General features: G+C 45.2%; 1 protein-coding gene and 1 pseudogene across 1 annotated transcript; both read left to right on the top strand.

Annotated features, from left to right (window-relative positions):
- Positions 1 to 17,361: 17,361 nt before the first annotated feature.
- On the top strand, positions 17,362 to 39,983 carry LOC109733638 (uncharacterized; annotated as a pseudogene).
- Positions 39,984 to 54,426: 14,443 nt separating this feature from the next.
- On the top strand, positions 54,427 to 55,621 carry LOC109733650 (aquaporin PIP2-5). Its single transcript, XM_020292870.3, has one exon. The coding sequence runs from the start codon at positions 54,507 to 54,509 to the stop codon at positions 55,380 to 55,382; it is 876 nt and encodes a 291-aa protein (XP_020148459.1). The 5' UTR covers positions 54,427 to 54,506; the 3' UTR covers positions 55,383 to 55,621.
- The last annotated feature ends 16,468 nt before the right edge of the window (positions 55,622 to 72,089 follow it).

Genomic DNA, 72,089 nt, shown 5'->3' with positions numbered 1-72,089 from the left:
CCGGGATGGATAGCTTCTGCTTTTGTTTTCACATTCTGCTGTTCCTGTAATCTTGGTTCCTGTTTATTTTCTCCATGGCACACCCAACCATTTTTCGATCTGATCTGTGGAGTCGCCCAACCATATCTCAAACGAACGAACGAGGGACACACCAGCCATATTTTATTCTGTGCAGAGTCATACTCCATTCTCTTGTTGTGGGTTCAGACTTGAGAGAATTTTTTTTTTTGAGCATCAGACTTGAGAGATAGGAGAGCAATAGCCTGTTACGTCAGGTCGCTCGCTCGGTTTTCTATTGTTTCCTTACCAATTTCTTTACGGTTTTCTTAGTTTTTTCATCTGTTTCTTCGATTCTTTCATGATTTTACTGGTTATTTTTTCTTCCTTTTTTTACTTTGTTTCTTTCTCGGTTTTCATTGGTTGTTTGCTTTTCTTTCTTTTGATGTCAACTATTTTACATACACATTCAACATTTTTTCATAGATATTAGGAACAGTTTTGTATACATGTTAATATATTCCAAATACATGATTATATATTTTATTTATGCGTGTTTAACATTTTTTTAAATGCATGATTACCAATTTGTTAAACATAACTATTTTTATGTCTACTTTCCTATATACATTGTATATTTTTAAATATATCAGGAAAAAATATATACACATTTAAAATTTGCCAAGTACTTGATTAGCATTTTGAGATAACTTATATATTTAATGTCTACTTTTTTCCATATACTATGTACCGCTAGCTGGACTATCAAACACATGACACCAAATACATATATAACCATTTTTTGCCAAGTACCTGACACCAGCCATATTTTAATCCGCAGAAGAGTCTCTCTCTCTTAACCAATTCACAAACACATGAGTCATACTCCATTCTCTTGGCGTGGGTTCAGACTTGATAGATAGGAGAGCAATAGCTTGTTACGTCAGGTCGCTCGCTCGGTTCCATGTACTGGTTTAGTCCAGTATTTTTTCCGCGGTTTTCTATTGTTTCCTTACCAATTTCTTTACGGTTTTCTGTTTTTTCTTCATCTGTTTTCTTCGATTCTTTCTTGATTTTACTGGTTATTTTTTCTTCCTTTTTTTCGTTCTCGGTTTTCATTGGTTGTTTGCTTTTCTTTCTTTTGATGTCAATTATTTTACATACACATTCAACATTTTTTCGTAGATATTAGGAACATTTTCTGTATACAGGTTAATATTTTCAAAATACATGATTACAGTTTTTGGGAACTTATATTTTTTATGTTTAATTTTTACCATACACATTGTACACTATTTTATATCAGAAACAAATTTTATGTAGATGTTTGCCATTTTTTCAAATACATAATAAACATGTTTTTAAAACTTATATGTTTTTTGTCTACCTCTTCCATGAACATAGTACATTTTTTTTACACATTAAGAACATTTTATTTATACATGTTTAATATTTTTTTAAATGCATGATTAACAATTTGTTAAACATACATTTTTATGTCTATTTTTCCCATATACATTGTACATTTTTTTAATATATCAGGACAAAATATATACACGTTTAACATTTACCAAGTACATGATTAACATTTTTGAAAAACTTATATTTTTTATGTCTACTTTTTCCATATACTTTGTACCTTTTTTTATACATCAGGAACATTTTTCATATACACGTTTAAAATTGCTATCAGGTGCAGGCAAGGAAATTCTCATCAAATCCGTCATCCATGCTATCCCAACATATTCCATGGATGTTTTCAAGCTTCCGAGGAGTTTATGCGAGCGAAGATTCTGGTGGGGGAGCAAGAAGAGAGAGAGAAGGGTGGCCTGTGACCATGCCCAAGTATAAAGGAGAACTTGGATTCAGAGATATGTAAATTTTCAACCTTGCTCTACTAGCTAGGCAGGTTTGAAGAATCATAAATGAGCCAATGACTCTAAGTGCACTAGTGAAAAAGGGTACATTCACAGTCAGGTCGGCATACAAGATGATTGCATAGACAAAACATAGGCGTGAGCGATGGCTTCAAGGAAGAGCAGATGTGTCAGAGAGCACACAACAAGAAAATAGCCGGAAAAGCTTGTGGAAGGTGAAAGTCCCTTGGAAGATCCGTCTCTTTGCATGGCGACTAGCAACATCTTCCACCCCGAGGGGGCAGGAGAGAACGAGGAGGCACATGGCATCTTTGACTGTGTGCAATATTTGCAATGCAGCGACATATTCCTGCTAATGCAGCAACGCACAGAGAAAAGAGAGGAGTATATCTCATCACAGCTCAGGCATGTAATACAAAGACCATCTATATTAACATCATACTCATTGCGGAGCTCGGGCTCTCTGCATTCATCTGGTTTTGTAAAGTAATTTGTAAGGTTGTCGATGTTTATTTCCATTGAGGATTATAGCTATGTTTGTTGTTTGTTTGTTTGTTTGTTCCCATTTACAATCCTGTACTCTGCTATATACTGTGCTCTGTTTTCTTCTTGTGTGTATTTGAGCAAACAAAATGATGAGAGAAATCATATCTTCAGTTTTCATCTTTCATGTCTTGTGTGAAAATTCAGTCCATCTGAGATGGTTTTCTCCCCCTATATACGGTGCACTACTGTATGTACTACTCCCTCTGTTCCAAAATATGGCAAATGTACGAACGTGAGCACTAATTGCCTCAGCGAAACAACTTCAGATACATCCTATAAATTGATGCTTCCTAGTCTGCATAGGCGCCAACATCGACTTGCTTGTCTGCGCAGCCGTAGCAGCCAAACATCGACAACAATAGCAAGTTATAGCCACCACCAACACCAAAGCCATGGCGTCCTCTCGCATTCTCCTCCTAGCCGCGATCCTCCTGGCCCTGGCTTCTGTCCAAGCGCGTGGCCAGAGCATGCCGCCTTCACCGGCAATGGCACCGGCACCGGCACCGGCGGTGGCAAGTGCACGTTGAAGGGCGCAGCCACGCTTGGAGTGTGTCTTAACCTTCAACTGGGCAGGACAAGCCCGTCCGACAAGAACCGGTGCTGCCAACGGATCCAGGGGATGCAGAGTGATCGAACAACACACAAAAAATTGATTCCACAACCACAAAAAACATTTTCAAATCATTAAATCATATTATTACATGCAACATAAAACTAAACTTGGCCCGGCTCTAACAGGTTCATGACCGGTGGATGGCTGCGCCCCTCAAAGTGTTGGTGCGGTCACTGGTGTGGTAGAGTAGGACATGGGACACACACCGGCTCACGGGACTCCATTCGATGTCGCCTCCCATGTCCTACTCTTCCTCCTCGGAGCCCGAGCCCATCGCCGGTAGATGTGATATCAATGATGGATCCGTCGTGGTCAGCACCACCGACGTCTGCGGCGCTTGGGCTTGGTCGGCACCATACGCAACGCCGAAGAGTGCGACCCCGCCTCGTCAACGTCCGCCGCAAGGGCTACCGCGGCCTCTCACGCCCGCTGCCTCGCCCGCGGGCACGCCGCGCCATATTTGCGTCGGGCGACTCCCATGTGTTCACCTCCGCCTCCGGTGAAGATTGGAGTCTCTCACAGGAGATCAAACATGAGGCCATTGTCGAGGCAAAGTTGCGAATGTGACGTGTCTTGACTTCCCAACCTTTTTTACTATTTCTTGTAGATCGTTAATTATTTTGGCAAAATGAATGAGGTTGTGGTTGTTTTTATTTTTGTACAAATTTCTAGACCTTGTATCCTATGTGGTGAGATTATCCGCTGCACCTTACCCACAATCACAGCGACCACACACTAACCCACAACACTGTAATGGTGACAAACTGCATGATGATGATGAAGTTCTTCACCTCACAGTGTGGCGCCGCCTTGCCAACTTCAATCATGCATGCCCGCTTTACCACAAACTTGGAGTAAGCATCTTCTTCCGCCTTCCTAGTCTTAAACCCTCTGTGGTTGTAGTTGTTGTACCCTGAAACTTGTTCATTGAAAGTTTCCCATGAACTGTAAACCCTGGAGCCCTTCTGATGAACACCGTATACCACTTGTCCTAGCAGTGCACAAGAGCAATAGTTCAAGCATCAAGCAATGGAGCACACAATCAACAAGCAATTTAGCACACAACAAACAACAAGCAATGGAGCAGAAGAGCAGTAGTAAGCATGCATGATCATACGGCATAGCAAGTTCAACCTAGCATTACTATGGTGTCATCCTACCACCAAATCCAAAAGAGGGAGTAATCCTTCTTCGGGAACGCAGTAATTTCAAAAAAATTCCTACGATCACGCAAGATCTATCTAGGAGATGCTTAGCAACAAGAGGGAAGAGTTTGTCCACGTACCCTCGTAGACCGAAAGCGGAAGCGTTATAACAACGCGGTTGATGTAGTCGTACGTCTTCACGATCCGGCCGATCTTAGCACCGAAGATACGGCACCTCCGTGATCTGCACACGTTCAGCTCGGTGACGTCCCACGAACTCTAGATCCAGCTGAGGTCGAGGGATAGTTTCGTCAGCACGACGGCGTGGTGACGGTGATGATGAAGTTACCGGCGCAGGGCTTCGCCTAAGCACTACGACGATATGACCGAGGTGGAAATCTGTGGAGGGGGGCACCGCACACGGCTAAAAGATCAACTTGATCAACTTGTGTCTTCTAGGGTGTCCCCCAGCCCCCGTATATAAAGGAGCAAGGGGGAAGGCCGGACGGCCCCGTAGGCGTGCCCCAAGAGGGGAGTCCTACTAGGACACTAGTCCTAATAGGATTCCACCAAGATGGGAAGAGGGGAAGGAAGGAGAGGGAGAGGAGGAAGGAAAGGGGGGCGCCGCCCCCCTTCCTTGTCCTATTCGGACTCAAGGGGAAGGGGCGCGCGGCCTGCCCTGGCTGCCCCTCTCTCTCTCCACTAAGGCCCATTAGTTCCCCCGGGGTGTCGATAACCCTCTGACACTCCCGTTTCATCAGAAACTTCTCCGGAACACTTCCGGTGTCCGAATATAGTCGTCCAATATATCAATCTTTATGTCTCGAACATTTCGGGACTCCTCGTCATGTCCGTGATCATATCCGAGACTCCGAACAACCTTCGGTACATCATATCACATAAACTCATAATACCAATCGTCATCGAACGTTAAGCGTGCGGACCCTACGGGTTCGTGAACTATGTAGACACGACCGAGACATGTCTCTGGTCAATAACCAATAGCGGAACCTAGATGCTCATATTGGTTCTACATATTCTACGAAGATCTTTATCGGTCAAACCGTATAACAACATACGTTGTTCCCTTTGTCATCGGTATGTTACTTGCCCGAGATTCGATCGTCGGTATCTCAATACCTAGTTCAATCTCGTTACCGGCAAGTCCCTTTACTCGTTACACAATACTTCATCCCGCAACTAACTCATTAGTCACAATGCTTGCAAGGCTTATAGTGATGAGTATTACCGAGAGGGCCCACAGATACCTCTTCGAAACACGGAGTGACAAATCCTAATCTCGATCTATGCCACCCAACAAACACCTTCAGAGACACCTGTAGATCACCTTTATAATCACCCATTTACGTTCTGACGTTTAGTAGCACACAAAGTGTTCTTCCGGTATTCGGGAGTTGCATAATCTCATAGTCTGAGGAACTTGTATAAGTCATGAAGAAAGCAGTAGCAATGAAACTGACACGATCATAATGCTAAGCTAACGGATGGGTCATGTCCATCACATCATTCTCCTAATGATGTGATCCCGTTCATCAAATGACAACACATGTCTATGGTTAGGAAACATAACCATCTTTGATTAACGAGCTAGTCAAGTAGAGGCATACTAGGGACTATATGTTTTGTCTATGTATTCACACATGTACTAAGTTTCCGGTTAATACAATGCTAGCATGAATAATAAAAATTTATCATGAATTAAGGAAATAAATAATAACTTTATTATTGCCTCTAGGGCATATTTCCTTTGGTCTCCCACTTGCACTAGAGTCAATAATCTAGATTACATAGTAATTATTCTAACACCCATGGAGCTTTGGTGCTGATCATGTTTTGCTCGTGGAAGAGGCTTAGTCAACGGGTCTGCAACATTCAGATCCGTGTGTATCTTGCAAATCTCTATGTCCCCTTCCGACACTTAAAGATGGATGGAATTGAAGCGTCTCTTGATGTGCTTGGTTCTCTTGTGAAATCTGGATTTCTTTGCCAAGGCAATTGCACCACTATTGTCACAAAAGATTTTCATTGGACCCGATGCACTAGGTATGACACCTAGATCGGATATGAACTCCTTCATCCAAACTCCTTCATTCGCTGCTTCCGAAGCAGCCATGTACTCCGCTTCACACGTAGATCCCGCCACGATGCTTTGCTTGGAACTGCACCAACTGACAGCTCCTCCATTCAATAAAAATACGTATCCGGTTTGCGACTTAGAGTCATCCGGATCAGTGTCAAAGCTTGCATCAACGTAACCGTTTACGACGAGCTCTTTTTCACCTCCATAAACGAGAAACATATCCTTAGTCCTTTTCAGGTATTTCAGGATGTTCTTGACCGCTGTCCACTGCTCCACTCCGGGATTAGTTTGGTACCTCCCTGCTATGCTTATAGCAAGGCACACATCAGGTCTGGTACACAACATTGCATACATGATAGAACCTATGGCTGAAGTATAGGGAATGACTTTCATTTTCTCTCTATCTTCTGCAGTGGTCGGGCATTTAGTCTGACTCAACTTCACACCTTGTAACACAGGCAAGAACCCTTTCTTTGACTAATCCATTTTGAACTTCTTCAAAACTTTATCAAAGTATGTGCTTTGTGAAAGTCCAATTAAGCGCCTTGATCTATCTCTATAGATCTTGATGCCCAATATGTAAGCAGCTTCACCGAGGTATTTCAGGGAAAAACTCTTATTCAGGTATCCCTTTATGCTATCCAGAAATCCTATATCATTTCCAATCAACAATATGTCATCTACATATTAGATTAGAAATGATACAGAGCTCCCACTCACTTTCTTGTAAATACAGGCTTCTCCAAAAGCCTGTATAGAACCATATGCTTTGATCACACAAACAAAACGTTTATTCCAACTCCGAGAGGCTTGCACCAGTCCATAAATGGATTGCTGGAGCTTGCACACTTTGTTAGCACCCTTTGGATCAACAAAACCGTTTGTTTGCATCATATACAACTCTTCTTCCAGAAATCCATTCAGGAATGCAGTTTTGACATCCATCTGCCAAATTTCATAATCATAAAATGCGGCAATCGCTAACATGATTCAGACAGACTTAAGCATCGCTACGGGTGAGAAAGTCTCATCGTAGTCAACTCCTTGAACTTGTTGAAAACCTTTTGCAACAAGTCGAGCTTTGTAAACAGTAACATTACCGTCTGCGTCGGTCTTCTTCTTAAAGATCATTTATTTTCTATGGCTTGCCGATCAGCGGGCAAGTCCACCAAAGTCCAAACTTTGTTCTCATACATGGATCCCATCTCAGATTTCATGGCCTCAAGCCATTTCGCGGAATCTGGGCTCATCATCGCTTCCTCATAGTTCGTAGGTTCATCATGGTCTAGTAACATGACTTCCAGAATAGGATTACCGTACCACTCTGGCGCGGATCTTACTCTGGAAGACCTACGAGGTTCGGTAGTAACTTGATCTGAAGTTTCATGATCATCATCATTAACTTCCTCACTGATTGGTGTAGGAATCACTGGAACTGATTTCTGTGATGAACTACTTTCCAATAAGGGAGAAGGTACAATTACCTCATCAAGTTCTACTTTCCTCCCACTCACTTCTTTCGAGAGAAACTCCTTCTCTAGAAAGGATCCATTCTTAGCAACAAAGATTTTGCCTTTGGATCTGTGATAGAAGGTGTACCCAACAGTTTCCTTTGGGTATCCTATGAAGACGCACTTCCTTGATTTTGGTTCGAGCTTATCAGGTTGAAGCTTTTTCACATAAGGATCGCAGCCCCAAACTTTAAGAAACGACAACTTTGGTTTCTTGCCAAACCACTGTTCAGAAGGCGTCGTCTCAACGGATTTTGATGATGCCCTATTTAAAGTGAATGCAGCCGTCTCTAAAGCATAACCCAAAATGATAGCGGTAAATCAGTAAGAGACATCATACATCGCACCATATCCAATAAAGTACGGTTAATATGTTCGGACACACCATTTCACTGTGGTGTTCCAGGTGGCGTTAATTGTGAAACTATCCCATGTTGTTTCAAATGAAGACCAAACTCGTAACTCAAATATTCTCCTCCATGATCAGATCGTAGAAACTTTATTTTCTTGTTATGATGATTTGCCACTTCACTCTGAAATTCTTTGAACTTTTCAAATGTTTCAGACTTATGTTTCATCAAGTAGATATAACCATATCTGCTCAAATCATCTGTGAAGGTAAGAAAATAACGATACCCACCACGAGCCTCAATACTCATTGGACTGCATACATCGGTATGTATTATTTCCAACAAGTCAGTAGCTCGTTCCATTGTTCCAGAGAACGGAGTTTCAGTCATCTTGCCCATAAGGCACGGTTTGCAAGCACCAAGTGATTCATAATCAAGTGATTCCAAAAGTCCATCAGTATGGAGTTTCTTCATGCGCTTTACACCGAGATGACCCAAACAGCAGTGCCACAAATAAGTTGCACTATCATTATTAAACTTATATCTTTTGGCTTCAACACTATGAATATGTGTATCACTACTATCGAGATTCAACAAAAATAGACCACTCAGTAGGGGTGCATGACCATAAAAGATATTACTCATATAAATAGAACAACCATTATTCTCTGATTTAAATGAATAATCGTCTCGCATTAAACTAGATCCAGATATAATGTTCATGCTCAACGCTGGCACCAAATAACAATTATTTAGGTCTAAAACTAATCTCGATGGTAGATGTAGAGGTAGCGTGCCGACCGCGATCACATCAACTTTGGAACCATTTCCCATGCGCACCGTCACCTCATCCTTAGCCAATCTTCGCTTAATCCGTAGCCCCTGTTTCGAGTTGCAAATATGAGCAACAGAAACAGTATCAAATACCCAGGCGCTACTGCGAGCATTAGTTAAGTACACATCAATAACATGTATATCAAATATACCTTTAACTTTGCCATCCTTCTTATCCGCCAAATACTTGGGGCAGTTCCGCTTCCAGTGACCAGTTCCTTTGAAGTAGAAGCACTTAGTTTCAGGCTTAGGTCCAGACTTGGGTTTCTTCTCTTGAGCAGCAACCTTTTTGCCGTTCTTCTTGAAGTTCCCCTTCTTCCCTTTGCCCTTTTTCTTGAAACTAGTGGTCTTGTTGACCATCAACACTTGATGCTCCTTTTTGATTTCTACCTCCGCAGCCTTTAGCATCACAAAGAGCTCGGGAATAGTCTTGTTCATCCCTTGCATATTATAGTTCATCACGAAGCTTTTGTAGCTTGGTGGCAGTGATTGAAGAACTCTGTCAATGACACTATCATCAGGAAGATTAACTCCCAGTTGAGTCAAGTGGTTGTGGTACCCAGACATTCTGAGTATATGTTCACTGACAGAACTATTCTCCTCCATTTTATAGATGTAGAATTTGTTGGGGACTTCATATCTCTCAACTAGGGAATTTGCTTGAAATATTAACTTCAACTCTTCGAACATCTCATATGCTCCATGATGTTCAAAACGTCTTTGAAATCCCGATTCTAAGCCGTACAACATGGCACACTGAACTATCGAGTAGTCATCAACACGCGTCTGCCAGGCATTCACAATGTCTGCAGTTGCGGGCACGGGTGGTACACCTAACGGTGCTTCCAGGACGTAATTCTTCTGTGCAGCAATGAGGATAATCCTCAAGTTACGGACCCAGTCCGTGTAGTTGCTGCCATCATCTTTTAACTTAGCTTTCTCTAGGAACGCATTAAAATTCAAAGGCGCACGGGCCATTGATCTACAACAACATAGACATGCAAAATACTATCAGGTAGTAAGTTCATGATAAATTAAAGTTCAATTAATCATATTACTTAAGAACTCGCACTTAAATAGACATCCCTCTAATCATCTAGGTGATCACGTGATCCAAATCAACTAAACCATGTTCGATCATCACGTGAGATGGAGTAGTTTTCAATGGTGAACATCACTATGTTGATCATATCTACTATATGATTCACGCTCGACCTTCCGGTCTCAGTGTTCCGAGGCCATATCTGCATATGCTAGGCTCGTCAAGTTTAACCCAAGTATTCTGCGTGTGCAAAACTGGCTTGCACCCATTGTATGTGAACATAGAGCTTATCACACCCGATCATCACGTGGTGTCTCGGCACGACGAACTGTAGCAACGGTGCATACTCTGGGAGAACACTTATACCTTGAAATTTTAGTAAGGGATCATCTTATAATGCTACCGTCGTACTAAGGAAAATAAGATGCATAAAGGATAAACATCACATGCAATCAAAATATGTGACATGATATGGCCATCATCATCTTGTGCTCATGATCTCCATCACTGAAGCATCGTCACGATCTCCAACATCACCGGCGCGACACCTTGATCTCCCTCGTAGCATCGTTGTCGTCTCGCCAACTATTGTTACTACGACTATCGCTACCGCTTAGTGATAAAGTAAAATAATTACATGGCAATTGCATTGCATACAATAAAGGGACAACCATATGGATCCTGCCAGTTGCCGATAACTCTGTTACAAAACATGATCATCTCATACAACAATTTATATCACATCATGCCTTGACCATATTATATCACAGCAAGCCCTACAAAAACAAGTTAGACGTCCTCTACTTTGTTGTTGCAAGTTTTACGTGGCTGCTACGGGCTTCTAGCAAGAATCGTTCTTACCTACGCATCAAAACCACAACAATTTTTCGTCAAGTGTGCTGTTTTATCCTTCAACAAGGACCGGGCGTAGCCACACTCGATTCAACTAAAGTTGGAGAAACAGACACTCACCAGCCACCTGTGTGCGAAGCACATCGGTAGAACCAGTCTCGCGTAAGCGTACGCGTAATGTCGGTCTGAGCCGCTTCATCCAACAATACCGCCGAATCAAAGTATGGCATGCTAGTAAGCAGTATGACTATTATCGCCCACAACTCTTTGTGTTCTACTCGTGCATATAAAATCTACTCATAGACCTGGCTCGGATGCCACTGTTGGGGAACACAGTAATTTCAAAAGTTTTCCTACGATCACGCAAGATCTATCTAGGAGATGCATAGCAACGAGAGGGGAGAGTGTGTCCACGTACCCTCGTAGACCGAAAGCGGAAGCATTATAACAACGCGGTTGATGTAGTCGTACGTCTTCACGACCCGACCGATCCTAGCACTAAAGATATGGCACCTCCGCGATCTGCACGCGTTCAGCTCGGTGACGTCCCACGAACTCTAGATCCAGCCGAGGTCGAGGGATAGTTTCGTCAGCACGACGGCGTGGTGACAGTGATGATGAAGTTACCGGCGCAGGGCTTCGCCTAAGCACTACGACGATATGAACGAGGTGGAAATCTGTGGAGGGGGGCACCGCACACGGCTAAAAGATCAACTTGATCAACTTGTGTCTTCTAGGGTGTCCCCCAGCCCCCGTATATAAAGGAGCAAGGGGGAAGGCCGGACGGCCCCGTAGGCGCGCCCCAAGAGGGGAGTCCTACTAGGATTCCACCAAGATGGGAAGAGGGGAAGGAAGGAGAGGGAGAGGAGGAAGGAAAGGGGGGCGCCGCCCCCCTTCCTTGTCCTATTCAGACTCAAGGGGAGGTGGAGCGCGGCCTGCCCTGACCGCCCCTCTCTCTCCACTAAGGCACATCGAGGCCCATTAGTTCCCCCGGGGTTTCGATATCCCTCCGGCACTCCGGTTTTATCCGAAACTTCTCCGGAACACTTCCGGTGTCCGAATATAGTCGTTCAGTATATCAATCTTCATTTCTCGACCATTTCGAGACTCCTCGTCATGTTTGTGATCATATACGGGACTCCGAACAACCTTCGGTACAGCATATCACATAAACTCATAATACCAATCGTCGAACGTTAAGCGTGCGGACCCTACAGGTCCGAGAACTATGTAGACATGACTGAGACATGTCTCCGGTCAATAACCAATAGCGGAACCTGGAGGCTCATATTGGTTCCTACATATTCTACGAAGACCTTTATCGGTCAAACCGCATAACAACATACGTTGTTCCCTTTGTCATCGGTATGTTACTTGCCCGAGATTCGATCGTCGGTATCTCAATACCTAGTTCAATCTCATTACTGCCAAGTCTCTTTACTCGTTCCGCAATACTTCATCCCGCAACTAACTCATTAGTCACAATGCTTGCAAGGCTTATAGTGATGAGTATTACCGAGAGGGCCCAGAGATACCTCTCCGAAACACGAAGTGACGAATCCTAATCTCGATCTATGCCAACCCAACAAGCACCTTCGGAGAGACCTGTAGAGAACCTTTATAATCACCCATTTATGTTGTGACTTTTGGTAGCACACAAAGTGTTCCTCCGGTATTCGGGAGTTGCATAATCTCATAGTGTGAGGAACTTGTATAAGTCATGAAGAAAGCAGTAGCAATGAAACTGACACGATCATAATGCTAAGCTAACGGATGGGTCATGTCCATCACATCATTCTCCTAATGATGTGATCCCGTTCATCAAATGACAACACATGTCTATTGTTAGGAAACATAACCATCTTTGATTAACGAGCTAGTCAAGTAGAGGCATACTAGGGACTATATGTTTTGTCTATGTATTCACACATGTACAAAGTTTCCGGTTAATACAATTCTAGCATGAATAATAAACATTTATCATGAATTGAGGAAATAAATAATAACTTTATTATTGCCTCTAGGACATTTTTCCTTCAATCCTACCACCACAAGTTCACCATCACCGTGGGGGGTTAGTATATATCACCTCAACAAAATATACAGATCATGAAATAGTTTTCAAGCCCTAGCTACACAAAATGTAAGTCGTCATATCATCGTCGCCATCGCCATCGCTGTCATGGACCATGCACGTAATAACCAAAGGCAGCACTACGTATAGTAGTAGTGCTTGCCCAGCCAGCTCCTTAGCCAGAGCACCCTGTGAGCGTATGCCATCGCAACAAACCCAACACCCTGGTTCTTGTTGTCAAGCAGGTGGCTCAGAGCAGCCATCAAAGCCTCCTAGATGAAGCCACCTTGGTCCATGACGGCGTTGTATAGCTCAGGGTGGACGTCGAGGGACTTGCTCTCCCTATTGGCGGTTGCCACCTTTTCACGACCTCAATCATGCTGGTGAAGACACTGATCTCCTCCTCCATCAAGCCGCCCCTCTTCCTCTTCCTATCAAGCACATGTATGTGTTCAAAGGGCTTGTCAGGGCCATCAAGGACTACCTCTGCGTCCGGGGTCTCTGGGAACTCAGGCATGAGTGAACCGAGAGGCTCATCGGAATCCATGGCATGCTTGCTAGTTGCCAGCCCAAATGAGAAGATGTGCTACATCTGGTTGTAGTTCTGGAATGGGTATGTTGATGAACTCAGCGTCTTTGGTGATCCTAAGAAAGAAACACACCGTTGTTAGTTGCGAGAAGGCAATGCTTGAAAGTGTGAAACAAGGGGGCATGAGCTAACAGCAACGTGGCCGGTGTAGTGCTTTGCCTCCAGAACAATTGAGCAAGTGTTCAGATCCCATGAGGTGCCGCTAAGTTCTCTGACCTTGGACACTGTGATCCATCGAGCTCTCCACTTCCTGAGGTGGCTGTAGACTCATACTTCTCCGTCGTATCTACTTTTTCAAACACTTTTTCTCTTGTTTTGGACTCTAATTTGCATGGTTTTAATGAAACTAATCCAGACTGACGATGTTTTCAGCAGAACTACCATGGTGTTGTTTTTGTGCGGAGATAAATTTCTCGAACTTGGACGAAACTTTTTGGAGATTATTTTTATGGAATATATGAAAAATACTGGAGTCAAGACCCACCAGATGGGGGCCACCTGTTGCCCACAAGGAAACAGGCCGCAGCCACCCCCCGGGCATGCCCTGTTACCTTTTGGGCCCACGTGGCTCCGCTGGCCCTAATCTCATGTTTATAAATTCCATCTTCCCAAGAAAAAAATAGAAGAAGGAGTTTCATCGCGTTTTACGATATGGAGCCACCGCCACCTTTCGTTCTTCATCAGGAGGGCTGATTTGGAGTCCGTTCGGGGCTTTGGAGAGGGGGATTCATCGCCATCATCATCACCAATCCTTCTTCATCACCAATTCCGTGATGCTTACCACCGGGAGTGAGTAATTCCTTCGTAGGCTTGTTGGACGGTGATGGAGTTGGATGAGGTTTGTCATGTAAACGAGTCAATTTGTTATGGTGTGATCCCTAGTATCCACTATGTTCTGAGATTGATGTTGCTATGACTTTGCTATGCCTAATGCTTGTCACTAGGGTCCGAGTGCCATAATTTCAGATCTGAACCCTCTATTTTTTCATGAATATATTTGAGTTCTAGATCCTATCTTGCAAGTTGTATGCACCTATTACCTGTTATGATCCGCATAACCCAAGGTGACAATAATTGAGTTCTTTCCGGTGATGACCATAGTATGAGGAGTTCATGTATTCAATATGTGTTAATGCTTTGTTTCGATTAAAAGGGTGCCTTAATATCCCTTAGATTTCCATATGGACCCTACTGCCACGGGAGGGTAGGACAAAATATGTCATGCAAGTTCTTATTATAAACACGTATGACTATATACGGAATACATGTGTACATTGCATTGATGAATTTAAGCTATTGTGTATCACTCTAGGTTGTGACTGTTATATGATGAATGATATCCAACACAAATATCCATCATAGATCCAATGCCTACACTTTTTGCATATTAATCTTTGCTAAGTTACTCTCGTTGCTGCTACTATCACAATCACTACAAAACTGCTAATGTTACTGTTACCATTACTATTGCTACTGTTACCACTACTATCAAACGATCATACTACTGTGCTACGGAACACTTTGCCGCAGATATTTAGTTCTCCAGGTGTGGTTGAATTGACAACTCAACTCCAGGTGTGTCGAATCAACAAATTTGGGTGAAATACTACCCTCGAAGAAAGTCATGACCCCCTATACTTGTGGGTTATCATAGACCTAGGTGGAGGTCACCTCATGGCCACAGAACTTGAACATCTGCTTCACAACAGTGTTCAAGTGCACCTCCTTGAAGCCCTTGTTAGTCCTAACCCCACTAGATATGAGCTCACACATCTTGTTAAGCACGAACGTGTACATGAACGGCTGCCACTTCATGCTGTTCCCCCCCACCATCCTTCTTTGTCTTTGTTGATGCCGTTTGTGCAACAACATCACTTGGCTCAACAAGCACAAAGGCTGTAGGCACAAAAGGAGGACCCATGCTTGAAACCATGAACACATCTAAATTGGGATGCATCTATTGATAGAGCAGGGGATGGGAGTCCTTGACATAGGACGGACGAAACTGGCTCTCGGACAGGATAATGGCCTAGCTAAGATCTTGCGCTTGAGTGGTCATGTCATACAATTGTATCACACATTGACAATTAGCATAGCACACACTGACGGTCAATCTAGTTCAACATTGCACGATATGAACAACATACATCACAACTAGCTACCAATCCAGTGTGTTCAACACTACCCTAGCATGCTACAAGATCAGAATCTCACAGATCGGCACGCAAATACAACCATAGCATACTACAAGATTCTCACAGATCAAACCCTACCACAAGCTCGAACATCAAACCCTGTCACATGGTGTCATATCTACCTACATCGAGTACACAGAAGGGGGGATTGAACTCATAGAGGCCATCACTGCAGCTCGAGAGAGATGCCGAAACGGTCGGAGAAGAAGAGTTCACGAGTCGCCGCCACCGTGGACCGCCGTACGGGGAAAGAGCACCGCTTACCCGCTCGTCGGTGCCGATGCGCGTCGGCGGGAGATCTCGAAGGGGGGGGGGGGGGGGTTGGAGGAGGATGGTGGCGGGAGTTCCGGTGGTGAGGCAAAGGGTGCTATATAGGGCGATCGAATCGGCGGTAGGTGAACCGAAAACCTCGTGCCTATTTCCCGGACACGCGCGCAAGCTCGCGTCATCTCCGTGGTCGCACAAGCTCAGCGCCGCGTTCACCTCCCCTTCAGCCAAGTCTGGCTCCCTAGAAACTGCTGTTTCGACCGTTCCTAGCGGGCTTGGCCGAGAGCTGCTTTAACCTTCTTGCGATGCGAGCCAAATAGTATATGCAGGCAGCCAAACAGCCTAGTTTTGTCCCTCGCGGGCCTGGTTGGCCTCTAAGCCGGCCACCAAACACGTCCCTAGGAACCAGTTATCTATCGCTTGTTTGGCTTAAAAAAAACTATCGCTTGTGGTATCATGGCGAAGAGCTTGGCGTTTATCTTGCAAATTTGAACATAATTAATACTTGTGGCATCAACACATAAAAATTGAATAAAAATTCCACAAGTAAATATGACCTTTTTAGGGGGTGAATTAATACAGGAACATTGTTTTTTTAGGAACACATGTCACATTGTTTATTCCCCAAACAAAGAGAGATGAAGTCATTCGACACGCTCCGGGGGTTCGCTGCAGGGCGACCGACTTGGGGCGGCGGTCGTGGCTCCAGTAGGCTGCCGGCTGGGGAGCCATGGCCATGAGCGGGCTCGGGGGTGTGATTGCAGGCGCCATGGCGAAGCAGATCGTTAGCAAGCTATTGGTCGTCGGTGAATACGCTGCGGCGGAAGTCACTCTGCAGTGGAGGTATAGAGAGCAGGTGCTGGAGATGGGGGAGAAGATGAAAGATATCGAGGCCGTGCTGGGCGATGCCGACGAGAGGTCGCGTCGAGGAGGAGAAGCTGGAAGAGTGTTTTAGCGGTGGCTTACCAAGTTTAAGTGTGTCGCGTACGACGTCGAGGACGTGCTGGATGAGTTGGACGCCGATGAGCTCATCAGCAAGACCCAACCCAAGGTAGCTAACTCCTCTACTTCCCCCTCTCCTCTCTGCTGGTGAGGCCACAAGTTCCTCCTCCCTCCCTACGCCTCTCCGGCGGCTTCCATTGGTAGGGCCGGCACCATGTCTGAAGATGTCGCTCCCCTGTTTTGTGCATGTACCCCTCCCTCCCCTTTGAATATGAAATTAGATGATCCTGTTTGGACTAAACGTCTTTGCGTATCAAGCATTCATCCTTCTTCTCCATCCTGTTTGACTAAATGCTGCTTAACCCAGAAAAAAAGATGTGCTTGGAGACTCGAGTTGACTTCAACTTTTTTTTTTGCAGGCCAACTTATGGTTTTCCAGAAACAATCAACTTCTGCAGCGAATGACCATGCCCCACAAGATGAAGAAGGTGATGAAGAAAATAGATGAAATCGAAAAGGAGGGCAAAATGAGGCTCAGTCTTGTGCCGCAGGAAGCAAGGGAAGAAGGGAGCAGAAACAATCAAACACTTGCAGCCAACTGGAATGCTCATGGCACAGAAACAAGGATGATGTCGGTGTCAAAACCGGCCGATCTCGTGTAGGGGTCCCGAACTGTGCGTCTAAGGCTAATGGTAACAGGAGGTGGGGGACACAATGTTTACCTAGGTTCGGGCCCTCTCGATGGAGGTAATACCCTACTTCCTGCTTAAGATTCCGTTGAGTCATCGAGTGGTTGACCAGCTCTCCCTTATCATGACAGTCAATTTTCGGCTTTCTCTACTGAGGTGCTCATCCGGATGAATCAGGGCACAATCGCAGTAGTTCTCCCTTGGCCGCCTTAGTCGATAGAACAGAACGTAAGGTAGCGAACATAGGAGCCGGGCAAACCCAACTATTGACCCAAGACACGATTCGGAGGTGATGCATATAAGGCCAAAACTTGCGACGCCGAACACCCCCGAAGGTATTCAGACTTTTCAATATATACCGGGCTGGATACAGCCCCCGGTAATTAACCCTGAATTCAAGGCCCGTGCTACGACCCGACGTGAGGAGAGAGCGCCTGTGGTGAGAACATAGTTCTCAAAGCACACTGCTGGCTGCTTCTATAACATCCATTTTAGTACGACGAATCGTAACTTCGCAAGTACTGCCGATATCTTTCCAGGGCATTTTATATGCCAGGAGGGTATGAAACAACAAGAGATAATAATAAGAAAAAAGGTTTACACAGGGTCTTAATCTAAACAGAAACCTTGAAACGGGGCCCCGCTGCACGTCTGCGCCTTTGTCTCCGTTGTGCAGTGTCCTTGAAGGGTATATCATGATGGCCTATCTGTAAAAAAGAAAGAACCAGGTGAAAGAATCTGGTACGGCCGTGGGTATAATTTGTTGGTTTTGATGAACCGTGAACTGTAGCTTCTTGAGTCCGAATAGGGTCGAGCCGAACTATAGACTTCTTATGTGCAGGGTGCCCCCGCGCTACCCAAGGGATTTTGAGTGTATATTTATGTACACGGGAAAACATGTACAGTCTTCTTATGGGGCGTTCTATGGGGGCAGGGCTGCTAAACAAGCGCAGGTTTATCTCAGCTTTTACACGTAGGTGTGTACCGAACACGTTTGGCTGTGACCGCGATCTTGAGGACCGATGAGCTGTTCGGCTTAAGAAGGTCGCTTGGTGCTTCGGCTACTAAAGCCGCCGCGTATTCTTCTGTACGGAGAGAACGCTCTGTACTTCCGCTCACCGTGATAACGCCACGCGGTCGAGGCATCTTGAGCTTAAGATAAGCGTAGTGCGGGACTGCATTGAAACGGGCGAAGGCCGTTTGTCCGAGTAGTGCGTGATAGCCACTTCGTAACGGAGCAGTGTCGAAGATTAGCTCCTCGTTCCGAAAGTTGTCGGGGGAGCCGAAGACGATGTCCAATGTTAGGGTGCCCGTGCAGCGGGCCTCTACGCCTGGTATTACTCCTTTAAAGGTAGTGCTGCTTTGCTTGATTCTTGACGGGTCTATCCCCATCTTACGGACACTGTCCTGATATATCAGATTGAGACTACTACCGCCGTCCATGAGGACTTGGGTGAGGTGGTATCCGTCAATTATTGGGTCGAGTACTAAGGCAGCCGAGCCCCCATGACGGATATTAGTCGGATGATCCCTGCGATCGAAGGTGATCGGACAGGCCGGCCATGGGTTAAATTTGGGGGCGACATGCTCTATAGCATACACGTCCCGGAGTGCACATTTGCGCTCCCTCTTCAGGATATGAGTGACATAAATCATGTTCACCGTTTTGACCTCGGTGGAAATTTCTGTTGTCCCCCCATATTCGGCTGGCGAGATTCGTCCTCGTCTTCGCTTTGTGGTCCCTTCCCCTTGTGTTCAGCGTTGAGCTTGCCGGCTGATAACCCACAAGTGTAGGGGATAATTGTAGCCTCTTTCGATAAGTAAGAGTGTCGAACCCAACGAGGAGCTAAAGGTAGAACAAATATTCTATCAAGCCCTATCAACCACTGATACGACTCTATGCATGCTTAATGTTCGCTTTACCTAGAACAAGTATGAAACTAGAAGTACTTTGTAGGTGTTGTTGGATAGTATTGAAAAATAATAAAGAGCACGTAAATATAAACTAGGGGCTGTTTAGATAAAGAAGCAATAAAGTAAATATAGCGAGTGTGGAAAAGTGGTGGTAGGAGTTGCTAAATTGTCCCTAATCAATTGACTACTTTACTAGACCGATAGCAAGTTTTATGTGGGAGAGGCCACTGCTAGCTTGTCATCCCTGACTTGGAATTCTATGCACTTATGATTGGAACTATTAGCAAGCATCTGTAACTACTAACGTTCATTAAGGTAAAACCCAACCATAACATTAAGATATATTGGTCCCCCTTCAATCCCGTATGCATCAATTTCTATGCTAGGTTGAAGCTTCTGTCACTCTTGCCCTCCAATACATAGTCCTATCAACATACAACTAACCCTATGGTGTGATCCACGCGCGCGCTCATATGATGGCCACCAAAGGACAGCAACATAACCACAAGCAAATTAAATCAATCATAGCAATTCATCAACCACCAATAGGACAACGATAATCTACTCAGACATCATAGGATGGCAACACATCATTGGATAATAATATGAAGCATAAAGCACCATGTTCAAGTAGAGGGTACAATGGGTTGCGGGAGAGTGGACCACTGTAGATAGAGGGGGGAAGGTGATGGAGATGTTGGTGAAGATGGCGGAGGTGTTGGTGTAGATCGCGGTGATGATGATGGCCCCCGGCGGCGTTCCGGCGCCACCGGAAGCAAGGGGGAGAGAGCCCCCCTTCTTCTTCTTCTTCTTCTTCTTCTTCCTTGACCTCCTCCCTAGATGGGAGAAGGGTTTCCCCTCTGGTCCTTGGCTCCCATGGCGTGGGAGGGCCGAGAGCCCCTCGAGATTGGATCCATCTCTCTGTCTCTCTCTGTTTCAGCGTTTCGTATATATATGGGGATCCGTAACTCCAATTGGATTGAAACCTTCGCCCAGATTTTTCTCTGAAAATTAGCTTTCTTGTGGCCGAAGAAGAGCAGCAACCGCCTTACGGGTGGCCCACGAGGGGGGCAGGCGCGCCCAGGGGCGGGGTGCATGCGCGCCCCCTGCCTCGTGGCCACCTCGGGCACCGTCTCGCGTTGATTCTTCTTCCCATATTCTCCAAATATTCCAAAAATATTCTCCGTCCGTTTTTATCCTGTTTGGATTTCGTTTAATATGAGGTTTCTGCGAAACATAAAACATGCAACAAACAGGAACTGGCATTGGGCACTGGATCAATATGTTAGTCCCAAAAATAATATAAAAAGTTGCCAAAAAGTATATGAAAGTTGTATAATATTGGCATGGAACAATAAAAAATTATAGATACGACGGAGACGTATCAGCATCCCCAAGCTTAATTCCTGCTCGTCCTCGAGTAGGTAAATGATAAAAAAGATAATTTTTGATGTGGAATGCTACCTAGCATAACATTGATCATATGTCTAATCATGGCATGAATATTAAGACACGAGTGATTCAAAGCAATAGTCTATCATTTGACATAAAAACAATAATACTTCGAGCGTACTAATAAAGCAATCATGTCTTTTCAAAACAACATGGCCAAAGAAAGTTATCCCTACAAAATCATATAGTCTGGCTATGCTCCATCTTCATCACACAAAATATTCAAATCATGCACAACCCCGATGACAAGCCAAGCAATTGTTTCATACTTTTGATGTTCTCAAACCTTTTCAACTTTCACGCAATACATGAGCGTGAGCCATGGACATAGCACTATAGGTGGAATAGAATATGATGGTGGAGGTTTACATAGAGAAGACAAAAAGGGAGAAAGTCTCACATCGACGCGGCTAATCAATGGGCTATGGAGATGCCCATTAATAGATATCAATGTGAGTGAGTAGGGATTGCCATGCAACGGATGCACTAAGAGCTATAAGTGTATGAAAGCTCAAACTGGAAACTAAGTGGGTGTGCATCCAACTTGCTTGCTCATGAAGACCTCGGGCGTTTGACGAAGCCCATCATCAGAATATACAAGCCAAGTTCTATAATGAAAATTCCCACTAGTATATGAAAGTGAAAGCATAGGATACTCTCTCTATGAAGAACATGGTGCTACTCTGAAGCACAAGTGTGGTAAAAGGATAGTAACATTGCCCCTTCTCTCTTTTTCTCTCATTTTTTTTATTTTCCTTTTTTTGGTGGGCTTCTTTGGCCTCTTTTTTTATTTGGGCTTCTTTGGCCTCTTTTATTTTTCATAAAGTCCGGAGTCTCATCCCGACTTGTGGGGGAATAATAGTCTCCATCATCCTTTCCTCACTGGGGCAATGCTCTAATAATGATGATCATCACACTTTTATTTACTTACAACTCAATATTACAACTCGATATCTAGAACAAAGATATGACTCTATATGAATGCCTCCGACGGTGTATCAGGATGTGCAATGATCTAGCGTAGCAATGACATCAAAAAACGGACAAGCCATGAAAACATCATGCTAGCTATCTTACGATCATGCAAAGCAATATGACAATGAATGCTCAAGTCATGTATATGATGATGATGGAAGTTGCATGGCAATATATCTCGGAATGGCTATGGAAATGCCATGATAGGTAGGTACGGTGGCTGTTTTGAGGAAGATATAAGGAGGCTTATGTGTGATAGAGCGTATCGTATCACGGGGTTTGGATGCACCGGCGAAGTTTGCACCAACTCTCGAGGTGAGAAAGGGCAATGCACGGTACCGAAGAGGCTAGCAATGATGGAAGGGTGAGAGTGCGTATAATCCATGGACTCAACATTAGTCATAAAGAACTCACATACTTATTGCAAAAATCTATTAGTCATCGAAACAAAGTACTACGCGCATGCTCCTAGGGGGATAGATTGGTAGGAAAATACCATCGCTCGTCCCCGACCGCCACTCATAAGGAAGACAATCAATAAAGAAATCATGCTCCGACTTCATCACATAACGGTTCACCATACGTGCATGCTTCGGGAATCACAAACCTCAACACAAGTATTTCTACAATCCACAACTACCCACTAGCATGACTCTAATATCACCATCTTTATATCGCAAAACTATTGCAAGGAATCAAACATATCATATTCAGCGATCTACAAGTTTATGTAGGATTTTATGACTAACCATGTGAATGACCAATTCCTGTCATCTCTCCAAATAGATATAAGTGAAGCAAGAGAGTTTAATTCTCTCTACAAAAGATATGCCCACGCTCTAACAAATATAAGTGAAGCAAAAGAGCATTCTACAAATAGCAGTTTTCTATGTGAAGAGAAACAGGCAATCCAAACTTCAAATGATATAAGTGAAGCACATGAAGCATTCTATAAAGCCATACTCAAAAGATTTAAGTGAAGTGCAATGAGCATTCTATAAATCAACCAAGGGCTATCTCATACCAGCATGGTGCATAAAAGAAAAATGAAAACTAAGTGCAAAAGACGCTCCAAGATTGCACATATCGCATGAACGAAATGAATCCGAAAACATACCGATACTTGTTGAAGAAAGAGGGGATGCCTTCCGGGGCATCCCCAAGCTTAGACGCTTGAGTCTCCTTGAATATTTACTTGGGGTGCCTCGGGCATCCCCAAGCTTGAGCTCTTGCCTCTCTTCCTTCTTCTCACATCGAGACCTTCTCGATCATTGAACACTTCATGCACACAAAACTTCAACAGAAAACTCGGTAAGATCGGTTAGTATAATAAAGCAAATCACTACTCTAAGTACTGTTGCAAACCAATTCATATTTTGTTTTTTCATTATAGCTAATGTAATATAACTTTTTCATGGCTTAATCCACTGATAGAAATTGATAGTTTTATCAAAACAAGCAAACTATGCATCAAAAACAGAATCTGTCAAAAACAGAACAGTCTGTAGCAATCTGAACATTCACCACACTTATGATACTTGAACAATTTTTCCAAAATTACTAAAAATAAGAAATTTGTACATAAATACAGTGCAAAAGGAATCAGAACCGTTTGATGTTCCAGTAAAAAATTAAAAATCGCGCACTACAGCCAAAGTTTCTGTCCTGCACCGTACAAACCGACAAGCATTGTAAACATCCTAAAGGCAAACCTTGGCACATTATTTTTATAATACAATGGAATTGTACAAGGGGATAATTATTTTTGATGATAATTGTTCAAGGAGCTCCCCCACTTCAACAATGCTTGTCTTTCTCACTTTCACTTTCGTTTTTGAAAAGTTTTGGGTTCCCCTCTCTTTTTTTAGACTTTATAAAAGCACTCAACAGAAATAAATGACTCTCTAAAACTTCCGGGTTGTCTCCCTGGCAGCGCTTTCTTTAAAGCCATTAAGCTAGGCATATAGTGCTCAAGTAATGAATCCACCCGGATCCCAAGGTATATCAAAGCCAATTTTAATTAACAATGATTTGTGATTTAGTAGTGAGCACAAAGTAGCATATATCATGCAACAATGAAGTCCAACTCTCTTCCTATGCATCAGCATGTCATAAAAGAACAATTCATGCACACCAAGTAAAGGCCAATGCATAGTATAAATAGTTTCTTGCAATTTTATCGTATTGGAAACATAGAGAGGTGGAGATATAGTTCCTCTCTCATAATAATTGCAAGTAGGAGCAGCAAGCACATGCATATTATATCTATCAAAATCATCATGTGTAGTAGTAAAACGCAACCCATCAATATAATCCTTAATAAGCACAAACTTCTCCGATATAGTGTAGTAGGGAGAATTCAAAAAGATAATAGGACTATCATGCGTGGGTGCAATAGCAACAATTTCATGTTTAACATAAGGAACTATAGCAAGTTCATCTCCATAGGCATAATTCATATTGGCATCTTGGCCACAAGCTTCATCAAAAAGGGATATTTCAAGAGAATCAACGGGATCATAGCAATCATCATAGCAATCATCCTTCGGTAAGCACGAAGGGGAATTAAACAATGTATGAGTTGAAGAGTTACTCTCATTAGAAGGTGGGCACGGGTAGCTAATCCGCTCTTCCTCCTTTTGTTCTTCGCTCTCCTCATCATTTTTTTCATCCAATGAGCTCACAGTTTCATCAATTTCTTCTTCCATAGACTCCTGCAAAATATTAGTCTCTTCTTGGACAGCAGAGACTTTCTCAATATATGGTTTAACATAGGCATTAGAAGCATAATTATCATAAAATATTCAAGTATGGAATTTTTTTCAGATTTGTAAAGAGTGGCATCATACTTTTCAATCAAAGAAGCAATTTCATAAGCACCCTTAAAAGCAACAAATTCTTCAATTTGTTGAACATCACAGTAATTATAAACACCCTTAGCATACGAAGATACGATCCCATTATCAATAAACTCACATTGGTAGGGAAGGTGTTTCTTAGGGTTTTCAGAACAACAATTAACATCATATATTTCACATAAATTCCAAGCATAGCATTGCAAACGATGAATTTGATCCAGTAAAAGTTTCCCTTTTTCAGATATACGGTGTCGCACAAGACAAGCATGCTCATCTAAAGATTTACCCTCAACTAAGCTAGTGGGGGTTTCAGCACGAGCACAAAGGGATCGAAGATGATCCAAGTAAAAAGCTTCAGGAGTGTGATAGATTTTGAGTGTTTCTTCAACCATTGGTGTAGTAGGTACAACTAATTTTTTTGGTATTTTGCGTTTCCTACCCATAACTAAAGATAGAAAGCAACTAAGAACAGCAAATAAAAATTACTTAGTGATAAAACAAACAAGCACACACGAGAATATTCACCCCACGCTATGACTCCCCGGCAACGGCGCCAGAAAAAGGTCTTGATAACCCACAAGTGTAGGGGATAATTGTAGCCTCTTTCGATAAGTAAGAGTGTCGAACCCAACGAGGAGCTAAAGGTAGAACAAATATTCTCTCAAGTCCTATCTGCCACTGATACGACTCTACGCACGCTTAGTGTTCGCTTTACCTAGAACAAGTATGAAACTAGAAGTACTTTGTAGGTGTTGTTGGATAGGATTGCAAAATAATAAAGAGCACGTAAATATAAACTAGGGGCTGTTTAGATAAAGAAGCAATAAAGTAAATATAACGAGTGTGGAAAAGTGGTGGTAGGAGTTGCGAAATTGTCCCTAAGCAATTGACTACTTTACTACACCGATAGCAAGTTTTATGTGGGAGAGGCCACTGCTAGCATGTCATCCCTGACTTGGAATTCTATGCACTTATGATTGGAACTATTAGCAAGCATCCGCAACTGCTAACATTCAATAAGGTAAAACCCAACCATAGAATTAAGATATGTTGGTCCCCCTTCAATCCCGTATGCATCAATTTCTATGCTAGGTTGAAGCTTCTGTCACTCTTGCCCTCCAATACATAGTCCTATCAACATACAACTAACCCTATGGTGTGATCCACGCGCTTGCTCATATGATGGGCACCAAAGGATAGCAACATAACCACAAGCAAATTAAATCAATCATAGAAATTCATCAGCCACCAATAGGACAACGAAAATCTACTCAGACATCATAGGATGGCAACACATCATTGGATAATAATATGAAGCATAAAGCACCATGTTCAAGTAGAGGGTACAGCGGGTTGCGGGAGAGTGGACCGCTGTAGATAGAGGGGGGAAGGTGATGGAGATGTTGGTGAAGATGGCGGAGGTGTTGGTGTAGATCGCGGTGATGATGATGGCCCCCGGCGGCGTTCCGGCGCCACCGGAAGCAAGGGGGAGAGAGCCCCCCTTCTTCTTCTTCTTCCTTGACCTCCTCCCTAGATGGGAGAAGGGTTTCCCCTCTGGTCCTTGGCTCCCATGGCGTGGGAGGGGCGAGAGCCCCTCCGAGATTGGATCTATCTCTGTCTCTCTCTGTTTCTGCGTTCCCCTTGTCTTCTGTTTCACCGTTTCGTATATATATGGAGATCCGTAACTCCGATTGGATTGAAACCTTCGCCCAGATTTTTCTCCGAAAATTAGCTTTCTTGCCGCCGAAGAAGAGCAGCAACCGCCTTACGGGTGGCCCACGAGGGGGGCAGGCGCGCCCCCCTGCCTCGTCGCCACCTCGGGCACCGTCTCGCATTGATTCTTCTTCCCATATTCTCCAAATATTCCAAAACTATTCTCCTTACGTTTTATCCCGTTTGGATTCCGTGTAATATGGGGTTTCTGCGAAACATAAAACATGCAACAAACAGGAACTGGCACTGGGCACTGGATCAATATGTTAGTCCCAAAAATAATATAAAAAGTTGCCAAAAAGTATATGAAAGTTGTATAATATTGGCATGGAACAATAAAAAATTATAGATACGACGGAGACGTATCACCGGCCTGCTTGAAGACCCAACACTCTCTGTTGGTATGATTAGCTGGTTTGTCGGGGGTGCCATGAATCTGGCAGGACCTTTCAAGAATTTTATCTAGGCTAGACGGACCATCTCTGCTGCCTTTAAGTGACTTTTTCCGTTGACCGGGTCTCGAGCCCCTGAATCCGGCGTTTAACGTTGTATTGTCCGGGCTTTCTCCATTGTTCTGACGCTTGTTTTTATTGCGTCGTGGCTTTCCATTGCCATCCCTGACTTCGGATGTGCCAGGATCGCTGGTGCTGCTACGGGCTAACCAGCTGTCCGCTCCCACGCAAAAGCGGGCCATGAGTGTAGTTAAGGCTGCCATTGTCCTTGGCTATTCCTGGCCTAGGTGTCTGGCCAGCCATTCGTCCTGAACACTGTGTTTGAAAGCTGCTAAGGCTTCGGCGTCCGGACAGTCGACGATTTGGTTCTTCTTAGTGAGAAATCGGTTCCAAAGCTTACGGGCTGACTCTCCGGGTTGTTGGGTTATGTGACTTAGATCGTCTGCATCCGGAGGTTGGACATAGGTCCCTTGGAAATTGGCCCTGAATGCGTCCTCAAGTTCCCATCTTCCAATGGAATTTTCGGGGAGGCTTTTCAGCCAGTGCCGAGCTGGTCCTTTTAGCTTGAGGGGTAGGTATTTGATGGCGTGGAGATCGTCTCCGCGAGCCATGTGTATGTGACGAATAAAGTCTTCTATCCAGACCGCAGGGTCTGTCGTTTCGTTGTATGCCTCGATATTCACGGGTTTAAACCCTTCTGGAAATTCATGATCCAGCACCTCATCGGTGAAGCACAAGGGGTGTGCAACACCCCTGTATTTGGCTGTGTCGCGGCGCGGGCCCAACGGTTGCAGTGTTCGGTGTTGGTTCCGAACTGGTAAGTTACCTGCATATTTGGTTTGATGGCCCTGATCCTGTGCGGGAACGCGTTCCCTGGATCCATAAATGGACCTGGTTCTGCCAGCCCGTTTGTCCAGGTCTTCACGTAAATCGTGTTTCTGGTTCTGGGTTGCAACCTCCCTTCCTTTATGGGGAGGGGGTGCGGTTTTGTGTGCGGTGTTGTTAACCGCTCTGTCTCGACTACGAGGTAGTCGGCCTGGTTGATCGGCCATATTGTTATTCGGTGGTATAGGCGCAATAGCAGCATCGTAGAATTCGGGCAGCAGCTTGCGTTTGGCGATTACCGCCGTATTTTTCCTCAGTGTCGAGCACTTCGTTCCATTTATTATTGAGCGTATCCTGGGCGGCTTCAAGCCGTTGCTTCTGCTTCTTCAAGCTCCTCACGGCGGCGATGAGTCTCTGGTGGAGGTGCTCTTGTTCCAATTGTTCTTCTGGGACGATGAATGCATCGTCATCTCGACTGCTTTCCTCTTCGGAGACAGGTTGATAATTGGAGTCTCCCGCATCGCTGTGATCGGACAGGGGCCCCGGACTGTGTTCGCCATCACCTTGCTCGTCCTACTCCATTGCTGGGTCTGCGGTTACTTCTTTGTCTTCGGCGTCGACTGGGGTGTTATTCCCTCTTGTGCCAGCATCGCTATTTTTACCATGGCGTGGTTTCGAGTGGCGCCGCTGACATCGGCGCTTTGGCTGCTTTCCAGGAGTTTTACCCTCAACTGGGTCCTTTTTGTCATCGCCATTTTCTTCTTTGGGTGTATCCACCATGTATATGTCGTATGAGGAGGTGGCTGTCCAGCGCCCTGTGGGCGGTGGTTCTCGTTCTTCTCCGGCATCGTCGTCCATACCGTCGATGTCTTCGGAGTCGAAATCAAGCCCGTCGGTCAGATCGTCGACGGTGGCTATCAAGTGGGTGGTGGGTGGGTAACGAAATTCCTCGTCGTCCACTTCCCACTCAAGCCGGACATAGTTCGGCCAAAAGTCTTCTGACAAGGAGAGAGACTTTAACGAGTTTAACACATCGCCTAAGGGTGAGTGTTGGAAGATGTCCGCGGAGCTGAACTCTAAGATCGGCGCCCGGTCGACGGGTGCGGATACGCGCGGTTCGGAGCCTATGGCCGGAGACGAGTCCGAGGTTCCGATGACACATGCCTTGTTGGAGGTCAGATCTGTGTTCGGCTCTAGCGTCGCTGAGTCCGCAGCTTCCATGGAGAGGTTGAGCCTCCCGTCCTCGGATGGCGTGCTTCGCTCTGGATCTAGGACCAGTGCGATTACAGGCGCAATCTCCTGCACACAGTCCGATGACGGATTTAGGTCATGTTCATCGTGGCGGCAGGGTGATGGGCTCGAATCCGTCGAAGATCAAGTCTCCATGGATGTCGACGGTGTAGTTCAAGCTTCCAAACCTAACCTGACGGCCAGGGGCGTAGCTGTCGATCTGCTCCAGATGGCCAAGCGAGTTGGCCCGCAGTGCGAAGCCGCCGAATACGAAAATCTGTCCGGGGAGAAAAACTTCACCATGGACTGTGTTGTTGATGATTGAAGGAGCCATCAGGCCTTATGGTGATGACATAGTGGAACTCTCAATGAAAGCACCAATGTCGGTGTCAAAACCGGCGGATCTCTGGTAGGGGGTCCCGAAGTGTGCGTCTAAGGCTAATGGTAACAGGAGGCGGGGACACAATGTTTACCTAGGTTCGGGCCCTCTCGATGGAGGTAATACCCTACTTCCTGCTTGATTGATCTTGATGATATGAGTATTACAAGAGCTGACCTACCACGAGATCGTAGAGGCTAAACCCTAGAAGCTAGCCTATGATTATGATTGTCCTCGTCCCACGGACTAAACCCTCCGGTTTATATAGACACCGGAGGGGGCTAGGGTTACACAGAGTCCGTTACAGAGAAAGGAATCTTCACATCTGAATCGCCAAGCTTGCCTTCCACGCAATGGAGAGTCCCATCCGGACACGGGACGAAGTCTTCTATCTTGTATCTTCATAGCCCAACAGTCCGGCATACGCATATAGTCCGGCTGTCCGAGGACCCCTAAATCCAGGACTCCCTCAGTGGGGAGGGGTATCGAGAAGGAGAAGATAATCAGCCTGCTACTCACAAGGGAAGAAGCCAACCAGCAGGATATCTCCATCATTCCAGTTGTTGGCCTTAGTGGCATAGGCAAGACCACATTGGCTGAATCGGTTCTTGCAGAGAAGAGGGTCAGTGTCTTTGACGCCTCAGTCTGGGTTAAGGTTTCCAAGTAGTTTGATTTGCACAAAATTGGGAGTGCAATCCTGAAAAGCGTGATGAACAGCACTATCAACCTTGACAACTGTGATTTGCCGCAAGTTCTGAAAAAGGAACTTGCTAGTAGAAGATACCTGATTGTTCTGGATGATCTCTGGGAAGAAGATGGAAATAAGCTTGAAAGGTTGAAGGAGATGTTGCAGCATGGGCGCAAGGGTAGCAGTATTATAGTAACTACCCGAAACCAAAGTGTAGTGCAACAATTGCGCACTGGTTTTCTTGCAAACCAGAGGAAAATTTTCCCAGTTCCTGAGTCTGAAACAGTAGAGTTGGGTGTTTTAGAACCTGGTGAGTGCTGGGAATTAATGAAGCAAAGAGCATTTGGGTCTCCTGATGACCACAGTGGCTTGGATGAAATTGGAAAGCAGATTGCAGCCAAGTGTGGGGGTTTACCGCTCGTGGCAAATGTTCTTGGGCAAGTAATGTCGGAGCTAAGGACCATGGGGCATGGGAAGATATAAGAGACACCAAGGTTGATTTGGGTTTGAGAGAAGGACATCAGAAAGAAACATTAGAGAGGCTAATGCTGAGCTATTACTACATGAAGCCAGAATTCAAAATGTGTTTCACATACTTGGCAACCTTCCCCAAGGGCTTTGTCATGCACATCAATCGTCTAATCCAGCAATGGAATGCACTTGGATACATTAATTCAAGGCACAATGGTGAAAGGTGCATCGACTACCTTTTGGGGATGTCCTTTCTTTGTATTCCAGGTTCCACTTTGGTTAGTACCTATAGACACCATTTCTCTTGTCTGGCTGGTTCATTTCTAGTATTATGTTCTTTTCTACTTTATTTATACTCTCTTATGGTTCTTGATTAGGCCCTACACTTTGATATTTAGTTTATGCCAATAATTTCGAATCAGATACGTTACATATACATTTTAGATCCTTTGCTACCTCAGGATCTACTTCGGTTAGTACCTATAGACACCATTTCTGGCTGGTTCATTTTTACCATCTTGTCCTTTTCCTTTATTTATAGACAAGGACACGCTTTCATAAATTATACTCTGTTATGATTCTAGATTACACAAAATATTGAGAATCCATCGTTTCTAGTAAAAAAATGTATATGAAAATTGTTCTGTATAAGGGCTCCTTAGATGTTGAGCAAGTTGCAATTTTACTAGACCAGTTCAGTGTCTTCTCTCAAGTCCATTTTAACATTTCCTATTCTCAAGGGATTTTACATTTCTCTTTGCAATACTATATTGATACTAGTTGCCTCTGCAGGTTAGTCCAAGTCCATTGCCTTTCAAAGCTCCTCCGGAACTTGTCATGCATGATTTGGTGCATGATCTCGCATCAATACTTGTTGCTGATGAATTCATTGATCTGGTTGCTACCAAAAGCGCCCAGAGGTTAGATCTGATGAAAGAGAGCCCGTTACTGCCGACATGCACAGTTAACCAACTTCAAGAATGATCCAGAGGTTTTCAAATATATTCCACACAAACTTAGATCCCTCCACTTTAGAGATTTGGTGGGCCTGCAACTCCCGGAAAAGGCATTTTCTCGGTCCAAGTATATACGTGTCCTGGACCTAAGTGGACATTCAGCTAATGGCCAATCTGCTCCAAGTAGCATGGCGCTGCCATCTTCTGTTAAGAAATTGAAGCTGATTAGGTACCTTGACGCCACAGGCTTGCCAATAACATCACTTCCTAAGTATCTTATTCTGTCCAATTGCTTGCTTGAAACCTTGCCTGGCAGTATTTGTCGCCTCACCAAACTTTGCTATTTGGACCTATCTGGCAGTAGCAGCCTCAGTAAGCTAAATGGATCACTAGGGGAGCTCTCTCAACTCTTTTTCCTCAAACTATCCGGGGGTTGTATACTCCAAGAGTTGCCTGAATCAATCTGTGAGCTTAGATGCTTACACCACCTAGACATGTCAGATTGTCATAACCTCGAAGAACTCCCTGAATGTTTTGATCAACTCTTCGAGCTTGAATATTTGAATCTAAAAAGCTGTCCTAAACTCCGACAATTACCAGAGTCACTATGCAAGTTGTTCAAGCTAAGGTGTCTCTGTTTGTCATACTGTCTGAGTCTCAATGAGCTCCCCTCCTCATTTGGTGACCTTAAGCTTGAAATACTGCACATGAATGGTCTTGTACGTATGAAGGACTGCCCTGATAGCATTGGTGACATAACGAGTCTCACCCAGTTCGTGATTGATATTGCAACTTCTAAGCTGCGTAAAAAGATTCCAGCCATTGAAAAGCGTCTAAATCTTGTGGGCACAGTAGAGCAGCATGTACATGAGATAGAGAGTAGAGGATGCAGTAGTATAGTGGATCTTGTGGGATTGACTTGTTCACAGCTGATGCTTCTAGACCTTCAGAATGTCAGGCAGCCAGTAGATGCAGATAGAGTCAAACTGCATGATAAATCAGATATTCGAGTACTAAAACTTCACTTCGGAAATAAAGGAGGTAAATCTGTACTGGACAGGCTCATACCTCCATGGGCTCTTGAAAACTTTTGGCTAGCTGGGTATATGAGCAAGGATTTCCCTAACTGGATGATTCACATCTCATCCTATGCCCCTTTTCTCAGCGACTTGACTCTTTATGGTTTGGAAGCATGTGATTGTCTTCCTCCATTCGGGGCACTACCAAATTTAAGAAGGCTGTGTTTGATAAACATTCCCAACATTAGAAAAATTTGTAAGGAGTTCTATGGAGAGGGTGGACCTTGTATGAAAAACTTAAGAATACTGCTATTGACGTTGATGAAAATTTTGGTGGAATGGTGGACAACAGAGTCAAGTGAAGAAACCAAAGAGTTTCTGATCCCTAATTTGCATCATTTGGAGATAAAGCACTGCCCAAGGTTGAAGTTCCTACCATATCCCCCAAGAAGTATGAATTGGGTTTTGAGTAACAATGAGACGGTTTTGCCAGAACAAGGATTTGGAAAGCTCTCGTCTTCCATCCGTCCTTCTTTGATGGTTCTAAAGAGCTGTAGTTTCTCTCAAGACAAGTGGGATAGACTTCAACACTTCCCCACCCTTGAGAAATTTCACGTAATCTCGGCCAGTGGATTGAGGACTTTGCCAGTGGTCATGCAATGCTTCACCTCTCTCACTGAACTATATTTGAAGTCATTGAAGTTCTTGGAGGCACTCCCGGTATGGTTCGGTGACCTCGCTTCTCTAGAAGAAATTGGAATCAACGATTGCCCCAAACTGACATCTTTGCCTGAAAGCATGAAGAACCTCGCCGCTCTTAGAAAACTGAAGTTGAAAGTGTGCAAAATCCTGGAAACATTACTGGCATCATTGGGACAGTTGACTTCTCTAGATGAAATTTTAGTCAACGATTGCCCCAGCCTGACATATTTGCCTGAAAGCATGAAGAACCTCACTGCTCTTAGAAAACTGATGTTGAAAGAGTGCAAAGGTTTGGTAACATTACTAGCACCGTTGGGACAGTTGACTTCTCTAGTTAAAATTTCAATCGATGATTGCCCCAACCTGACATGTCTGCCTGAAAGCATGAAGAACCTCACTACTCTTAGAAAATTGACGTTGATAGAGTGCAAAGGCATGGAAACATTACCGAGATCGTTGGGACATTTGACTTCTCTAGAAGAAATTTTTATCGGCGATTGCCACAACCTGATATCTTTGCCTGAAAGCATGAAGAACCTCACCGCTTGATGGAGTCCTGGACTAAGGGGTCCTCGGGCGTCCGACCTGTTGGCCATGGGCCGGACTGATGGGCCATGAAGATGTGAAGACCGAAGACCCTCTACGTGTCCGGATGGCACTCTCCTTAGCATGGAAGGCAAGCTTGGCGATTGATGGTGTAGATTCCTTTTTATGTAACCGACTCCATGTAACCCTAGATCTCTCCGGTGTCTATATAAACCGGAGAGAGTCCGGATAGGCGGACACACATTATCATAACCATAGGCTAGCTTCTAGGGTTTAGCCTCTACGATCTCGTGGTAGATCAAGTCTTGTAATACTCATATTCATCAAGATCAATCAAGCAGGAAGTAGGTTATTACCTCCATAGAGAGGGCCCGAACCTGGGTAAACATCGTGTCCCCCGTCTCCTATTACCATCGACCTTAGACGCACAGTTCGGGACCCCCTACCCAAGATCCGCCGGTTTTGACACCGACATTGGTGCTTTCATTGAGAGTTCCACTGTTCCGTCAACGATAGGATCGATGACCCGCCTCGTCCTTAAAGACGATATCACCGCCGGAGGAGCTCTGGCCCCAGGCCAAACTCTTCGGCTGGGCAGTTTCACCATGACCGCCCACTCGGCCGTTAAGCCGACGATGACCTCTCGGGCCATCAAAAATCCCCTTCGTATCGACCCCGAACACTCCAAGCAGATGGACCCGGCGGAACTCTCGTCCTTAAACGAGCTTCTAGATCGCATCGCCGCCCTGGGAATCGCTACGGATTACGATCGGATCGGGCTTAAACCCGACCAAAGAGAGATCAAATCTCCTCCGATCACCCACCAGGTGGCAATGGTCGAAGAACAAGACGGCGGCCTTTCTTCTATACTGAAGCCGAACTATGTTCGGGCCGCCAATCTTGAAGAGACGGTCGATCACCTGCGAAAGGATATGACTTGTCCTCCGAACATAGAGTCGGATGGCCGGCCTGGACAATCGGAAGATATTCCGGCACCCAGACTGTTGAGTCCGGAAGGCCTCCAGATTCCGGACGGTTGATTGGGTCAAGGGCCTGGCTCCTGTGCTTATGCCCTACGTTCCCGTTTATTCGACTAGGGCATAAAATGAGCACCTCTGCGATTGCTACTGCCGGGTCATCCGGATGTGTACCTCAGACTGGGTGAAGCCGAAAGCTAACGTTCTTAAGGGAATATTCGGTCGGTGAATTAAAGACATTTCCGCACTCATTGCGAACACCCAGAAGTTACATACAATGTGATTCTCTCATCACACTTCAGACATGTACATTAAATGCATGCAAACCCAGGGAAAGGAACCCTTAACGGAACTATTCTCTCTGGAAGATGTTTCTTACAACTGTAATATAACATAACTAGCTGGATAAAATTTGTCAGTTCAAGCAACGATGACCCCTACGCCTAGTTTTCCATGCATACCCTGGTCTATTCGGCCATGAAAGTATTCGGAAACACTCCGCACCCTAGGGTCCGGAGGTGGAGGCGAAAAGGTCTGCCATGACAAATGATATACAATTCGGCTAGACGGACAGTACATAGTCACTTGGACTCAAATACTTCCTCCTCTATACCGTCCAGCAGGCGGTCTAACTTACAATCCTGCTGAGAGTATTTCGTGGCCAATTCTACTTGGTCATATATTAAACTAACGGGAATTTCTTCCCCATCTGACCCTACAGGTCGAACACGGGCCATGTGGTTAGGATCCGACTTCGTGTATCATGTTTTCACCATGGCCCAAGCTTCTCGCGCACCCTCTCGGCAGGCCGATATTTTTCATAACCGGATGCGCCTCCGTGCTCCTTTGAAAAGCTCTACAAGCTCCTCCATACTTCCTGGCGGTGAGGCGGACGGCCATAAAGCCTTGGCAACACTCCGCATGGCCAGCTGAGCCCGCTCGTGCACTTGCGACAGCCTCTGCAGAAGATCACTTGATGATTCGGATACCTCCCCTTCAGGATGGCCCGTCAAAATACCTGCAATCATAACCGTATCAGTTCCATTTATCACCAACCTACTATAAAGGTTAGTTCGGATACATACCGAATATACTGCCTCGCAGTTCCTTATTCTCCTTCACGGAGTCGGCTAGCTGGCCCGCACATCTTTTAACTCAATACTCAAGTTGGTCTTGGCATCCTGAAGCTTGTTTTTCTCTATTATGGCTTGAGTCAATATGCGCTCGCCCGCGGCGTGCATCTTCTTTGCTTTTTGCTCTCCTTCCAGAGCAGCGGCCAGCTTGTCATCATATTGATCTGATGACCCTGTTATAAGACCAGCAACTATATTAGTCCGACGGATGTACGGTCATCGTAACCGCTTTTATACGGTGGGGAGCATTACCAGCGGATGCCTTCTTGGAATTTTTCAGCTCGGCGGTGGCAGCATTTAGCTGTGCCCGACACTGCTCTAGCTCTTGAGTTAGCAGGTTGTTCTTCTCGGTAAGAACCTGGTTATACAATGATCCTTAAACCAGTTGTGCCAACTACTTTCAGTCTCGGGGGCTACTGACATATGGTCATTCTATTCAGACAAATAAAATTTACCTGCACGTCTTTTAAATACTTCTTGGTGGCTACACTAAGCCTAGTTCGAGCAGCCCGGATATAGGCGTCAGCTGAACTAAAGGCTTTGAACGCCTCCTCTGAGAACTGGGGGTCTCGTAACACAGCCCCGCAGCGCCAATGATTCATGGCGCTCTCTACTTCCGAGTTGGTAACGGACATATTTTCCGAACCCTCGGCTGAAGGACAGTCCGGCGTTGGCCTCATATCGGCCCTCGATTCTCCGACGGGATCTACGTCCCGGTTGTTGGGAGTACGGCTGGCCGGACCCCTGGACATAGTCCGGCGAACCTTTTTCCTGCTAACAAGACAAATGTGCAAGTTACAGTTGGACGTAATTACCAAAGTGCACCTTCAAATCCGTACCTCTTCGATGAGGGACCGGTTGGGTCTTCATTGACCTTCCTTTTGCAAGCCTTGCTTGGCGCTGGAGCCGCTCTATTTGAAGTCGCCCCCGGAGTAGCATGGTGAGCCGAACGCCTCCCCTTTGAAACATGGAGTAGTGCGGCGGGTGAGGCAGCACGAGGAAACTCTTTCAAGGAGAATTTCTTGATGACTTACGTGGGAAGCAGGGAGAAGACCGGGATAATCGGTGATAATGGCCACTTCTGTGCCGTCGTAGCTCGCCTGGTAAAACACCCCTTCCACAAGTACCACGAATAGGTCCGGATCCTCCTCAAACCCGGGATCCAGTCCCCGGTCGTGGCTCTCTGGCTGTGGGGCAGGGTTGTAGAGCCCCTCGGTGATTCTTCGCCAATGCTGCTATAAACGGATTGGATATCTGTTAAAGGTGACCCGGGAAGCGAAATGAGTAAAGTGGAAGAGTTGGGGCTTACCCAACTGGGAGGATTATACATGGAATACCCCTCTCTGCGATTGATCCGGAGAAATTCCTCTTCTTCCCCTTTGAACAGCTCGGCCAGTATCTTGGCTAAAGCGGCAGGGGTGTCCGGACCCTTTCGACCACAGCGGGAGGCGTCATCCTCCCCGTTGTAGTGCCACATCGGGAGCCCTCTATATTGAAGCGGCTGAACCCCTCGCACTATGGAGGTCGCCATTACCTCAACTATTGTCAATCCAGATTGGGCAAGCGTCTTTATCTTGCCCAAGAGCTGACCAACGTCCGCACTGTCATCCTCTTCAAGACTCCAGGGACGCCAACTGTGGCGCTTCTTCAGCGGAACCCTGACGAACTCGGGAAGACCCTTTCGAATTGGGTCGGGAAGTGCGACGTCCTCAACGTAGAACCATTCAGAAGGCCATTTCTTGGATGCCCTCCTCGGTGTGCCGGACGGGTATCCGGTACCGGCGACGCGCCATATTTCGGCTCCGCCCACCTCGAATATCGACCCCTCGTGGGTAGGCGGGACAAGGCAAAACAATTTTCTCCACAGTTCAAAATGAGCCTCGACGCCCAGAAACAATTCGCATAAAGCGACGTAACCTGCGATATGCAGGATGGATGCGGGAGTGAAGTTGTGCAGCTGGAGGCCGTAGTACTCCAGGAGCCCTCAGAGGAACGGATGGATTGGAAATCCAACGCCTCTTAATAGAAAAGAAACGAGACACACCCGCTCCCCCCCAGATGGGCTGGGGAAGTCCTCCGCTTGGGTCTCGCCATCGAAAGAGGCCAGCCCTGCTCGAATGGGTACCAGATCCGCGGGAGGAAGGAATCCCTGCATTTGCAGTTCCGCCAATTGATTATGGGTCACAGAACACTTCTCCCACTTGCCCTTTTCTAGGCCGGAACGTGAGGAGGAACTGGGAACGCTAGCCATGTTGGAATGGTTTCTCCTAGCAGTCTTTGGGGATTTTTTTCGGTGTGGTGTCGAATGGATCTAGGATCCAATCTCTTTAAATAGGCGTTCTGCCTTGCATAGGTGGGGTGTTATTTGCAAAAATACCCTAACCTTCCGCATTCTCTCGACACGTGGAAGACAAAGTTATTAAACGCGCGGAAGCCGAGGCGAGAAGCATTAAAGCCGCGGCCGAATACGTAACGTGGACGTCATCAAGGGAAGAACCCACCTTGCAGTGCCGAAGACAATGCGAATGCCGAACACCTCGTCATTGAAGCCTGGTTCGGGGGCTACTGAGGGAGTCCTGGACTAAAGGGTCCTCGGGCGTCCGGCCTGTTGGCCATGGGCCGGACTGATGGGCCATGAAGATGTGAAGACCGAAGACCCTCTACGTGTCCGGATGGGACTCTCCTTGGCGTGGAAGGAAAGCTTGGCGATCGATGGTGTAGATTCCTTTTTATGTAACCGACTCTATGTAACCCTAGATCTTTCCGGTGTCTATATAAACCGGAGAGAGTCCGGATAGGCGGACACACATTATCATAACCATAGGCTAGCTTCTAGGGTTTAGCCTCTACGATCTCGTGGTAGATCAACTGTTGTAATACTCATATTCATCAAGATCAATCAAGCAGGAAGTAGGGTATTACCTCTATAGAGAGGGCCCGAACCTGGGTAAACATCGTGTCCCCCGTCTCCTGTTACCATCGACCTTAGACGCACAGTTCGGGACCCCCTACCCGAGATCCGCCGGTTTTGACACCGACACCGCTCTTAAAAACCTGACGTTGATAAAGTGCAAATGACTGGAAACATTACCGGGATTGTTGGGACAGTTGACTTCTCTAGAAGAAATTTTAATCGGCGATTGCCCCAACCCGACCTCTTTGCCTGAAAGCATGAAGAACCTGACCGCTCTTAAAATACTGAGGTTGACAGAGTGCAAAGGCCTTGAAACATTGCCGGGATGGTTGGAACAGTCTTCTGTAGAAGAATCTTCGATTGCCCCAACCTGACATATTTGCTTGAAAGCATGAAGAACCTCACCGCTCTTAAAAATCTGACGTTGGTAAAGTGCAAAGGACTGGAGATATTACCGGGATTGTCGGGACAGTTGACTTCTCTAGAAGAAATTTTAATCGGCGATTGCCCAACCTAACTTTATTGCCTGAAAGCATGAAGAACCTCACCACTCTTAGAAAATTGACGTTGGAGTGCAAAGGCCTGGAAACATTACCGGGATCATTGGGACAGTTGATTTCTAGTAGAAATTTTGATTGGCGATTGCTCCGACCTGACATATTTGCCTGAAAGCATGAAGAACCTCACCGCTCTTAGAGAACTGATGTTGAAAGATTGCCAAGGCTTGGAAACATTACCGGAATCATTGGGACATTTGACTTCTCTAGAAGAAATTGTAATCATGAATTGCCCCAACATGTCATCTTTGCCTGAAAGCATGAAGAACCGCACAGCTCTTAGAAGACTCTGGATGAGAAGTTGCTTTGGCATGGAAGCATTACCGAGATGGTTGGGACAGTTGACGTCTCTAGAGCAACTTATCACCTGCGATTGCCCCAACCTGACATCTTTGCCTGAAAGCATACGGAGTCTCTCTGCTTTGACGCTACTCAAAATTGTTCGATGTCCAAGGCTAATTGTGAGGTGCCATAGGGAGGATGCTTACAAGATTCGTCACATCCCCACAGTCGAATTCTTCTGACCAAGGAGTTAAAAACCGTGAAGCAAGCAGTGCTTACAAAATTGTCGAATTCTGATTGATTCGTCACCCAGCCACCTGTCATTCGTCAATGCTTACATGGAGCAGGCCGCATGGACATGGTGGAGGTTATGGATATCACGGCTGCGGCTGAGTAATTCCATCTCAGCGCTCTGCCCTTTGGTCGGAGGACGACGAGGTGGAGGTGTGCAGCGACAACCCTGGCCTCCTCGGCCCTTCTCCGAGGCCATTTAGCCGCCCACCTCTCCGTCTTTGCTCCTAGTGGTTACATACGAGGGTATGGCGTTCCCTCTCACTGTGCTGAGAGGAGGTAATTAAGTGGCCTGGAGCCTTCTTTGTCTGAAAGGAACATGCCTGATCAGTACAACTTCTTTCTGATTCTCTTCTCTCCTCCTGTTTTACTGCTTACTTTAACTTGAAAAAAAAATGTCTTTTCAAGCATACAAATTTCATCGTGCCAGAACATCCAGCTTACGTCACAGTTTTGCGCAAGATGGATTTCACAATGAGAAAAACGAGGCAGAGCTCAAGGAAGAGGGCCAATTCTGTCCAGGGAGCAGTTTCTTTCGGACAAAGCTGGCTGGGGTTCTCAAGGAACATATTTTGATGGCGGAAGAGCTCTGGAGCAACTGACTAATGTGAGATGCTCTACTCTGCTAGTTCTTGTCAATAATCACTGGTTTGGTCAAGAAACGCCATGGTTCTTCTGCGCGAGGAGACGACCCCGTGAGGTTATAAATTTCAACTCAAATCATTATTTGGCAATGCTTCAATCACTCATGCATGTCATAATCTATCTATTGCGTTACTGCTTTTACTTTGTAAAATACTCCTACCTGTGAATGTGGCTATTATATTGTCTTGCAGATAGGAGAGGAGCGCGCATCTTGGGCCTGCCTGTGCAAACAGCAAAAACACTAATATCCATCTGATTTTGCCGTGCTCAACTCACTCTGACTGGGAGCAGCCATGCCATGCTTCACTTCAGGTAGAGGATACATGGTTACTTATCCATCTGATTTTGCCGCTGCTGTGCCATGGAATGTTTCTGTTGTGCAAACATCAGGGGATATGTAGTACGTATGGTTTAATTTGTCAGCTATCAACATAATATCCACTGATTGTCATCAGTCCATAATTGCAAATTCTGTATACTATACATATACAGATGATGATTTTACATTCAGTCTTCCGATTTTATTGTTAGACTTCTGTGGCCAAGTTATTTTTTTCCATGAAAAGGAGGTTGGGTCGTGCATTTTTCTAGATCAATGGTTGGGTGGTGCCATGCCTCGCCTGGTGAGCTCCTATTGCCCGAGCAGTGCGATGGCCGGCCCAGTGTGGGAGTGCTGGGCGTCCCTTTTTTATATTCATTTTTTTCCATTTCTGGTTTCTTCCTTTTTTATTTTAATCAAATTTAAATAAATATCTGCAAATACGATTTTTTTGCAAAGTTGAAGCAATGTCGCCAATACAAAAAAAGTTCAAAAATTCAAATTTGGTTAATGATTTTGAGAAATATTTGTGGTTTTGGAAAATGTCCAAGAATTCAAATTTTTTCATGATTTCCAATTTTTTTGTAAAGTCATAAACCATCTGCAGTTTTGAAAAAAAATAATAAAAAATATGTTCATGATTTCAAAAATTGTTTATTAATTCAAAAAATGTTCGTGAATTTTAAATCGCGTACACACAAGTGGCTTGAAAATTAAAAAGGTTCACGATCTAAAATACTGTTCATGGAAAAAATAAATAAAAGGGAAAAATTCAAAATTAAAACGAAAAGGAAAAAAGGAAAAAAAGAGAGAATAACCCAAAAGAAGAAACACAGAAAAAATTTGTTCGTATAATCCAACTTATGATTGCCGGAATTTTATCCCTGATGATCGGCATCAATTTGGGTACCAAGGAGGGCAGGGCGATGACATGAAGGAGATAGAGTCTAGAGGTGGATGATACAAAAGAGGGGCAAATGATCACTTCATGGTTTGGGGACATGACAAATGACAACTCATGATACCTGTTAGCTCCAACTCACCGGATAATTATCTTGTTCTGGTTGGCAGCGGGCATAGGACTTAAAATCCTCTTTTGCCGGGCCTTTTGGACTTGAAATCAAAACAGAGAGAGCTCGCACTCGCATCTTGGGTCACTGGACCCTGCTAATAATTACTCAGTCCTTCATCCTGAGAAAGGATCTTGGCTATGAAAAAATGGATCACTAGCTTGCGCGGCAAATTGAATGAAACTTTCGTCTGAAGTAAACATTTCAGTCTGGTGTTCATTATACCATTGAAGGGCATCATCTAAGTTCAAGAATTCCCATACTGGGGAGGTTATCTTTGGAGGGGAAACTATGCGTTTTGGGGACCTTCGTGCTCCATGGTTAGAACCTCTAAGGGGCCCCAACGGTTTGACGAAAAAAGGGTTCCCCCGCTTTGAATTACAAAGCAACCAACCGATACAATCTACGATAGGTGCTGGGGCGGAAGCAACATAGACACGCCCAAAAGAAACGAATGAGAAAATATAAAAGGAACAAATGCCGACAACGGCGGATCGACAAAAACATGAAGAAGCCTCGCGACCACTGCGCCCACCGGAGATCTCCCACAAAGCTCCTAGACTCCGAAGTGCCGGTACCAATCAAAACCTCCAAGAAGGGACGTGACGATGACGATGCTGCTGCCAAGGGATTCCCCCTGTGCGCGATGAGGAGAGAAGAAGGGTAGTCCCCCACGCCCTCCAGGAAGGTTCAGCGGCACCTTGAGGCGCCACCGCGTCGGTGTCGGCCAGGCCGACAGGGATTTCTCCCGATCCAACCTTCACCTCGGGCACTCCGGAGCCCTTCACCGGAACTGACCACCACCCTGCGCCAGCACAGTCTTGAAGCTTCTCACGCCATCTCACCACGGCACCATGAAGTGAGGTCTGCACACTGAGGAAGAGGAGTCGGGACTAGAGGCAACAACACCGTCAGCACACGGGGGGGCCCAACTTCCCCCGTCAATGACGATAGCCGACCGGACGCAATAGCAGGAGCATACCAGGCTCGTGGGCCCACAGGCCCGACCGAGCCCCCAAAGGCCCGTAAAGCTCCCGCCTTTGCGCTGCAGCAAACACGCCGTTGGAGTCGGCGCCCCCGGTTTGAGCTGCTCCACCTCCTCACCACGCGGAAGACAACAAAGCCACGCCGGGGGCCGACCCGCTAGGGCCCATATGGGGCCCGCAGGGTCCAGCTCTGGGACGGGGGTGCGCCGCCGGACACCATGCGCCACCAAGCCGCCCCGCCGCCAAGGAGCAGCGCCGCCACCACGTCCGCCGCCGGCCACCCCCGCTAGGTCACCGGACAGCCGCCTAGCCGAACGACACCGTCGCCGCCCCCGCCCCAGGCAGGAAGGACGCTCCCGCGGGGAGGGAAGATCCCGCCGCCGCCGACACCACCCGGACCAGAGACGGGGGAGCCCGCCGGCGACGGCGAGGGGGCGGGAGGACGAGGCGAGGTGGGAGGACGAAGGAGAAGGCACGCGCCGCCCCGGCCGCCTCCCGGGGAGGTGGCGCGAGGGCGGAAAAGGGGGAGGAAAGGGAGGAGCAGGGGAAGGGGAACCCGGATCTGGCCGGGATCGGGCAGGGGGGTGGCGGCGGCGAGGGTTAGGGGCAGGGGGAGGACCGCTCGCTCGCTCAACAGCCTGGTTGTTCAGACTTCCACCTCAACGGTTTGGACTTGAGTAGGTTGAGAAAAGATATAGAACCTGGGCAAGAACGACGCTCAGCTGAATATATGATCCTGGGCAAGAACCAGGGAGTGAAAATCATGCATGCATGGGTTCCCTGGGAAAACATGCATGGATCGCGCGAGGCAGGGGACAGTGACCAGCGTACTGCGTACCACTGGACAAGCAGTGCCGTACTACTGCCCCTGCAGGGTTGTGAATATGGACAAATTTTCAATTGGATCTGAATTTGATGCGTGCATTAATGGGTGTCAGTCAGACCATATACTGTATAGAGATCGTGCCAAATTAATTATGTGAAATACTGTGCGCGCAACTTTGTATACAGTTTACTACACACGACTACTGCTTGGCCCCCAAAAAGCAGGCCCCCAAAAACGCCGGCCACCGTGATCGAAAGTTCACAGTTTATCTTTTTTTTTTGCGGTTCAGTTCACAGTTTATTTGAATTTTATCACCACCATCAGCCCTCAAAACGGACATAATATCTAACGCCAGTCCCAAACCTTAGACCGCATAAAACAAAAATCAAATTAGACGGACACATATCATGCGAACACGACAGGTTCATGCAAATGGACATAAAATTTGATACAATTTACATAAACCGGACGATAGTACGTCTGTTGAACTTGAACTTAAAAAGTCTAAACTAATTTGTAGCGGACGGTGACCTCGTATGGCTGGTCGGACCATCCATCACCTCTGCCGCTGTCGGTGACGTTGATGCCATCGAAGACATCGTCGAGGTCCTTCCAGCGGCAAAATGTCACAGAGATTTGGCTGCTCTGCTGGCCGCCACATGGCGCTCGCGGAGGAGCTGCTCGGCTTCCTCCTGTGTCGTGCAAAAGGCCGCGTCGCCAACGCCGCCCCTCACTAGGGATCGCTCAGCGACCATTTCTTTCCAATCTTGGCGAGGTCACCATCCAGGCGGCACATGCCTCAGGTAGGTTGGCATCCGCGCAAACCTAGTCCGGCGTGAGGTCAAACTTCGCGAACGCCGCCAGGCACACCGTGTTGCGCCGCTCCCTCCATGGCACCACCATGGCTGCCCTCTCCTCCGCCGCGGGCAAGCTTCACGATGAAGAGGCGCTGCCGCTGTCAAGGTAGAGGGCACGCCGGCGCGCCTTCACGATTGCTATGGGCACCTCCTCCTTCATGGCCTTGTTGTGCATGCCATACGAGGCCTGTCGGTGATACCAGCCCGTTGATGCGGGCGTGCCAGCTGTGCGGTGGCGATGGTGGATCCACCTTCACATGGCAACTGTTTCGCGTGGGACTGATGGCGGACATTAGGACTCCTGCAAACCCCCCTGTTTGTGCGTCCATGGACCGAAGTAGCGGCACGTTGGATGGTGACACCTCGGTTCGAATGTTAGCATACATTTTGAGAGTTCATGTTGGAGATGCCCTTAGTGCTGTTGCAGTGTTGCATGAGCGTAAGTGTCGGGTACGTGTAAGTTTAGTATGATTGCAACACGTACGTCCATGATTAGCATGCATGATCGGTTTACTATGCTCCACTCCACGGTCGAGGCCCGGACAAGGCCATGCATGCAGCTACATGCAAAATCAATCATGCATGCGTCATCGTCCACTGTCGGTCAGTATATTTACTGGTCCTTATTCTCCATCCATCATTCCTTTCCTTTGTTCACGCAATATATCTACCACAGCCTCTCAATAGTCTTACTATTTTTTGGAAATGATAAATCCTGAATGTTTGGATTTTAAGCATGGCAACCCGAACATTTTTCATGACAACTTTATTTCACGCGAGGATGGCAAACATGGCAATTTTCTGGGAAAAAACAAACTGGGACAAAGTTGTCATGTTTCAACAACTAAATTTGCCACCTCGCGTCAACTAAAGTTGTCATGAAAAAATCATTCGGGATGACTTGCTTAAAATCTGAACGTTTGAGATTTATCAGGGTCCTTATGTTTATATATTTACATTTTATTTTCAATAATTTTAGTGCTAGAAATCTTGCATCCATGCGTAGGGTACGCGTGCAGTACATTGCCCGTCTAATGAACCCATCTAATTAGGTTACCGCTCCCTTTGTGCTTTATTTGTATGTGAATCTCTTTTTTTTTCATTGTATTTGTACATGAATCTGACTCGGGGTATTCTCGTCAAATTAGTGTTGTTTAGTCGGCCGTGTATATAGAGGTGTTAATTTGGTCCCAGCTCTGCAAAGTCCGAACCATACTTACTTTCTCTTGCCGGGAACAAAATTTTACCACCCCGACACTTCAAATTCACTTACTCCAAACTTAAGATACATTCAAAAATTACTAAGAGATGAGATAGATAGTTTTAGGATACCCATGGTCTATGGATCTCGATGAAATTCACTGCACAGATAGTACGTAGTTGGTCAAATGCGCATGGGTCTCCCGGGGAACAAGAACAATGAAGGGCTTGTACGTACGTAGCAGTACGTAGCAGTAGTGTGGTCGACACTGGCACAGGTTAGCTAAATATATTTGGTTTTGCTATTTTTCAGGCGCCTGAATACTTTTTCATGTGTCATGTCTTTTTTGTTTGGCACGCCGGACCTCGCTGAAGAAGAAGAAACTTCGCGGGAGAAGAAGCAGCCTCATTACTTATCTTAGAAGAAAGAGCAGCCACATTATTTATCTTAATTAGGTGGAAGTAGCAACACCATTATCTATCCTAGAAGTGGGTGTGTGTGCACGAGGGTCGCCGGAGTTGTTCACTAGGGCTAGAGAGATGGGTGGGGGAGGTCGAGGGGGGCCGTGGCCAGAAATTACGATATATTGATGGGCGATGGCGACAAAACAAAACGCTGCAGCGTAGTAGCGTTTTCAGGACGTGTGCATGCGGTCTCTCTTGATCTTTGCTGGCCACAAATAATATCGTGTGGTCGACCGATCGGCCGGGACCATGAACATGCTTATACTACATACTATGTGTACACGTACGCATGAAGTCAGGCAGGCATTGCTTTCTCCCTCCCGATCTCGATCTCGATCTCGATGTCGATTTTCTACAGTTACCTACAGCGACTGTTGAGGGAAGACTGGGTGCTGTGGTATTTCGTTAAGACGTTGCATGCTGACGCCTAACGCAGGTGCAGTTGACGCCTAACGCTCCACAAGTCAACAAAACCAATCGTGCACGCAGGCATACATCATCCATGATTTAGAAGCTACTCCCTCCGTTCCAAAATAGATGACCCAACTTTGTACTAAAATTAATATAAAGTTGAGTCATCTATTTTGAAACGGAGGGAGTAGTAGCTACATCACCAATCACAAGGCAATTGGCAAGGCAGACCATACTGACAACACCCACATACTACAAAGGTGGCACCTGAGCTGCATGCACTGCTTTTCAAATCAACTTTTGCAGATTATATTGCCTTGATGAATTATTTTGAACTTACTACGTCCAGCTGGTAGCTGTGAGAGTGACAGGGCATTCTCGTCGCCTTAGAACGCTTTTTTAAGTCGGCACTACTCCACTACGTGCAGCTTGCTGGTCCTGCCTTCCCACGCCCACACCTACGCCTGCCTCCATGCATGCCCGGCCATCCCCTTTTTGTACTCACTACTGTGTAAAATATTCCTCAAATATAATTTAGTTATTTTTCTTGTGAAAAAGCCATAGTTCATAAATTAAGTAGCATAAACCCTTGCAAAAACACCCATACATAAATTTAGAAATACAATTAAATATCCTTTAGTGTGTCGAAGTCTTCTTCCTGTAACGCACAGTGGGCAAAGCATTGCCACCTCCGGACCTCCGTTTCAGCGGAGCAAACTTGTTTAAACCGGAAAGTCGTCGATGTAGACCATAAAACTTTGACAACATGATTTGTGCATCAAATCTTTGCCCCAAAGAAGAGAACACAGGCTAAATGCCCTAGTTTCGGCAACACGGAGCTGGGGAACATAAATCTCACAATCTTCCCGACAAGGCCGTGGCTAGGCACCCTTCGTTGGTACAAACATGGAACTCGAGCCAGAGAATCAAGAGACAAAACCACGTTGCCCGCTCCCTGCTGCACAACCAAGACAAGCATTCGGAAAAAATGCCAAACCAGGAGAACTAGATCTAGGGCACACCATGTTACGGACGTCTTGCGAAGACGCGAAGAACTATCACTAGAAGGAAGAAGACGCCGAGAGACTTTATTCCACGCTGACGTCGACACCATGATCTCGAGACAGCCCTAACGAGTGACAGTCATAAGAGGATGGGCCCTTGGACTCACCAGAGAGTAGGGAAGATCAGTTGCCTCCACACATCGCCTAGGTTAGGGAGCAGTAGGGGAAAGAGCGCCCATACACACCGTAAATTTTATTTTGTTCTAAATTGGCAAAATAAATACGTAGGACTTCTTTTATATGTGAAACTAGGACAAATTACTTCGACCATGAATGTGTTACAGCCCAAGGCCCTAGCTAGCTTTTCTAGATAGTTTTGGACCGACAAGTTATTCTTGGAGGTGTTTTTTCCAAAATGCCATGATGCAAAAGGATTTTTTTTAAAGCACATTCGCCATCTCTGGTTGGAGATACTCTTAATTTGTAATGATGCAGATATGGTATTGAAGTTTTGAATGAAGCAACGATTGGAGTGACGGATGAACAATTATGAGTGGAGATGCAGTGGCAGCGACATGACAGTGCTCAGGCTCTTCGCTGTGGGAAATTTGAGCAGATCTCTCATTGCCTTCACTTGTTCTTGATGTTTGGATTGCACGTAAGGTTTTTATGGTGAGGCCCACTTACATGCATGGCCAGCTCCACGTATGTACGCCATGTGAGTATGCATGTCGATGTCGGCAGACTTGCGATGCTGCCGCTAGCTGTATTATTCATGCATGTAAGTACAACGTACGTACAGTAAGTAAAGTCCCCTCCCTCAATATATAATATCAATGATGTATATACAGTACATGGATAGATACAATAATGTCCGTTTTGTACACTGTAAGGAGACTCCTGCACACCAGTTTTGTACATGGATAGGTACAAATTAAGTTTGGCAAACGTCGAGGTACGTACAGAGATATGTACACCAGTAGTAATATGGTAGGGGGTGTGGCCGGGCCGTGGTGACTCACTCACATCACATGCATGGTGCGGGGGGGGGGGGGGGGGGGGGGGGACCGGATCGATCCACAGTGACAATGGTCATATAAATCGATGCCGACCAGACCAATTCACGTTGCAGCTACCTTTAAGTGTACAGTCTATGCGCGTCCATATGAGTATCTGTTATTGTGTGTGTTGTTGCCTGTGTTCCTGTCTCCTTCCTCTGTCAACGTACCTACTGTTTAGTGCAGTGCGTGCCTAATGCTCTCTCTCTCTCTCTCTCTCTCTCTCTCTGTGTGTGTGTGTGTGTGTGTGACCAGAGCAGGCCATGCATGCAGCTATATACAAAACCAATCATCCATTCATGATGAATCATCGATCCTCCATCCATGGAGATGTATATGCTTATCCTTATTCTCCATCCATCATTCCATCATTCACGAGCACCAATGACAACGTTTCAAGCAATCAATCACTACTCCCTAAATTGTCTTTTCTGATCCCATCCATGTCATGTAGATGTGGAGAGGACTACATGCTCCTACCTTAGCAACACCGAGGGAGTAAATTAACCATCCATCCATGCTGCACAACACCATACTGGAGGTACATCTATGCCCGCAAAAACTAATTTAACTAATACTCTCTCCGTCATGAATTACTTATCATAGAAATGGATATATTTAGACGTATTTTTAGTTCTAAATACATCCATTTATGTGACAAGTAATTCGTGACGGAAGGAGTACAAAATAAGCGTAGCTACCCCAACATGTTAAACATATAGCTACATCAACAGTAGAGCATGTCTAATAGTATAGTCTGTTGTTGGCTATATGTTATTGCCATGTCCTATAAAAGATATCATTTATAGTGACTATTCAACCATTCGTGCGCGCACGCGCGCATACTAGAGTACAATACTAGTGATGGGAGATATGATCGCACCACATACCGGGCCAAGGGTAACCTATGTAGCCAAAGACCTATATCGTCATTGATGTTTTTTTTACAGAGTATTTGCCAAGATCTAAGAGTCTAAACACCTTCGCTTTTCTAACGTCCCATAGTTTCCGGTATATGATGAAGACCACCAAGTGTAGTGTCGAGGTTGGGAGGCCAGCAGCTGGTGCCGCATTCTAGATGGTGTCAATTGTGGTCTTTGCTGCGCTGAAACCGATAAACTACCATACAACAGCTGCATGTGACATCCAAAGAACAAATTGTGCCAATCCTCCACAGGAGCGTCACAAGGGGGGGGGGGGGGGGCAAGATTGATCGGATATAATGGTTTCCCTGTGTAGATTTTCCTTGTATTTAATCGTTCCAAGATGAGCATCCATCCGGAGATGTTTACTTTGGAGGTGAGCCAATAGTTCCATATCTTGTGCACGCGCATGTCTTGCATTTGAGCCGAGAGCATGCGGTTAGGCGAAGTGAGGGTTGAAGGATGAGTCATCCAACATAGACATCTTGTTGTAACGCGTACAGAGGGAAACAACCTGCAACAAAGAGTTCAATGCCAAAAGCTCACGGGAAGAAATAGAGTTAGTCGGTTACATAAGCCAAGTTCGACACCATCTTGCACTATATGACTAACCATAGCATTTGGTTATGTATGGAGGGAGAATACAGGTACGCAGTGGCTAACGGTTCAAGTTGGCTATAAGATTGATTATACAACAAATACTTTTTGCACCCTCTCTTTTCTCTTTCATCATATTTATTGTATTTGCGTAGATGCATGTGCAGAGTCATGTTCTTGCATATGAGAGCCAACTCCCCTATTTTTTTCCCTGTCTATCTCCACCACATAGACAAAAGTGCAACGTAAGTGGGCTATACAGCTGGTATTACACTTGCTCTTGTGGCAAACGATTGAATTAGTCTATATAATGAAAATAAATTCCTTTGTCCTTGCTTGTTGAATTTCTAGATCATCATATCCAAATCCTTATGTCTAGGTTAATCGTGGCACGTATGCATTAACTTCATTTGTGTATGCACTAATCATACCATGTTGACATTGTATCATGGTGAACAAAATATTTATTATTGGGAGGGATCAACTTAGTCACTTACTTGGCACACGGGTCATGCCTTTGTATAACACCCACAAGTACGGAGATCTATATTATGAAAACACTCCCTCGAGCTTTTGGGTTCATCTTTTACTAGGTCGGTTGTTTGCTCTAGAGCTTGAACCCAATATTAAATGACCAAGTAAATGATTTAAAACATGATTTTTTTATGAACAAATATACAAGTCTATTTATAGCCAAAGATGGTTAGAGAGAACCCAATCTGGAGATTACACAACTACAAGTGGAAAATACTAGTACTACAGGGTTTGGACCGGCCGAAAATTTGAAAGGGAGAGAAAGACATGGCTCATGATCTGATCCAAGGACAAGGGCGCCAATGACCAATACCAGTGAATATGGCTCATACAAAGGAGTTAATGATTAATAAAATAGTCCTTACAAAATAGAACACTTGGCATGCCAACAATCATCGTCACCACTCTTTTCATAGGCGTATGCCAACAAATCCTACCTTGATCACCATGTTCTCCGCCCTGTGTCTGGTGGTTACCGTTGCTCGTTTCCTCCCGATAAACAATAACATATTAATATCAAGAGTACACCCCGCCTCTGCGACTTGGCACGCTGATCAAGAGCTAGTCGAGACCTCAATGATGCACACCTCTAATTATTAAAAAAGAAAAGAAAAAGGAAAACAATTGACAAGACCCCAATAATCATGTATGAACATCAATCACCCTGGTGGCAGCACCCGAGCTGCGAGAAAATTTCTCCAAAAGGGAAGCCTCTGGAAATGAAATGATGCATGAGTGATTTAGAAGGGCAGATCATGTGATTTCACCCCAAAGAGCAAATTTGAGGCTTTGAGCGATGGTTGCCCCAACTTGTTGTAATCCTCTGGCTCCTTGTCGATGATCGACTAGCATGTCGGCAAAGTCACATTTGAAGGCACTATTCCTCGAAAAACACGTATGGCGATCACGAAAACGAAAAGGAAGCTAGCAGCTCAGCAGCCGTTGGTGGAAGAAGAAGAAGAGAAAAAGCACCCGTTGGATATTTAGGTGGCAAAACACGCATGGATGGGCGAGTCATGTTCATCCAGAGGACAGATTGACAACACAACACGGGAAGGCATAGGCATAGTGCCGGCAGCTGCATGCATGCAGGTTTCGGCGTTCACATCCATCCATGCTGTTCAAATCGTAGTACACCAGGCCAGTAGTATAGTAATTATCTCATCTAGCTAGTCACTGCTAATTAATTAGTAGCCAAGAGTACGTAAGTTCATCCGAGGAGATCGAATATATGCATCATCCTTCATTGGTATGGTCACATTGGTGCCGCACCTCCTTTCTTCCTTCATTTTTATTGGTTACCTTTGTCCTTTCATTTGTACACCCAGCTTAATGATCTGACCGAGGGCATTCTCGTCACATTGGTGTGGTTTTAGTCGGCAGCGTACGTGTCTGGTCCTTCCCATCTACAATCCTGCAATGTCCTTGCTCGATTGCCCGGGATGAAGTTTCACTTTCACCACCTGGTTAGCCAGATAGTACGTAAATAAATACCCAAAAGCTGGCTGGAATGAAGGATCATCACATGCATAGTACCACTAAAGGAAAATAGTCTCAACACAAATCATCTGATGAATCAGATCCATGAGCAGGGAATCAAAAGGCAATGCGTAGGATTAATACAAGGAGATTAATTATGTCACGGCTTGTACCCGTTGATGAAATTCTTTCGAAGGCTTAGCTCAAAACTATCTCACCAATGTGCGATAATGAAAGTTATTTTGATATATTCTCTTATGCTCCACCTTTTGTATTTATTTATTGATTTTTTACTAGCTATAATTTAAACAGCTATTTACTCTCCCATACCCCATTTTCCAAAGCGCAAAAGCTTCATAACCTCTATATCCCTTGGTCAAATCATTCCACTCCTTTGAGGGAAAAGAGAGACGAGCCCCCGATCTATATTCTCAATGAACGAACTTGGGTTCGCCCTTGAGTTTACTGAGTAATTGTTACTCTTGGGGGGTTAAACCTCTGTTCTAGCTGAGACTAATGGCACAGATTTCTAGTGTTATAATAGAAACTGCCCTTAACGAACACCTTCTAACATCTCGAGTCGCGAAAACAATTTTTTGTCACGTTTTTCTCCGGAGACTCCTAGGGGGTTGGAGTCCCATGAGAGGAATCAACTTGTGACTTGCCCCATCATTTATAAAAGTTTGGAGTCCGTCTCAAGGTCTACCATCAATGGTTGAGAATTGCCTTCATGGTGATATTGCAAGGATAAGAGGGTAAGCCTTCATGGTGACACCTACGCCTCCAACGGTGACAAGTTTTCATTCAAGGAAGTGAACGTCGAAATACATCTTCATGTGTGTGGTGTTTGGTTGTTACTAACCCTAACTCATTTACTTGTGGTTTCCTTTGCTCACTTGACCTTGCATGCATCATGTAGTTGTATATTTCCTCGTAACATTGTTTTGGCCCACACTTTATATTACACGCAGCCTAAATTTGCTAATAATCAAAGTAAATTTGTAGTTGTCCATATTCACCTCCTTTAGGTCCATCTTGATCCTTTCAATATCCCTATCTCCCGCACTACTCTGACCCCTCTTCTTTGTATTGTTGAATTCTCTTCCTAATTTGGTGGCTCGTTCCTTCTCTTCATCCCCTGGCCTATAATCTCCAACGACATCTTTGTACGCAGTCTTTTTTTTTTTGCGACGTTTGTACGCAGTCTTCATCAAAGTCATAGCTAGTCAAAAAATCAGTAAACAAATAATTACAAAAGGTTGGGAGATACAACCTGTAGTTTTCTATTTAGATCTTGGTACTCCCTCCGTCTAGGTGTATAAGTCACCTTATTACGAAAATGAAATAATCCCAAAACACTTAGTCACGGTACATTAACTCCCTCATCTTTTTTCGTTTCATGACGTATCAACCAATAAGAGATGTGGGCCGTGCATTCTTTTAATGACTTGAGACTAACAAACATGACATGCAGTGGTTAGTTCATTGCATGCAAAGCTATTAATTAGCAAAAAGACATTAAGTTATCTCGATTTCCCCTCCGCCTTGGTCGCGGTGCACAACCTAAAATGACTTAGACTAGCCACAGTGGGAGTAACTTCAACAGTAACATTGAGTCCACCTCAGCAAATTTGCTTATGTGGCAATGAGTTAATGAGGAGAGAGATAGTTGTAGTAACTTAGCTAGTTACTGTAACATCACATGCTCCAATGCAACATGAGTCTATAACCTAATAAATGAAGCTATGCATGTTACCACACTTATGTTACTACCCACTATGAATGTAGTAACATAGTCTAGAGATATGTGTATGTTACTAGTGTATGTTATTCTTCATTGTGGCTAGTTATACACCTAGACGGAGGGAGTAAGAAAATAATTATACAATGTACACATCTTTGTTAAGATAATCACTTCCGCAAAAACGCTGCCGCGCGCGGCACTAAAAAAGAGATGCATGGCTTGTAAATCAGTAAATGGCACTTGAATCCTCAAAAAAGTAGACGGCACTCGTCGTAGTAAAAATATGCAAATGGTGCGTGCCACGAGAGAACGGTGATGCTGGCCATACTCTCTATATATACATGCATCCTTGCCGTGTTATGGACACCCAATCTCCTTCCATCATTGCCGATTGATCCTTGATTAATCAGCCGAGAACCCGAGATCGATCATGCCTATGGCACCAGCACAAGGCAAGCTGAGTCCGGAGGCCATCGACAACGAAGTCATCAGCAACGGCAGCGCCAAGGACTACCTGGACCCTCCTCCAGCGCCGCTGGTGGACGCCGGCGAGCTGGGTAAGTGGTCTCTGTACCGTGCCGTCATCGCCGAGTTCACGGCCACGCTGCTCTTGGTCTACGTCGCCGTCGCCACCGTGGTCGGCCACAAGCGCCAGACGGACGCCCAAGCGTGCAGCGGCGCCGGCGTGCTGGGTATCGCGTGGGCCTTCGGCGGCACGATCGCCGTCCTCGTGTACTGCACCGCCGGCATCTCCGGCGGCCACATCAACCCCGCGGTGACGTTCGGCCTCCTCCTGGCGCGCAAGGTCTCCCTTCCCAGGGCCTTCCTGTACATGGTGGCGCAGTGCGTGGGCGCCATCTGCGGCGCGGCGCTGGTGAGGGCCGTGCACGGCGGTCACCACTACACGCTCTACGGCGGCGGCGCTAACGAGCTCGCGCCGGGATACTCCAGGACGGCGGGGCTCATCGCCGAGATCGCCGGCACCTTCGTGCTCGTGTACACCGTGTTCTCGGCGACCGACCCGAAGCGCATCGCCCGGGACCCGCACGTCCCGGTGCTGGCGCCGCTGCTTATCGGATTCGCCGTGCTCATGGCGCACCTTGCCACTATCCCCGTCACCGGTACCGGCATCAACCCAGCGAGGAGCTTTGGTGCCGCCGTGGTGTACAACGGTGGGAAGGCTTGGGATGACCAGTGGATCTTCTGGGTTGGCCCGTTCATCGGCGCCGCCGTGGCCATGGTGTACCACCAGTACATCCTTAGGAACAGCTCCATCTTCCGGTCCAACTACGATGCCGCCGTCTAGCTACTTCCATCCATTGATGCGCTCCATATCTACTAGTAGATGAGGTGAGATCCACATTATATATGGACGGATCCACCGTGTGGCTGTTAAAATCGATGGTCAATTAGTACGTTGTTGTGTTACTGAACGTATGTATTGCATTGTATGTTAGTGTTGGGTTTACAGTGTTTGCTAGTTACTGCAAGAGATGGCTATCTATCTAGTGAGAGAAACCAAAATATTACTTCCAATGATTTTTATGCTTGTGTTCTCCCTGAATTCTGAAACCTTTGACTTTGCAACCCTTTTTATTCTTCATTTTATGGGTTTTGGCTACGAACGTTACTCATCAGCAGTGTCACGTTCTCTACATGTTTTCTTTCTCTATGTCACGCCACCTCTGTTCACTCTCCTTGTAATTTGATGTTAGTTGACATTTTACACTGAATGATTGCTAGTCTACTGCAGACTGCAGTAAATTCAAATTTGTCTATGTCCTTTGAGTTTGAACACATGATTTGAAGTTAAAACTAAAACATTAAATTCCTTTCAAACCATATGTCCATTCCGTATGAAATTTAACCAGATTGGTCCGTCACTAAATTACTTTTCTGTGTAGTTTTAATTTAAAACCCATAGTTTTTTTTAACTTGAAACTAATACATCAAGTGGTTTCAGTAGTGTTTCTATGTAATTTAGTTCATTCATCAGCGTCAAGCATCGGATCCGCATCTGCGTTTACATGCATGCCATACAGGGAGTAAAAGTCATGCATCCATGAATGGATGAAATATGGACCGCACGACGCTGGGTGCAGTGACCACGTAGCACTGGACATGCAGGTGGTACTACTGCCCGCAGGGTTGTGTATATGGCCAAATTTTGAATTGAATCTGAATTTGATGTTTAATGTGTGTCAGACCATATATATACATGGCGCCAAATAACTAGAATTTGATGTTTAATGTTCTCCTCTTTCACAGTTTACTACTACTAGCGCTTTCTTTCGTGGCGTTGCATGGGCATACGTGTCTAGCTCGACCTGTCGAGGCGTCAACGTATGTGCGCGCTGCTCAGACAATACTTGTTATATTTAATTTACGTCATTCATCAGCATCAGCGTCGGATTTGCAACCGCATGTACATGGATGCCATCCAGTGCACGCATGGTCTTTTTACAGGGAAACATGGAACACACAAGGCAGTGGGAAGTCCACCGTACTATATAGGAGTACGTAGCACTGGACAGGCAGGTGGAACTAGTGCCCGCAGGGTTGTAAATATTGACAAATTTTGAATGGAATCTAAATTTGGTGCGTGCAAAGCATAGTAATTCTTCTCTTTCGCAGTTTACTACTAGTGCTTTCTTCCGCGGTGTTGCATGGGCGTACGTGTCGAGCTGTCAACGTACGTACAAGTGCTACGCTAGCTCCACAGTCCCTAGATTAGCTTCTTCCTCGGAGAGACAGACAGACTCGAAGAGAGGCCCAGACAAGGCCATGCATGCAGCTACATGCAAAAACAATCATGCATGCATCATCGTCGACAGTACTAGCTATTCCTTATTCTCCAACCATTATTCCTTTTTACACGCAATCTCACTAGTCTTAGGTATCTCTTCTTATCAAGTTGTAATAGCTGTAACTTGCTGAAGTTTTTAAAATTTGTCAAAGCATGTTGAAGACTGGTCTTGTTTCAAAGCTCTCGTCACAAGGAACACGAGTACACAAACGAAACATAGATTGCACTTTCGGTTCAAAAGATACAACAGATTCAAATTTTAAAGGCAAAAGGAAAAAAAGGTGTGATGGCTGGCGTATGCCATCTCTGCGAATTGCTGCATGCACGGATCTCATCTAAATTAATTAAGGGCTAAAACACATACAAAGGCCAAACGAGTTTCCAAATCATGAATCAGGACGTATGTAATTGCACGTAACAGCTTAACAAAAATCTTACGCATTATGAGTGCGATATGGCGACGGTTCATTTTGGTGGTTATTCCCCCTCATAAGTACGTAAAGTTTCTGTAAAACTAGTAAGTAGGAGTAGGATTTGAGTAGTCTTACCCATGTATGAAATTCACTGGATGCATGGCACAGACAGTACGCAACTAGTCACGTGCATGGTTTTCCCAGGGAACAAGAACAATGAAGGGCCGTAGACGGGCAGCAGCAGTAGTGTGACCGAGACCGGCCGGTGTGAATATATATGGACAAATTTAGGTGTTGGCTTAATTAAATTTGAATGAATGGTAGTACATGTCAGATGAGTCATATATATCGATGGCGACAAAACGCTGCAGTGTACTAGTGTCGTTTTCAGGATGCTCACAAGTACATGTCAGATGAGTAATATGGTGTGGTGTGGTCGATCGGCCCGGCCGGGACCATGCACATGCATATACGAAGTCAGTGTACACGTACTAGTACGCAGGAAGGCATTGCTTTCTGGATCTCGATCTCTACCTCCAAAATATTTTGTTGCATGCTTATGCTTACGTACATGTATACGCGTGGACGACATCCACTTGCTCAATCGTTGTTGTCAGTTGTCACCGATCGATCGACTTGCTCGACGTGTCGGCACCTACGTACATTTCAGGCCTCACACTAACTAGCACTAAGCAACAGCAACCTACACATGAAAATTAAGGACGTTGCAGAAACCAAAAATCTGCTACTCTCATTTCAGGCCTCACACTAACTATCATTTCGGCCTTAATTAGTTCCACTTTTGAGGTTACTGGATGATACTCCGCGCGTTGCTGCGGGAATGCATGATGCATGCTTATTTTCATAGATAGGGGATAAAAATAGATAGTATAAGTGAGAATCTCTAAATGAGTTACTGTGCCGTGGGATGGCGACAATGAAAATATGTAATATTGTCGAAACTGTAAAGAATCAGTGCAAATGAACAGTAATCAATCACTCATGATGAATGTTGATGATGTACATATTTATATCCCTGGAAGGGACGGGTCGCACATGCGCGACCTTTACAAGCGATGGATCGAAAGAACGCGTCCGTTACAATAGGACGTGACCCATCGGGAGAGGAACCGCACATCGGTTTTGCTAAGCAGGGATTTCCTTTAATTAAACTAATTAATTAATCCTAACACTCCCCTAATCTCTGCTTCAATTATTCTTGTAAACATCATCATCAACATCGTGATCATCATCATCACGATTAGTCTCCTCCAAAAACCCTGTAGGAAAAATATGAGGAGATATGTACAATATGCCATCAAAAACTCCTTCCAAAAACCCAGTGAGAAAATAAGGAGAAACTGACATATCACAATGTCTGCATTACTATTGCCTCATTAAAAACCTTCCATAAGAAACCATTTAGGAAAACTTATAAAGGAAAAGAGTGCAATATTAAAGATCCGAGGATCACAAACAGATTATCATTCAGGGAGACACCCCCCCCCCCCCCTGAACTTTGCAAATCCCGAAGTCGTTTCATACCAATTCCATTGATGTACCTCTAAAATAAAGAACTTGGTAATGACTTTGTAAACAAATCAGCAAGATTATCACATGACTTCGTTTGCGAATATTTATCTCCCCGGTCTGCTGTAACTCATGGGGATAAAATAACTTAGGAGAAATATGCTTTGTAATATTACTCTTTATATAACATGTTTGCATATGTGTAATACATGCAGCATTATCTTCATAGATAATAGTGGGTGATTCCAATGATCCAATCCCACTTGAACTTTCAATAAAGTTAATCATTCTGCGAAGCCATGCACATTCACATGATGCTTCAAACAAAGCAATAATTTCAGAATGATTTGTGGATGTAGCCACCAGAGTTTGTTTTGTCGACTTCCAAGAAAAGGCCGTACCTCCACTCAAGAAGACAAAACCAGTCTGTGATCTGGCATTATGGGGATCCGATAGGTATCCAGCATCACAATATCCCACCATGGTCTTATCTTGATTTTTCCGATAGAACAAACCAAGATCTTTGGTGCCTTGAAGATATCTGAAAATGTTCTTCACAGCAACCCAATGCCTCTTTGTTGGTGATGCACTGAATCTAGCCAATAAATTTACTGCAAATGATATATCAGGCCTGGTGCAGTTTGCTAGATACATTAGTGCTCCAATAGTACTGAGGTAAGGAAACTCAGGTCCTAATACCTCTTCATCATCACCCTTAGGTCTAAATGGGTCTTTATCTCTATCAAGAGATCTAACAACCATTGGCGTTTTCGATGGATATGCTTTATCCATATTAAATTTCTCAAGAATCTTTTGGATATAAGCAGACTGATGAACAAGTATTCCTGAAGGAAGATGTTCAAGTTGTAAGCCCAAACAGAATTTAGTCTTACCCAGATCTTTCATCTCAAACTCCGTCTTAAGATGATTACTTGCCTCATGTATTTCTTGTGTAGTCCCAATGATATTGAGATCATCCACATACACAGAAATAATGCAAAATCCATTCTTAGATTTCTTAATATACACACATGGGCAATCACTGTTGTTTGAGTAACCCTTCTGAAGAAGGAATATACTCAGTCGGTTATACCACATTCTTCCCGACTGCTTCAAGCCATATAATGACTTCTGAAGCTTTACGCAATACATGTTGCGATTAGCCTTTGGATTCGGAAGCCTCATTCACTCGGGAACTTTCATATAAATATCCGAATCCAGTGACCCATATAAATATGAGTCACAACATCCATCAGTTGGATAGACAAATTCATTTTCACTGCCAGTGATATTAAATATCGGAATGTTGTTCCAGTCATAACAGGAGAATATGTTTCATCATAATCGATGTCGTGTCTCTGCGTGAACCCCTGTGCTTCAAGCCTCGCCTTATATCTCACCACCTCATTGTTCTCGTTCCTCTTACAAACGAAAACCCATTTTGCTCCCACAGGGAACACATGCTGAGGAGTGGGTATTACTGCAGTGAATACCCCTCTTTTTATGAGCGAGCGCAATTCGTCCTCAATTGCTGCCTTCCATTTGGACCAGTCTGAGCGCTTCATGCAATCTGCCATGGACTTAGGTTCTCGATCCAAATCAAGGCCTTCTGTAATTCTAGAGGCGAAATAAATGTCGACAACTGTAGTCTTTCTATTGTATGATTCTCCTGAATCAATATAATTAATGGATATCTCATCAATACCTTTTGATCCTTCGTGATTTCCCTCAACAATTGGATCAAGGTCTTCCGATGTCCCAACACCAAAATTTGTGTGCACACTTGTGTTGGGTTCTGGATGTCCAACATCCTTCAGGTGTCCTTCAACCCTAGGTTGAATATCAACATCTTGTTGACTTGCATTTACTTTTTGAGGATTCCTCATTCCCCTTGGACGCTTCTGCAAAGCCTTGTCCTTTGTGTCCAGATTCCTTCCCCTCTTGGGTGGCTGAGTAGATCTATGGGTCACATCCACTCTCTCTGGCACATTCATAGCGGGAACATTTGATTTTGTGACACCTTTATAATCAGTAAATGCATCTGGCAGATTATTTGCAATATTTTGCAAATTTATAATCTTCTGAACCTCCAGTTCAGACTCATTCGTACGTGGGTCTAAGGACTGGATGCCTTTCACATCCCAATCTATTTCTCGGCATTCTTTGTGGTTATTCTCTCCCCCTAATGCCGGGAAATTGTCCTCATCAAAAGTGCAATCAGCGTACCGGGCTGTGAACAAATCCCCTGTCAGGGGTTGCAGGTACTTAATGATTGACGGAGAATTGTACCCCACATAGATCCCCATTCCTCTATGAGGGCCCATTGATGTACGCTGCGGTGGTGAGATCGGTACATATACCGCGCAACCGAATTGCCGCATATGGGAAATACTTGGCTGGTTTCCACATACTAACTGCAACGGGGAGACAGTATGATATGCAGTTGGTCGAATTTGTATCAATTCTCCAGCATGTAAAACTGCATGACCCCAACATGAAGCTGGAAGATTACTATTCTGCAGGAGCGGTCTTGCTATCAACTTTATCCTCTTGATAAGTGATTCCGCAAGACCATTCTGGGTATGTACATAAGGTACTGAGTGCTCCACAGAAATACCCAAAGCTAGGCAGTAATCATTAAATGCTCGTGAACTAAATTCCGCGGCATTATCCATTCTGATGGCTTTTATCCTATGCTCAGGATGATTTGCTCTCAATTTAATGACCTGAGCAATTATTTTTGCAAAAGCATGGTTCCTTGTTGACAGTAGACACACATTTGACCATCTTGTTCATGCATCAATTAGGACCATAAATTATCTGAATGGTCCAGATAACGGTTGTATTGGACCACAAATATCTCCTTGAATGAGTTCAAGGAAATTAAGCGGCTCATCCTTTAATTTCACATAAGATGGCCTTGTGATCAATTTCCCAGTTGCACATGTTGTGCATACAAAATCCGATGATTTTGGGAACTTTCTATGCGTTATGTTGTGTCCAACAGAACCATCAATAATTTTTCTCATCATCCCAATAGCAGGATGACCCAGGCGACCATGCCAAATCTTGAACTTATCAAGATTCTTGAAAACTATCTTGTACGCCAAATGCGTCTCTGGTTTAATGTATGTATAATACAACCCAGAAGATAGAGAAGGCAAATTCTCAAGGACTTCCTTTTGAAATCCCTTTTGCTGAGTTATGAGTAGGCATTCAGCCCCACTCTCTTCATTAGTTTTCACATGGAAACCATTTTTGCGGATATCCTTAAAACTCAGCAACGTACAAGTAGAATCTGGATACAGTAGAGCATCCGGGATTACCAATTTAGTACCCATAGGGAGTGTAATTGTAGCTTGACCAGAACCAACAATTACCGTGTCTCGACCAGCAATTGTCATGACACTTCCATTACTCTTCTTGAGTGTTTGGAAATACTCACTAGTAGAAAACAGGGCTTTGGTCACAGGGCAATATTCACATTAGTCCCGGTTCAGTCACGAACCGGGACTAATGTGAGCATTGGTCCCGGTTTGTGCGGCCAGGGTCCTGCCGGGCCTCGTGGGGGCATTGGTCCCGGTTCGTCCGGACCCTTTGGTCCCGGTTGGTGGGACAAACCGGGACCAATGGGCCACGCTCCTGGCCCACCACCCTTTAGTCCCGGTTCATACCACAAACCGAGACTAAAGGGCTGGTCCTAGTTGCGGCCAGTGTTTAGTCCCACCTCGCCAACCGAAGGGCGCTCACACCAGTTTATAAGCCCGTCCCTCTATGCCTTGTTGAGCTTCTCTTAAAGTGAAAATAGATGCCCTTATACAAGGAATTTCACCTAAATTCATAGTAAATTTGAAATTTACTATGAATTTAGGTTTAATTTTCTCTATAAGCGCATCTATGTTCATTTTTTTATATTTATAAAATAAATAAACCTTAATAAAATAAATAAAACTAAATAAACCTTAATAAAATAAAATAAAATAAACTATAGTAACTACAATTAATAAACCTTAATAATTTAAGTAAAAATAGCAGCAGTAACATAAATAAAAATAGCAGCAGTAAAATAAATAAAAATAAAATAATTAAAGTAAAATACATAAGTAATTAGAAATAAAATAAATAAGTTTTTTGTTGTAAGTAGAAACAAAACAAAACAAATAAAGCAAAAGAGAAAAAAAACAGAGGAAAAAAATTATGCCACCTACTGGGCCACAAGGCCTTTGGTCCCGGTTGGTGCCACCAACCGGGACTAAAGGGGGCATTGGTACCGGTTCGTGGCACCAACCGGGACCAAAGGCCTTTAGTCCCGGTTGGTGCCACGAATCGCGACCAATGAGTTCCCTATATATACCCCATCGCCACAGCAGAGCACTCCACAGTGCTCTGTTTTTTCTGGCCGGCGAGGGGAGGGCATTTGGGTGCTCTAGCTCACCTCCTATGCACATGAGGTGTTCGATGAAATGTCTGAGCCACACTAGTTAATCATTCTCCTCTCGGAACTCGACCTCCGAGCTCCATTTTCCCCGAGATTTGTCTAGGTTTAGCGGTCCGTCACGTCCCGTCCCCGTCTTCACCGCCGTCGATCGCCCGCGCCGATCTCGTCACCAGCACCACCGTGCTGAGCGTCTTGTTCTTATCTTCTTTCTGAAAGGAAAAAATTCTTACTTTAGATAGTTACTTGTCTAATTTTGTTACTTTTATTATTCCTTCTTATTACATAGTGCGATGGTTTTGGTATCCGCCCCCGTCGGCCCTCGTCCTGTCTATGATTCGGATGTGGTATATATTAACTTTTTGTTACTATTTGGTTCATTTATTGTTTATGACAAATATACCGACCAACGTGACATAGATTTTATTTATCTAGGAGGTGGTTGAACCGGAAATTCTAACCGACCCTATTGTCGAGAGGTTAAATTTAGTTGAAGAAGAAAACAATTACTTGAAGGAAAAAATAAAAAAAATTGAGGAGGAGAAGATGATATTGGAGTTGCATGTTGCGGATGTCGTCGATGATCACAAGATCAAGATGGATGCAATGCGCTTGAAGATTAGAAAGATTAGAAAATATGCCATTCATACCGAGGCTTGGTATCATTATGCCGTTGGATCAATTGTTACCTTGGTTGCGATTATGATCGCATTTGTTTTCGCATTGAAATGTTTTACATAGTTTCAATGTATGGTTTAATTAATTAGATGCTCTGGACAGCTATATATATGTTGTTAGATGAGAACTATGTATGTACTTTGGTTCTAATGTGATGATGAACTTCTATTAATTTGGTCACTTAATTATCTATTCATGATGTTCTGTAATGGTTTTTGACACACTTAATTATATATAATGCACGCAGATGAACCGGCAATGAATGTACGGTGACAGACACACCTCCGAGTACATTAAGGACGTGCATGATTTTCTCGAAGTGGCTGAGGCAAACAAGCAGAATGGTTTTATGTGTTGTCCATGCCATATATGTGGGAATACGAAGTCTTACTCTGACCGGAAAATCCTTCACACCCACCTGCTTTACAAGGGTTTCATGCCACACTATAATGTTTGGACGAGGCACGGAGAAATAGGGGTTATGATGGAAGACGGCGAAGAAGAAGAGGACGATGACAACTATGTGCCCCCTGAATACGGTGATGCTGCAACGGGGGAAGCTGTTGAAGATCAAGAGGAACCAGACGATGTGCCCAATGATGCTGCAAGGGGGGAAGCTGCTGAAGATCAAGAGGAACCAGTGCCCGATGATGATGATCTCCGCCGGGTCATAGTCGATGCAAGGATGCAATGCGAAAGTCAAAAGGAGAAGCTGAAGTTCGATCGCATGTTAGAGGATCACAAAAAAGGGTTGTACCCCAATTGCGAAGATGGCAACACAAAGCTCGGTACCGTACTGGAATTGCTGCAGTGGAAGGCAGAGAATGCTGTGCCTGACAAAGGATTTGAGAAGCTATTGAAAATATTGAAGAAAAAGCTTCCAAAGGATAACGAATTGCCTGACAGTACATACGCATCAAAGAAGGTCGTATGCCCTCTAGGGTTGGAGGTGCAGAAGATACATGCATGCCCTAATGACTGCATCCTCTACCGCGGTGTGTACAAGGATCTGAACGCATGCCCGGTATGCGGTGCATTGCGGTATAAGATCAGATGAGATGACCCTGGTGATGTTGATGGCGAGCCCCCCAGGAAGAGGGTTCCTGCGAAGGTGATGTGGTATGCTCCTATAATACCACGGTTGAAACGTCTGTTCAGAAACGAAGAGCATGCCAAGTTGATGCGATGGCACAGTGAGGACCGTAAGAAAGACGGGAAGTTGAGAGCACCCGCTGACGGGTCGCAGTGGAGAAAAATCGAGAGAAAGTACTGGGCTGAGTTTGCAGCTGACCCAAGGAACGTATGGTTTGGTTTAAGCGCGGATGGCATTAATCCTTTCGGGGAGCAGAGCAGCAATCACAACACCTGGCCCGTGACTCTATGTATGTATAACCTTCCTCCTTGGATGTGCATGAAGCGGAAGTTCATTATGATGCCAGTTCTCATCCAAGGCCCTAAGCAACCCGGCAACGACATTGATGTGTACCTAAGGCCATTAGTTGAAGAACTTTTACAGCTGTGGAATGGAAACAGTGTACGTACGTGGGATGAGCACAAACAGGAGGAATTTAACCTGCACGCGTTGCTGTTTGTAACCATCAACGATTGGCCCGCTCTCAATAACCTTTCAGGACAGACAAACAAGGGATACCACGCATGCACGCACTGTTTAGATGACACTGAAAGTATATACCTGGACAAAAGTAGGAAGAATGTGTATCTGGGCCATCGTCGATTTCTTCCGACCAACCATCAATGTCGAAAGAAAGGCAAGCATTTCAAAGGCGAGGCAGATCACCGGAAGAAGCCTGCCAGGCGTACCGGTGATCACGTACTTGCTATGGTCAATGATTTACACGTAATCTTTGGAAAGGGTCCCGGCGGACTAGCTGTTCCGAATGACGCTGAGGGACACGTACCCATGTGGAAGAAGAAATCTATATTTTGGGACCTACCCTACTGGAAAGAGCTAGAGGTCCGCTCTTCAATCGACGTGATGCACGTGACGAAGAACCTTTGCGTGAACCTGCTAGGCTTCTTGGGCGTGTATGGGAAGACAAAAGATACACCTGAGGCACGGGAGGACCTGCAACGTTTGCACGAAAAAGATGGCATGCCTCCGAAGCAGTATGAAGGTCCTGCCAGCTACGCTCTTACGAAAGAAGAGAAAGAAATCTTCTTTGAATGCCTGCTCAGTATGAAGGTCCCGACTGGCTTCTCGTCAAATATAAAGGGAATAATAAATATGCCAGAGAAAAAGTTCCAGAACCTAAAGTCTCATGACTGCCACGTGATTATGACGCAACTGCTTCCGGTTGCATTGAGGGTGCTTCTACCGGAAAACGTCCGATTAGCCATTGTGAAGCTATGTGCATTCCTCAATGCAATCTCTCAGAAGGTGATCGATCCAGAAATCATACCAAGGCTAAGGAGTGATGTGGCGCAATGTCTTGTCAGTTTCGAGCTGGTGTTCCCACCATCCTTCTTCAATATCATGACGCACGTCCTAGTTCATCTAGTCGACGAGATTGTCATTCTGGGGCCCGTATTTCTACACAATATGTTCCCCTTTGAGAGGTTCATGGGAGTCCTAAAGAAATATGTCCGTAACCGCGCTAGGCCAGAAGGAAGCATCTCCATGGGCCATCAAACAGAGGATGCCATTGGGTTTTGTGTTGACTTCATTCCTGGCCTTAAGAAGATAGGTCTCCCTAAATCGCGGTATGAGGGAGACTGACTGGAAAAGGCACGCTTGGAGGGGGGGAGTCAATAATATGCAGGGATGGATATTCTTGGTCTCAAGCACACTACACAGTTCTACAGAACTCTACCTTGGTGACCCCGTATGTCGATGAACACAAGAACAGTCTGCGCTCCAAACACCCGGAGCAGTGTGACGACTGGATTACATGTGAACACATCAGGACTTTCAGCAGTTGGTTGGAAACACGTCTCAGAGGTGACACCACTGTTTGTGATGAGTTGTACTCGTTGTCCAGGGGACCATCTTCGACTGTATTGACTTACAAAGGATACGAGATAAATGGGAATACATTTTACACGATCGCCCAAGATCAAAAGAGCACCAAACAAAACAGCGGTGTCCGCTTTGATGCAGCAACCGAGAGGGGAAAGGACACATATTATGGTTACATAATGGACATATGGGAACTTGACTACGGACATGATTTTAAGGTCCCTTTGTTTAAGTGCAAATGGGTCAATCTGTCAGGAGGCGGGGTACAGGTAGACCCACAGTACAGAATGACAACAGTGGATCTGAACAATCTTGGGTACACTGACGAACCGTTCGTCCTAGCCAATGATGTGGCACAGGTTATCTATGTGAAGGACATGTCTACCAGACCAAGGAAAAGAAAAGATAAGGAAGCGAATACATCATACGATGAGCCAAAGCGCCACATAGTTCTTTCAGGAAAAAGGGACATTGTGGGAGTGGAGGGCAAGACAGACATGTCTGAAGATTATGAAAAGTTTCATGAAATTCCTCCCTTCAAAGTCAAGGCTGACCCAAGCATCCTGATAAACGATGAAGATTATCCATGGTTAGGGCGCAATAAGCAAATGACACAAGCGAAGAAAAAGTGAAGACTTTCTCCCGCAACTATTATGATGATACCATGCCAACTTTGTAATAGACGAGTATGATACCATTGTCCGTTTTGTACAAGAAGTGCATCTAGTTTTTGCCGTAACCCTCTCAACTTTCTTGCACATGCTATGTGGATGAAATGATGATACCATGCCAACTTTCAACCTTTTCAGAGTTCATTTGAAATGCTTTTCAATTTTAGGGTCTTATAGCTCAAAATAATTAGTAAATGCATGAAAAATAACAGGCCAAAAATAAAAAATTATGCCACCTACTGGGCCACCATGGCCTGAATACGATTAGAAACCCATCCATGGGCCAGGATTCAGGCCCGCAGAAGGCCCAGTAGGCCCACAGGCATGTACAGAGAGGTTAGGCCCGTAAGCCTGCTTTAGAGAGGAGCTCGACAGCTCAGGCGCACCGCACCTATTAAACAGGTGCGGCTCTCTCTTAGCTAGCGAGGTGGGACTAAACTCACCACCACGCCGCTGTGCAAGGCCATTGGTCCCGGTTGGTGGCACGAACCGGGACCAATTCCACCCTTTGGTCCCTGTTGGTGCCACGAACCGGTACTAATGAGGCCGTGGCCCCACGAGCACCTTTAGTACCTGTTCGTGGCACGAACCGGTACTAGGAGCGGTTTACAAGCCCTGAGTGCAGAGACGATGAAGAAGAGGCGCAATGCTCACGTTGCTTAGCTTCAAGCCTTGAGGAATAAGGTAGACTGCATCGAGCTATGTGCAGTGCAGTCTACACTATTCCGAAAGGCTTGAAGCAAATCAACGAGCATTGCGCCTCTTTTTTATTTTTAATAACTTATTACAACTCCGGACTTCTTGTGTTCCGACATATTAACGATCATCACATGTTTTTTTATTTGAAGATATATTAACGAATCGATCTTTCTTCTTTCAGCCCTCCGGATTGAGCAAATCTGCTCCTACAGACAGCAGGACAAAGCGCGGCCCGGGCAAAAAGTTGAAGGAGGGTGTAAAGTACAACATCGATTCCATCAAAGCTAGTGGCGAACCCCTCATGCCTAAGAACATTGCGAACAAGTTCGTTCGTCAGTGCGGAGTTCTTGTGAAGGACCAACTCCCGATCTCCATTCAAGAATGGAAAGAGCCAAAAACTAAACGCCCAAATGTTACTTGGGTCATTGACAGAGCAAAACAAAACCTTTGGGAATCTCTGATAGAACATTTCACCCTACCAGATTATTTCACTGATGCAGATGTGCAGAAAGTAAAGGACGCTGCTCTTAAGAAGATGGCAATTGCATTCAACACCCACAAGAAAACTGTATGGGCCAACTACCTCGCTGCAGAAAGGAAGACTCCAGGATTCAAGGGAACACTGGAGAAGCAAAGAGAACACTAGCCCGCTTTCGTGAAATTCAAGGAATCAGAATTATCAAGGAACGATCGATAAAAAAGAAGGCCAATGCCGCAAAAAAGACGCAGTTCCATAGGCTGGGTCCAGGTGGCTACGCGGTGGCAATGCCTAAGTGGGATAAGTCTGAGCAAGAGATGGAGGATGCAGGGGTCACTCCGGTTACTAGGAGCTGGCCCCCCAGGTGCAGAACTTGGTTCTATGCGCATGGGGGGGGGCGTTGGACCCGAAGACAAGCCTGTTTTCAAAGAAGGCAAGTCTAAAAGGAGCAGAACAAAAGTTACTTGACGCAATAGAAGCTGCTCGAAAGGGGGTGTTCACGCCCAACAGAGAGAACGACGAGCTTATGCGCGCCCTGGGAAATCCTGAAAACCCAGGAAGAACACGAGGCAAGGGCGTTATTACCTGGTATGAGGGCTTTTCGGAATGGAACAACGACTACAGGACCCGTGCAAGAAAGAAGATGGAGGAGGAGAAGAAGAGGAAGCTGGAGGAGGAGCAGAGGAAGCAGGACGCGGAACGCCTTCAAGGCCTACAAGCAAGGCACGCGGACTTGGCACTCAAATTCCAGCAGCAGCAGCAGCAGATCGACTCACTTAGCCAGGAAAGGGGGTCTCCGCAGCGGCAGCAGCAAGCGGATGATCATCCAGAATTGGATAGCACCGTCCCATCCATGCCGAGAAGCAGCGTTGGTTCCGCCCCGGGCGACGCACTGCTGGATACATACCCTGTGGATGACATCATAGAGAACACTAACTGTGAGCTACACTTCAAAATGAAAAACATATCCATGAAGGTGGCGGACGCCGTTGCTTTTACAATTACCCCCGAAGCAACCTTCCATTGCGCCCCGATTCCAACGGGCTATGCTCGTGTCTTGGCTGATGAGGTGGTGAACCCATATTCGGGGCTACAGCTTGACATTCCTGGAGGTGACGACGAGCACACACTGGGAGAGGCCATACATCGTATCATCCTATGGAGAAAGGATTGCATCATCTTTCGAAGTCCACCGACACCGCGTCTGCCGACTCCTCCTCGAAGTCCGCCACCGTGTCAGCAGACTCCCGCTCCTCCAAGTCCACGAACGCGTGAGCAGACTCCTGCTTCAAGTGCGGCACAACGTCAGGCCACTTCTCTTGTTTCAAGTCCGACACCGTGTCAGGCCACACCTCCTGCTTCAAGTTCGGCACAGCGTCAGGCCACACCTCCTGCTTCAAGTCCGACACCGTGTCAGGCCACACATCCTGCTTCAAGTCCGGCATAGCGTCAGGCCACTCCTCCTGCTCCAACTAAGCCACGTCAGCCGTCTCCGCCGCCTAAGCAATCGCAAAAGAGACACGCCGCAGCTATGGTGCGTAGCGGTACGAGTCGAGGTAGTACAGGAAGTACAGGCGGAGACAAGCGATATAAATATGGTCCAAGCAGCCTCGCTCCTCTTCCTCAGAGGCCTTACGACATGACCGAGGAGCAAAACGATGCAATAGTGCGGGTCGAAGTGGACGCCCATTTTAGACCGAAACCGGCACCGCCGCCGAGGGAGAAAGTGCCTGAGGAAAAGATTGACCACTTCATTCGTATGGCTAGACCACCAGCTCCCAAGCCTGTTGACTTAGACTATGAGCGCCAAATCAGGAAGGCACATCGAGCACGACTACAGAAAGAAGCGAGCTCGAGCTCGAGCCAACAAGCAGCTGTCAAAAAATGCTGGAAAACCGTTCCCCAGCTGGGAGAACAGGCGGCGCAATCGATCCCCCCGCTTGTTGTGCCAACAACACATGAGAGTACGCGCGCCCAATATTATTATGGGCAAACCATTTACGTTCCCGAGCTGGGCGATGTGGTAATAACCGAGGAGCATATAATGCAGGCTGAAATGCTCAAGATCACTGTTGGACAACTCCTCGATATCGAGCCCATGTCTCCGCTTAGAGAGGAGGAAATTAAACGGAAATATGTCCGGGGCCAATCTTTGGTCGAGCCCAAGGAGGACGAGAACCTCCCAACGAGAATGTATGAATTGCACGATTGGTACATGAAAATTACCAAGATTTCCAATCGAGAGTCCCTCATGGTGCAAGTCGAGGAAGATCATTACTTCAATAAGAAAGCTCGTTCCGTTCAGTATTCAGAACTATTTTAGTTATTCAATCAAGATGCACTCGACAAATCTATCGTCAGTTGCTATTGTCTGTAAGTGATTTCTTTCTGTAATTTAAGTTTCGAGCTAGCCCTAGCTAGCTAGATTCACCTCTCCTCCCCAACAACTAGATCTAGCTAGCTATTTAGCCAACCACATGTGCTCTCTCGATCGTTCTCTCTCATCATCTAATTAACCGCGTGCTCTCGGTCTCTCTCGGGATATATATATATATATATATATATATATATATATATATATATATATATATATATATATATATAGTGTTACTATTCATCACCCAGGATGCATAATAAGTTATTCTTCACCCGAGGTAATCTTACGATCACTTCCTAAATAAATTACGTTTAGAATATAAATAGTTACATGCACATTAATTCAATATGTAAAATTTGGTCTAAAAAAAGTTATAAGATCAGAAAAATCACATTTTATGTATGTTTTACAATATGTTTTTACATTTGTAATTTTATGTAACATAAAATATTTTTTACGGCGAGTACATATTTTGTTACGTTCTTTTTTTATGTATGAAATAAGACAAAATTTACAAAACGTAAAAATACGGTGCATTGATGTCAAAATAGAGAGGGGTGAAGAATAACTATTCCTCACCCAGGGTGACGAATAGCGCGACCCTATAATAGGTGAGTAAAAAGTTGTTCATTTCAAGAATGGGAATATGTGTGTGAATGCGAATATGTGTGTTTGGGATATATATATATATATATATATATATATATATATATATATATATATATATATATATATATATATATATATATGGAGAGATTTGTGCTAGTGACATGCCCTCGAGTTGCTTATGTTTTGCCGAAATGTCGATTTATTTCCGTTTCGGTGAATTTCGAGCAAACTCATATGTCCTATTTTTAGGCAAGGTCATGCCAAAATTTTATATATCACTACAAGAGATCAGGCCTACTGTGATGAGCCAAAATATGTCATTGAATTGCTAATAATGTCA

This window comes from Aegilops tauschii, chromosome 5, assembly GCF_002575655.3.
Source record: "Aegilops tauschii subsp. strangulata cultivar AL8/78 chromosome 5, Aet v6.0, whole genome shotgun sequence".
Classification (NCBI taxonomy): Eukaryota; Viridiplantae; Streptophyta; class Magnoliopsida; order Poales; family Poaceae; genus Aegilops; species Aegilops tauschii.
Note: the sequence above shows the minus strand (reverse complement) of the source record. Positions and strands in the feature narration are given on the sequence as shown.

Bases quoted from the DNA above. Each gene is read 5' to 3' on its own strand.
- LOC109733650 (XM_020292870.3), top strand. From the start codon at position 54,507: ATGCCTATGGCACCAGCACAAGGCAAGCTGAGTCCGGAGGCCATCGAC.